This window comes from Gossypium raimondii, chromosome 12 (genome assembly GCF_025698545.1).
Source record: "Gossypium raimondii isolate GPD5lz chromosome 12, ASM2569854v1, whole genome shotgun sequence".
NCBI classification, from domain to species: domain Eukaryota; kingdom Viridiplantae; phylum Streptophyta; class Magnoliopsida; order Malvales; family Malvaceae; genus Gossypium; species Gossypium raimondii.
The window spans coordinates 43,573,895-43,645,983 of NC_068576.1; the positions used below are offsets into that span (position 1 = coordinate 43,573,895).

General features: G+C 34.0%; 7 protein-coding genes across 8 annotated transcripts; 4 read left to right on the forward strand and 3 right to left on the reverse strand.

Moving 5' to 3' along the window:
• The first annotated feature begins 4,375 nt into the window (after window positions 1–4,375).
• Window positions 4,376–6,094, forward strand: LOC105764313 (stemmadenine O-acetyltransferase). Its single transcript, XM_012582852.2, has one exon. The coding sequence runs from the start codon at window positions 4,449–4,451 to the stop codon at window positions 5,718–5,720; it is 1,272 nt and encodes a 423-aa protein (XP_012438306.1). The 5' UTR covers window positions 4,376–4,448; the 3' UTR covers window positions 5,721–6,094.
• Window positions 6,095–17,461: 11,367 nt separating this feature from the next.
• Window positions 17,462–19,766, forward strand: LOC105764314 (uncharacterized). Its single transcript, XM_012582853.2, has 2 exons — window positions 17,462–18,891; window positions 19,193–19,766. The coding sequence occupies exons 1-2, from the start codon at window positions 18,723–18,725 to the stop codon at window positions 19,420–19,422; spliced, it is 399 nt and encodes a 132-aa protein (XP_012438307.1). The 5' UTR covers window positions 17,462–18,722; the 3' UTR covers window positions 19,423–19,766.
• Window positions 19,767–27,460: 7,694 nt separating this feature from the next.
• On the forward strand, window positions 27,461–31,119 carry LOC105764315 (F-box protein SKIP14). Its single transcript, XM_012582855.2, has 2 exons — window positions 27,461–29,158; window positions 30,049–31,119. Exons 1-2 carry the CDS (start codon window positions 28,238–28,240, stop codon window positions 30,511–30,513), a joined length of 1,386 nt encoding a protein of 461 aa, XP_012438309.1. The 5' UTR covers window positions 27,461–28,237; the 3' UTR covers window positions 30,514–31,119.
• A 2,129-nt stretch (window positions 31,120–33,248) lies between these two features.
• On the reverse strand, window positions 33,249–33,973 carry LOC105762487 (uncharacterized). The gene has a single exon (XM_012580270.2). The coding sequence runs from the start codon at window positions 33,670–33,672 to the stop codon at window positions 33,478–33,480; it is 195 nt and encodes a 64-aa protein (XP_012435724.1). The 5' UTR covers window positions 33,673–33,973; the 3' UTR covers window positions 33,249–33,477.
• Window positions 33,974–36,728: 2,755 nt separating this feature from the next.
• LOC105764317 (trihelix transcription factor GT-1) lies at window positions 36,729–41,545 on the forward strand. 2 transcript variants are annotated; one of them, XM_012582857.2, is made up of 5 exons: window positions 36,729–37,506; window positions 38,634–38,672; window positions 39,988–40,119; window positions 40,432–40,656; window positions 41,015–41,545. In XM_012582857.2, the coding sequence occupies exons 1-5, from the start codon at window positions 36,960–36,962 to the stop codon at window positions 41,215–41,217; spliced, it is 1,146 nt and encodes a 381-aa protein (XP_012438311.1). In that variant the 5' UTR covers window positions 36,729–36,959; the 3' UTR covers window positions 41,218–41,545. The 2 variants fall into 2 exon arrangements, with proteins under 2 accessions (XP_012438311.1, XP_012438312.1); XM_012582858.2 differs by lacking the exon at window positions 39,988–40,119.
• Window positions 41,546–45,147: 3,602 nt separating this feature from the next.
• LOC105762198 (uncharacterized) lies at window positions 45,148–50,455 on the reverse strand. The gene is made up of 3 exons (XM_052625279.1): window positions 49,223–50,455; window positions 48,683–48,982; window positions 45,148–45,339 (listed from the first exon to the last, which is right to left on the reverse strand). Exons 1-3 carry the CDS (start codon window positions 50,453–50,455, stop codon window positions 45,148–45,150), a joined length of 1,725 nt encoding a protein of 574 aa, XP_052481239.1.
• A 3,327-nt stretch (window positions 50,456–53,782) lies between these two features.
• On the reverse strand, window positions 53,783–55,507 carry LOC105762199 (uncharacterized). Its single transcript, XM_012580095.1, has 3 exons — window positions 55,352–55,507; window positions 54,029–55,264; window positions 53,783–53,896 (listed from the first exon to the last, which is right to left on the reverse strand). The coding sequence occupies exons 1-3, from the start codon at window positions 55,505–55,507 to the stop codon at window positions 53,783–53,785; spliced, it is 1,506 nt and encodes a 501-aa protein (XP_012435549.1).
• Between the last annotated feature and the right edge of the window lie 16,582 nt (window positions 55,508–72,089).

Here is a 72,089-nt window from a genome sequence, read left to right on the forward strand (position 1 = left end):
CTTCCTTCCACTTTTCCACCCAATCCAAATATAGCCTTAGGCTTTGCTCAGTAGAGGGAAAGAAAAATTGGAAGTATAGAAAATTGATGGGGTGAAAAAAGTAGAAAGAGCGGAAATATATTTCTTTCCATAGGTGTATTTGGTAGGAAAGATAGAAAAATGGAAAGAAAAAATAATTTGCTTTTCATCCATTGTTTGGTAGAGTTGAAAAATGTAAAGAAAGAAAATAAAACATTTGAAAAATGTATAATTTGAACTAATATATACTTCTCTCTCATTTTCTCTCCTCTCATTAGAATGTAAAATGACCTCCCCTTGTATTTTCTTTCCTCTCACATTTCTCCCTACCAATTTTTCCACTCCTTCCTTCTATCCCTTCACTTTTCTACTCACCCACATACATTTTTAATGTTTAGATCATTAAAAGTCATTTCGCTTATTGTATTTTTCACTGAGTTATCATTTGAATGAAGATGACATAGAATGTTTATAGAGTAATTAAAAATCATTTCGTTCATTGTATTTTTCACTTAGTTATTATTTGAATGAAGTTGTAATCCTTTAAACTCGTGTATTTTTTCAGAGAATTTAATGGTGATGGATGAATAGATGGATGGATGAGCTAGAAATGCCGCAAATGAAGCAATGCAAAAGCTATTAGAGATTAAGATGATGCAACTGGTTTCTAAACATGATTCCTCTCATGGTTTGGAGGAGGATCCATGTGAAATTGGGGCAACAATAGTGGTGCGGAAGTTTTTGGGAGAAAAAGAGAGGGGGGAGGAAAACCAAAAAAAAAAAAAGAAAATAAAGAAAAGAAATGAAAAAGTAAAAAAATAAAAATAAAACAAAAATAATGTCACAGTTTAGAAACTAGTTGCATTTATAAGCTTCAGAAATAGTTTAGGCACCATTTTAGAGAAAAAAAAGTTTAAACATCAACGTGAGAAAAAGAATACGATTTAGGTGCCAATTTATAAGCTAGAACTTTGCTTTAAAAAAATATGAATGAACTTTAGCAAAAATTTTATCCCATATTTTAAATCAATACAAACTTGAATAAGGATATTTCATAAAATCATTATAAATTAAGTTCGACACATGAAGTCATCTCGTCTAAGAAAACCTACTTTTCAAAATTGTGTGAATAAAGAAAATGTTTTCTAAATGAATAAAATGTTCTCGAACCTTGGCGATTTTATAGAATGGTGCAAAAATTTTTTTATAAAAATCTTTTAAATCATTTTATTTTGCTTATAATTTTATTGTATAAAGCATTGTATCATAATTAAATATCAAGATTTTATTTGTTTAATTTATAAATGTATTTAATAAGGTATCATTTTGGCCTTACAGCTGAATTTGGTACCTTAATTGCTTGTTTGGTGTTTTAATAAAGGGTTATATTAGTTTGGTTTGGTTAAATTTTGAATTTTTCGAACTATTTATTATAATTTGATTTGATTTGATTTCAGTTTTTATATTAATTTTTTAAAATTTAAATTGATTTTTGCAAAATAAATTTTGTTTTATGAATTTTAAATATTATTTGATAAAATTTTAAAATATTTTTAAAAATATATTTTTAGTAAATAAAATTATCATAACTTTTATTTGATTAAAAAATACTTTTTATATAGAACTTTTAAGTTATTTTCATTATTTTAAATATAAAGTATTTTTATGGTAAGATTTATTTTATATCATAAATTTAACATTAATTATAAATTCAATAAAATAAAATCGGTTTCAAGCAACCATCGATTTTTTAACTTGTATTCCATAAATTGTCCAAATCAAGGTTTTCAGAATTGAACCAGTTGAAATTGTAGACCACTAATTCTCAGTTTGTCTAGTTCAATTGAATAAAATATTTAAAATATATTTAAAAAAATAAAGAAAGTCGGTTCAACTGTTCTAATAAATCAATTCAACTAATTCACGGATGAACAAGTCCAACCCCTCATTTTAAATTAATACTTCAATCAATTTTCAATTTAACTAATTCAACTAATTAATCCAATTCTAAAAACAATAATCTAAACTTCTCAATTGGAATCAAATTTCAATTCTTCCAATTTCTTTCAATGTGTTAATTTGAATGATGAGGAGAGAGTTGAGAGCTATCCCGTTGTCTAATTTGCTTTCATCTCCGTTCATTTTATTCTTTTAGTGATAGAATTAACAAATTCTAAATCCATATGCTGATTTCATTTTAATTAAAATCTAAATACAAGATATACTTAACAGTAGGGGTGCTCATGGGCCGGGCCCGGCCCGGTCCGATAGCCCGTCCAAAATATGGGAGGGTTCGGGTAAAAGTATAGGCTTGAAATATGGGTTTGGGCAAAAAAACGAGGCCGGTTTTGAAAACGGGCTGGGCCTCGGGCACTACTTTTTTTGCCTAGGCCTGGCCCGGCCCGGCCCAAATATATAATAAATATATATATTAATTTTAAAATATTTTAAAATACTTTTTTTTATTTTTTTATTTTTAAAAGAATTTTTTAGTGTTTATTAAAAAAATAGGCCAGGCCGGGCCAGACTCGGGCTTAAGAATTTCTTTCGGGCCGGGCCTGGATAAAATTTCAGGCCCATATTTTGGGCCGGGCCCGGGCCAAGGATGTGGGCTAAAAAAATTTTCGAGTCCGACCCGGCCCATAAACACCTCTACTTAACAGACATGAAAATTGTTGATGGGTTCTGTTCTTAGTTAAATAAGCTAAATTTGGGTATTTCCATCTTTCTTTTGGGTAAATCATAATTAATTTTTCACGTTTTGTAAAATATTATTCATTAATTTTAAATTTATTTCATACATAGCATGGTTTTAATCCTTAACTTTGTATTATGGATATAATAAAAAATAATATAATTAATATCTATTTAAACATAATTTGGTGTAAATTTTCTACCAAAAATAATATAATTAACATGGAAGGGATTAGAGTTGTCTATGGGTTGGGTTGGGCCCGAAAAATAGGAGAGTTTGGGCAATAATATATGCTCAAAAACTAAGCTTGGGCAAAAAACAAGGCCCGTTTAAAAAACAAGTTGGGTCTCAGGTAAGGTTTTTTGGTCCTGGCCCGACTCAACTCAAGTTTTCAATAAAAGCCCCTACTATTTTTGCTGTTGTTTTCTCAGTTTTTGTCACTATTTTGTTACCATTTCATTATTATGTTGCTACTATTTTGTTGTTAATGTTTAGATATTGTATAACTCTTGTTTTATTATTAATTTTGCTACTAGTTTAGATGTATTTGCTTGTTAAGTTGCACTTATTTTAGTGCTATTTAAGTATAAAGATTATTTTTAATTTATTTTCAATTTGTAGGGAAACATTTATTTTAATATTTTTAGCGTATTTGGTGCATTATATTTTTTAAAATTTTTTATATAAAAATAAATTTTAAAAAATTAATACGGGACAAGCCCGAGTATTAGTATTTTTATCTAGATCGAGTTTGAACAAAAATTTATGCCCATTTTTTGGGTCAGGTCGGGCTTGAGTCTAAAATTTTATTAAGGCCCAACCTGACCCAGCCCATGGACAACTCTAGAAGGGATTCACTACACTAGTATAAATTTAAAATGGTTTTATATATTTTTGTAACTTTTTATAAATTAATATTTTAATGATTCAATTATTGAATTTATTGATATAATTGTACTTGTCATGCATGAAAAATTTTAAACCAGTCCAGTATCTCTATTATAACAATCTAAAAAGTGTATATACAAATATTCATTTAATAGACTGTTTTTTTTTGCATAAAACAAATAGTTTGTCAAATTTGACATGCATAATATATAAATCGAGTATAAAATATGACAACTAAATTATTAAAATATTAATGGTATAAAAATTAATGTTAATTTTACACTGATTCTTCCTTAATTAGATGTATACTTTCTAACAAAAGATAATATAGTTAATATCTATTTAAACGTAATTAGATGTAGACTTTCTACCAAAAAGAACAATTATTATCCTTTCACATGCATAAAAACAAATATGAATTAATATTGATAATTAATTAGTTAGCATTGATTTTGTACGTTTCTAGCAATTGGTTAGCGTCAATTGCAATTGGAGTCATAATTTTTGTCTCTTCTAAATTCATTTGATTTTTGTCTTATCCTATTGGAGAGGTAAAGGTAAAGATGACGTAGCTATTCTTTCTCATGCCAACCAAGGGTGAGTTTGGATGGGCAATTGGGTGAGATGCGATGCGTTTAGTTTACTTTTTGTCTCACGCTACAGTATTGCTACAATATCTAATCTCACCGCCACCGCTGTTTTTACACTAACCGCAAGTAAATGCACCGTCCATCCAAACTCACACCAAGTCTTGTATATATAAAGTGTAACTTAAACTAGCCATTAGGTTACACAAAATCCTCATTCTTAATTACAAATCTAATCATTCATTGTTTACAGGGACGACATGCAGCTTAAGGTCCAAGTGATTTCAGAAGAGATTGTAAAGCCATCATCTCCGACTGCCGATAGACTGCGTCGATACCAACTATCGTTCCTAGATCAACTAAATGCCTCGTTCTATAATGCTTTGGTCTATTTCTACCCAAAAATATGCGATACTGAAGCCGACAAAATCACAGTTTCCAACCGGTTGAAACACTCCATTTCCAATGCCCTCACCTATTTTTACCCACTGGCTGGTCGGATAACGGATGACCAGTTGTTTGTTGATTGCAACGATGAGGGGATACCCTTTTTGGAAGTTGGAGTGGAGTGCCAACTTTCAGATGTTTTAAACAATCCAATTCCCAAAGAACTCAACAAGTTGCTTCCTTTTGAATTCCATGGTGCTAAAAAAGTTCCCCTTGGAATCCAATTCAACGTTTTCGACTGTGGGGGGATAGCGGTTGGTGTTTGTATTTCCCACAAAATTGGAGACGCCCTTTCATTTTTCTCGTTTGTGAATATGTGGGCAGCCATTGCTCGTGGAGAGACGAATTTGATTGCCCCCGAATTCAAATCGGCCTCGCTTTTCCCACCACGAGACCTTTGGGGATACACGCCAGGAGCTAGTTTAATAAAAAAAGGACAAACAATAACCAAGAGATTCGTGTTTTGTGCCACCAAAGTGGAGGAAATTAGAAGAAAATATGCTGAGAATACTAATCAAACACGCCCGACTCGTGTTGAGGCCTTATCAGCTTTCATATGGGAGCGTTTCCTTACTGCCTTTGGTGCAAGATCAAGACCAGATACGCTTTGCGCAATTGTTCACTTGGTAAATTTACGTGCGAGAATTGAGCCTCCAATGCCGGGTTCTTTATTTGGAAACCTTTCTGGCTTAGCAATGACTATCCCATCCATGGACAGTAACATCGTTACCCAAATAAGAGACTCCATAAAAACAGTGAACAAGGAGTACGTGATGAAACTAAAAAATGGATATACTCACCAGGAATATCTTAGGGATATGGCAGCAAGTTATGGCAAAGGCGAGATGGTTAGCTTAACTTTCACAAGTTTATGCAGGTTTCCTATGTACGAAGCTGATTTTGGTTGGGGGAAACCCATATGGGCTGGCTCTGCAGATCGACAAATAAAGAATGTAACTACTTTCACGGACGCCATAAATGGTGATGGAATAGAGGCTTGGGTTACCTTAAATGAAGAAGAAATGGCGAAATTTGATTGTGATGAGGAATTGGTTGCATATGTTAATAACCCAAAAAGCTTGTAAAGAGGATTAAGTAGTGCCTGTATTGTTTGTGTCAAAGCTTTAATTTTGTTGTTGAAGCATGTTTTCATTTCAGGTTTGCATATATCTATATTTTTCCATATCTATTATGGGAGATGGGTCGTGATTATTACATAATGGGTGGGGGAAGATTTTGGAAGTATTTAACGTTTGGTTTGCTGTTCAATTATGAAAAAGCCTCACTTGTTCCCAGTTACTACTTCTCCTCCCCCTTTTTTAGCAAAGATGCAAAAGGGATGGTCTTCTCCAAGACACCAATCATCTTAGCAAATTTAGCCTTCCTTTAATTGTTTAAAAAATAAACATGGGTTGTCGAATATGAAGTTTCAACATCAGTTTGAACATTGATTCCTTTAGTTCCATCTCTAGAATTTATTTTTCTATTTCCTCTGACAGTCTCCATTAATGGCCTGCAACTGAATTGGCAGAGTCAATTTTCTCCATCAAAAACTACGTCTTAGCTTCACCTTGCTCTATTCCACTTCCTATTACAACAGAATTCTGAACATTCACACTTTCTTTTGCTTGGCCTTCAGCTTCTTCACTACCTCCATCACACCCATGACTTTCTTCAGTGTTTTCTTCAATAAAAACATCTCCAAATAAAAATCAACACCAAATTTGAAATAAAATGCAATTAAAAGGTAAATAGCAACAACACCATCAATGTAAAAGTAGAAAATTAAAAGTAAACAAAGAATCAATATCATAATTACTCCCTTTACTCCATTCTTTTGCTCCTTCTTACTCTATTCTCCCCTTACACAATTGTCTCAAGGTGATACATCTTCGATTAATTAGAAGTATTTTTTTTCTATGAAATCTAGATGTGGTATATCTTCAATATAATCTACATGAGATGCAACCTTATGTCTCACTTGAGCATCAATAAATTATTGGTCTTCATAAGTAAAACGTGTTTGGACTTTTCTCACCCAAATCTGCTTTTTATCGCATTTTGCCAATTGCAAACACTTGTTGTAACAGGTTTGCAACAGCCTTGAGTTTCTTCCAATCACGCATCATTCTACAGCAGTGAGGTTTGATATGACCAACAAAACCACAATAGTGGCATACGAGTTTTTTTTTCTTCTTGTTACATATATGTTGTTTAGGTACTGTTCTATCAAATGTTGCAATATCAGATTGAATATTCCTTTCTCCATTGTTTTTCTTTCATCAACTTGATCTAATATGTTCTACCTTTCCACAATGATAACTACCGGGTTTTTATTCTTCTTTTTACTTATCTCAAAGAAAAAAAGTTAGCAATCATCTCTTTAGATTTAACAAAAAATCGTCAGAGTTTAAGCAAGTTCACTACGACCAGGTTCATATCTTTCAACAACTGAGATCTCATCACATTTCTTACTTTGGCATCATTTAGTTGTTGCTCACTTGCTTTCAAAATTGCATCATTTCTAACAATCATCTCATCCTTTTCCTTAATAGTCTCGACAAGCATGTCTTTTTCTATGATGCCTCTACAAGCTTCACATTTTGTCATTTGAGTCTGGCATTTTCGTTCTTCAAAGTTTGATTCAATTGACATATCCAAATCTAATTATCCATTATTGACTTGTAAGCTTCTTCTGTACTACCAAAAGAAACATCACTATCGTTGTCTGAATCTGGTGCTTCAATCAACAAAGATGGACATGAGATAGAGCGATCTTTTTTCAGGATCTTTAATACAAACCGAACTAAGGATCCTCTTCAAGTATGTTTGAAGCCTGCTCTAATTCCAATTGAAAAAGTCTCGATTTGCACTTGTTCTTGTTGGAACAATGGCAGCAGCAACAAAATGAATTTACAAGCAGATCAAGGAGAAATCGAAGCAAAAGAAACAAAACAAAGGCAGCAACAAAAGTTTTGAATACTCAGCATAATTTGTAACTGAACATTACTATTTTTTTTCATTCAAATTTGAAATATAAAAGGAGTTACAATGTACATTGACAGTTACCTAATGTATTCAACTGCCCCAACTAATACAAACCTAATCACTAGCCAAAAAATAATCAAATATAGCTTACCAATCAGCCATTACATCAAAAGATCTTATCACTAACTTAAGTTTAACTAGTATTACAAACAAACTAAAATTGAACCGAACCAAATTACATCAAAACAAAACAGCAAAGTTGGTTGCTTCATTCGGTTCAAAAACCTATCTTGCGCGCCAAGCAAAATCAGTTGTGCTCGATAACTGCTGCTGGTGGTCTTGACAGTTGCTGGCTGTTGGTTTTGTGTTGTAATGCAGTCCAACCTTCAACACTCCTCCTTGGACTGTATGCAACACATACCAATTGCACTTCTCAATGATTCAAATCGAGCAGCCCCTAAGGGCTTGGTCAGAATGTCAGCCAATTGTGCCCCTGAGCCACAATGCACAAGGCTGACTTCCTTTATTTGTTCAGCCTCTCTCACAAAATGCAATTTAATTTTAAAATGCTTAGTTTTGCCATGGAACACAGGGTTCTTGGCTATAGCAACTGCTGACTGGTTGTCCACCCAAATTTCAGTTGATTCAACTTGTGTTTCATTGAGATCATGAAGCAATTTCCTAATCCAAATGGCTCGATTCATCGCTGCATCGCAATGTATTCTCGCTTGGTGTGGATCGAGCAACGATTGTTGCTTCTTCGAACTCCAACAGAACACACTCGATCCAAGTGTGAAAAAATAACCTGAGGTACTCTTCATATCATCAAGTGAGCCTGCCCAGTCACTGTCCGAGTAGCCTTCAAGTTTCAGTTCCTTTCCACTTTCAAACATAATACCAAAGCTTGCAGTCCCTTTTAAGTACTTAAGAACTCTTTTTGCAGCTTTCAAATGAGCTTCACTACAGCAGTGCATGAACCTCGATAGTAGACTGACACCAAACATGATATCTGGCCTAGTTGCTGTTAGATACAACAGGCAACCTACTAGGCTTCTATAGTGCCTTTCATCAACCCTCTCTTGGTTACCACTGCTCGTCAGCTTTTCACCTTGAGCCACTAGAGTGCTGACTGTTTTACAATTTTGCATGCAAAATTTATTAAGGATCTTCAAGGCAAATGTGTGTTGGCTGATAAAGATGCCTCGATCAGACTGGTGCATTTCCATACCAAGAAAGTATTTCATGATCCCCAAATCAGTCATCTCGAACACATGCTGCATTTGAACCTTGAACTCATCAATGAGCTCAACTTTGCTCCCTGTCACTAACAAATCATCCACATACAAAGAGACAATCAGCAAGGTTTCATGTTTTGACCTTTTAACATACAAGGCAGGCTCACTAAGACTCTTCACAAATCCAAGCTTGGTCAGGTAAGCATCAACTCTGTCATACTAGGCCCTTGGTGCCTGTTTCAGGCCATAAAGGGCTTTTCTCAGCTTGTACACCTTGTCTTCATGTCCAGCAACTTCAAAACCTTCTGGTTGCTCGATGAAGATCTCCTCCTTGAGAAAGCCATTCAGGAATGCTGATTTCACATCCAATTGATGAACTTTCCACTGCTTTTAAGCTGCTAAAGCAAACAGTAGCTTGATCTTGCTACTGGTGCAAATGTTTCCAAGAAGTCCACACCATACTGCTGACTGTAGCCCTTCACCACTAGCCTAGCCTTATGCTTGTTCAAAGAGCCATCAGCATTGTACTTGGCCCTGTACACCCATTTAACCCCTATGACCTTCTTGTGTTCCGGTCTGCTCACAAATTCCCATGTCTGATTCTTGTTAATCATTTCTAACTCAACCTCCATGGCTTTCAGCCAGTTCCTGTCTCTGGCAGCTTCCTCAAAGTCTGTAGGCTCAATCACAGTAACACTACACCTCTGATGAACATCAGTCAAAGTTTTGGTGCCCCTCACTGGTGTATCATCAACAACATCATCATTTGGTTCCTCTTCTGTAGGTTCAGCAACCAAGTCCAACTGGCCCATTTCAGACATGTCAGCTTCAGCACCATTCCAATTCCACACCTTTTCTTCATCAAATTTTACATCCCTACTGACTAAGACCTTCTTTGCTGTAGGATCATACACTCTATAACCTTTCTTGTTACTGCTATAGCCAACAAAGATTCATGGAGTGGCCCTGCTCTCGAGCTTGCTTCTCTTTTCCACTGGTACAAGTGCATAACACACACAACCAAACACTTTCAAGCGTGTTACCACAGGTTTGACTCCATGCCAAGCCTCAAAAGGAGTCTTATCCTTGACTGCCCGAGTTGGCAGCCTATTGAGCAGGTATACTGAGGTGTTGACAGCCTTAGCCCAAAACTGACTTGGAAGCTTGCTTTGAAACAATAGGCACCTGACCATGTTCAGCACAGTCCTATTTTTCCTTTCACAAACTCCATTCTGTTGAGGAGTATAAACTGTGGTAAGCTGATGGTGAATCCCTACAGTGTCACAAAGCTTCTGAAATCTCTCAGACACATATTCAGAGCCATTATCAGTCCTCAAGGCTCTAATTTTGTAGCTTGACTGATTTTCAGCATATGCCTTGAATTTACAGAAGGCCTCAAACGCTTCTGACTTCTGTTTCAAATAGTAGACCCATCACAATCTTGTTAAATCATCTATAAACAGGACAAAGTACCTATTTTCATTGATTGAAGGTGTTCTCATAGGACCACAGACATCAGAGTGCACCAATTCGAGCTTATTTTGAGCTCTCCAAGCACTATCAGCAGGAAAAGACAGTCTAGCCTGCTTACCAAGCTGACAAACCTCACAAACATTCCCACTAACCTCAATTTTTGAAATGTCATCAACCAAATTCAGCCTATGCAACAGATTAATGGATCTGTAGTTGACATGGCCTAATCTCCTATGCCACAAATCAGTGCTATCAGCAAGGCTGGTGTATGCCTTTCTTTTTACTTGGCTAACATCCAGCATAAAGCACTTATCAGCCATAGATACTGTGACTAATTCCAGACCATGCATGTCTTGAACAATACAGCAACCATCCTTAAAGACCAATGTATAGCCCTTTTCAACTAGTTGGCCTACACTAAACAGATTCTGGTCTAAGTCTGGTACAAAAAGCACATCTGAGATTAGCTTGTTACCTGAACCAGTGCTAACCAGCACATTGCCCTTACCCTTGGCTTCAATCAGCTTGCCATCTCCAATTCTGATTCTTGAATGAAAGCTTCTGTCTAGGCTCTTAAACAGCTTCTCATCTGCTGCCATATGGTGTGAGCAGCCACTGTCTAGTAGCCAATCATTGCTGGCCTTTGTTGTGCCAACAAAATAGGTTACTGTAAATACATGCTCCTCCTGAGCTTGCAAATCCTCAGCAGGTCTAGCTTGTTGTTGGGTAGTCTCCTTTGGTTTGCCCTTGCACACCTTCTCCACATGACCAAACTGCTTGCACTTTCTGCATTGGATGTCTGGCCTAAACCAGCAATACTTTTTTGAGTGTGTTGTCTTCTTGCAGTGAACACATGGTGGGAACACCCTTTTGCTTCATCTCTTCCTGACTTGGCCCTCCTATTGTGCCAAGGCTTTTTGCCTTTTGCACTCACACTCGAGCCTTCACTGGCTTTAGCCTGGAAAGCAGCCTCAGGATTCTCCTCCTGCCTATTTGCCCTCATTTGCTCAAATGCATACAGGGAGTTTATCAGCTCAGACAATGAAATTGTTGATAAGTCCCTCGAGTCCTCAAGTGAAGAGATTTTTTACTCGAATTTCTCAAGAAGGGTTGTGATGACCTTTTCAACAACTCTGCTCTCTGTGAAGTCCATTCCCAGAAGCCTAATACTATTGACAATGGCCATTATCCTGTCTGAGTACTGCTTAATGGTCTCAGACTCCCTAATTCTCAAATTCTCAAAGTCTCTCCTGAGATTAATGACTTGTTGTTGCCTTGTTTTTGTCAGTCCCCATGAACTCCTCCTTCAGCTTCTCCCAGGCCTGCTTTGGTGAGTCACAGGCCATGATGCGAGTGAATATCACATCAGAGACTCCATTTTGCAAGCAGGCCATAGAATTATGCTTCTTGGCTCACTCCTCAGCATGCTGTCTCATCTGTGCTATAGTGGGATTGGCTCTTAATGGAGGTGGTTCAGTATCATTCTCGATCACACTCCAGAGATCATGTGCCTGGAGATAAGTCTTCATTTTAACTATCCAAATATGATAGTTTTCTCCAGTGAACACTAGTGGAGGTGGTGGAGTAAAACTCATCCTGCTAAACTGAGTTTAAATGCTTCGATCCTTTTTAGTTTTAAGCTCTGCTGTTGGTTTTGATTTGAACTCAACAGAATGTAAACAAAGGCCCCTCAAAGATTCGGGCTCATGATACCATTTGTTGGAACAATGGCAGCAGCAACAAAATGAATTTACAAGCAAATCAAGGAGAAATCGAAGCAAAAGAAACAAAACAAAGGCAGCAACAAAAGTTTTGAATACTCAGCATAATTTGTAACTGAACATTACTATTTTTTTTTCATTCAAATTTGAAATATAAAAGGAGTTACAATGTACATTGACAGTTACCTAATGTATTCAACTGCCCCAACTAATACAAACCTAATCACTAGCCAAAAATAATCAAATATAGCTGACCAATCAGCCATTACATCAAAGATCTTATCACTAACTTAAGTTTAACTAGTATTACAAACAAACTAAAATTGAACCGAACCAAATTCCATCAAAACAAAACAGCAAAGTTGGTTGCTTCATTCGGTTCAAAAACCTATCTTGCTCGCCAAGCAAAATCAGCTATGCTCGATAACTGCTGTTGGTGGTCTTGACAGTTGCTGGCTGTTGGTTTTGTGTTGCAATGCAGTCTAACCTTCAACAGTTCTAAGTTATGGTTCGGATAGTTGTTTGAACATGTGTTAGGACAGTGAAATGCAATAACCCAGTTTTGCAATGAGAATAAGGCAAGAAGAAATATCATCATACAATATTTGGTAACATAATTCGGATTCATTTATCCTACCTTTACGAGCCTCACTTAAAAAATGATTTTACTCAACAATTAACCCGATATAATTATTAGCTTAAGTCTAATCTACTCTCTTACAATAAATAATTGTAGCCCCAAAATGGAATTCAATTTGTTACAATCACTTTCTTGAATAACCTCATTTACAATTAGTGTAAACTCTCCAATAAAGAGTGTCGAAAATATACTGAAAAACAACACAAAAGTGATCAACTATGACACTGAAAAAGCCCTTCAATATGTGACGCCGGCAACCTATTTATAGGTATTACCTTTGATCATCCAAACCGGATGGGAGATAAGCATCTCCTTCAAATTTAAGTTGAGATTATCACAGTTGAATTTATCTCTGATAAATTTGAAGTCTCCAAGTAAAAGTTAATTTCCATCAACTTCAAACTCTCTAAGAGATAAGCATAAAGTCCATCATGCTTAGAACTCTTCTTTTCTCTTCAAGAATATTATCCAATAGATATGTAAGGTCCCAAATTTTTTTGTATAAACGGTATTGTTCCGAAGATGTAAATGGAGGAATTTGTGAGAAATTGGAATGAGTTTACTAAATGATTTCTTTTAAAGGAATTAATAGTTATTGGGAAAGGAAATTAGTAAGAATAAATGTGAATTTGGGATTTCAAAAAAAAAATAGTAAATTGAAAACTTGGTGAAAATATGAGGACTAAAGTACAAATTGATCATTATGAAGGATAAAGGTGGTCTAGCAATTATTATTTGTTTGAGACATGGAAAAATGTATTGGTATGTGGATTTGAAACTCATTCATGGACTAAATTAAATAAAAGTGAAAGGTACGTGGACTATAGTGCAATTATACCATAACAATGTAATTTGTACTTGAATTTTTAAATGAAGATATGTTGGACGTTGGAGGGCAATTGTGGTGATAAGAGTTGAATAGAAAGGAAGGGAATTAATGTAGACCATAGTTGAAGTTGAATTTGACAGACAATTTTAAAAGGAAATGAAGAAAGAAAATATGAGCATTTTTTGTCATCTTCTCCCCCCCTTTGAAGAAGGGAAAGAAGAATTCCCTTTTTCCATCTTGTCTCTCAAATCAAATCCATGTCTTACTCTAAGGCAACTAAAGAAGCCAGTTTAAAGCTTATTCCATAGTAATCTAGGGCTATTTTGTTCAAAAGATATAAGTACTCAAACAACTTTTCTTACCCTGTCATAAGTGTATTTAATAGTTTTGGATATGTGAAATGTAGTTAAAATAAACATGTTAGTATAAAGCAAAATCATTGAGATATTGGAAATGGCATAAGTTAAAAAGGAAAGTGTCTTGTGATAATTATATTGCTTAAACGATGGAAAAGATAATTACTGATCTTGTACATGTTAGCAAAATGGTTGGAAATGTGCAACTTTAAGCATTGTGGATGAACCGACTAGAATTTGATATTCATGGAAATGATAAGTATTATTATATGTTATTGTATCAATAACAGGATAACCGTGTGACTTAGATGATGTATACAATATGAGGTTAAGAATTATTCTTGACCAATGATATGTTTTATATCAGAAAATGATATGATCACCTAAACAACAAGAAAAAAGAAAATAAAGAATTTTTCAAACAACATTTATATTTATATGTAAATATGATATATGAATTGTGAATACACCTGATCATGGGTCAGGTTATTTGGCTCGATCCAAAGGTCCGTCTAAGAAGTGAGAGAGTTTGGACAAAAATATAGACTCAAAAAATGAGATTGGATGAAAAATAATGTTTGTTTTCTAAACGGATTGGTCCTGGGGTATTTTTTTGGCCTGACTCGAATTTCCAAAAAAAAAATTGTTGTTTTATCACTGTTTTGCTGTCATTTCGTTGTTATATTGCTACTAATTTGTTGTTTTTGTTTTATGATTAATTTTGCTACTATTTTAGAGACATTTGCTTACTAAGTTTCACTTATCTTAGTGTTATCTAAGTATAATTTTTTAATTTATTGGGAAACATTTATTTTAATATTTTTAGTGTATTTGATGTATTATATCTTTTAATTTTATTTTCACATAAAAAATAATATAAAAAATTAATATGGGCAGACCAAACTTAAGTTTTAGCATATTTATCTAGGTCGAGTTTAGGCAAAATTTTAAACTCATTTCCTAGACTAGGCTCAAGCTTAAAAAACAGGCCTAGAATTTTGCCTTGCTTTAGCCCATGATCAGTTCTAATTGTGATTGTGATGTGAGAATTGGAATGAATATTTATAATAATTTCAATTGGGTGTAATTTTTTATCGAGGCTTAAAGATTTTTCATTATTTTAAGAGGGTGTGTTTTTTTGCTTTTAAGCTAAATAACAATTGTCATTTATTTCTTTTTTATTTTAATATTATTATATAATTATATTATGCATTTTCAATTATAAATTTGATTTTTTTATTAGAACGGTCTCGAGCTTTGATTTTCTTAAAATTCAAACTTCTAACATTTTAAATTAAGTGAGAATGAATTTGGGATAGACTGGAGCAACTCTCCAACTTGAGCTTGCTTTGAGTGCTATTGATAGTAGCTAATGGTAAAAAGAAGTAGAACATGCCCTTGGAGTCGAAATGTAGGCATTTGGCGACATTGTTTCTGTGACCTTCTTCTGGTGGGAGGTTCTAAGCATATGTTTTTTAGATTTCCATCAATTAATTCCTTGGGCAGGGGTTTATTCATGGCTGCAACTTGGTCCTCGAAATCAATAGGGATCGAAGCTGGTTTTTGACTTTTTGTTGGATTCATTTCTTTTCCTTTTTGTAAACTTCCTCACGAAGCAAGTTGGATGATAATTTGGAAGCTTGATTATTTATTTATGTTAAATTATAAAATTAAAATTTCAAAATTAAAATGTGCTTTAATTTTCTATACACTTTGTATATTAGAAATTTAGCCTCTATTTTTATTTAAGAAATCAAATTCTTTACTTTTTATATTTAAAATTTAAGTTTCATTGTTGCCCTCATCAAAATTTTTTATTAAATTTATTGGTGTGTCATTTTGGAATTAAAAAAATATGTTTATTTGTTATCATGTAACAATGAAAGTAACATTGAAAATATTGATATGATTTTTTTTTTTTAAAAACTCATTCAAACTCATCATGATAAAATAAATTTTTTATTAGGATAGTGACTAAGAAAAATAATGTCAGCATTTTCGTTAAAATAGTTAATAATTTTGATTATTTAGATTAATTAATGACTTTATAAAATAGAGAAACCAAAATATGAAAAAAATTAAAATTATATATTAAATCTCAAGTTTCAAGGGTCAAAATTAAAATTTTACCATTGTAGGAAAAAGGAAGTAAAGTAAACCTAAAAGAAATAGGAAAGCACATGTTGATCTTTAATATCTTTGAGGCATTCAAATTATATATAAAATATAATATTTTAATTACAAAATTAATCTCATTAATTATTTGTAATAATATTATGAAAATATAAAATAAAATTATATAAAAAATCTCAAAGAATCAAAATTGAATTAAGCAATTTAGGAAAAGTAAAAGAAAAGATGGTGTCAACAATCAACCATCCTTTTTATATGGATTTTCCACAAACCATGGTTTCACTTCAAATCCAACGTAAAAGCAAAAAAACAATGGGTATTTTCTTTACATTATATTAAAATAATGTTTGCAATCTTAACAATAAAAGAGTTTTTATTAAGGAGCTTTTCTAAAATAAATTAATATGAAGTTTATAGTGAACCATAAAACATAAATCACAAGCTCCTGCAAAATATTAATTAATCAGCTAGACATGACCAAATATGCAAATTCAATTGAATTAACAAGTGCTCAATCATGGTAAGATTACGATTGAAGAAGCCCAAGCTTCTTACATACAATCCTCTTCCAATTTTTCAACGAAGTTGAGATTAAGTTGCAAAAAATTTTAAAAATATATTTTATTAATTATTTCAAATTTAAATTGATGATCGATAGTTTATATGTTGAAGACCACCGCACTTGGCATTTTTTACCTTTTATAACTTGTTTTATTAGTTGAATTATTTGATTAAAATATTTTGATTATTTGCTTGTAAATTTTTTAAGATTTTATGAGATTTGGACAAATTAGATTGGATTGTATGTTACTTTGTGAAGTTGAATTCATACTCTAAATATGGGAGCCTTGTTCAACTTTGAAAGAGGTAATTGTTGAGGCACTTATGTTAGCAATGCTTCATGCAATGACCATTGCTCTAGGCAACTGTGCAAGACTTGTTTTATTTTAAGTTTGACAACCTTTTCAATCAAATTAGTTGGGTAATGACTTAAAAGGATTTTTTGAATGTGAGTTGGTCCATATTTGAGGATCCACCTCGTGGAGTAACCAAACTTTCAAATTTGAATCAATCCAAATCACGTAAATTGGACCTTTTGATTTGTGGGTATTGACTTGAATGACCTGAAGATGTATTTGTTGGAAAAACAATTTAGAAGACAATTAGTTTGCACAATGATTTTTTTTTAAATTCATAAAATTGAATCGTGTCGTGTTATCCATATAAATAAACTTTACCAAATTAGTACTTGTGTTTTCGAACTTAGTAAGATTCGGTCAATTCTTCACTATTCTCGAACCTTGGTTTGTTAAGAAGTTACCTGATAGTTTGTTAGGTAGTTAGTCTTGTTATTAGAATAGTTAGTTTGTTAATAGATGGTTAGCATGTAATCTATAAAGTTTGTAGATTTGTAATTATAAGATACGACTTTTTTAAAGAAAATCAATTTTCCTAAATAGTTTATTTCTCACTTGATTCTCTGTCCGTGTTCTCAACATGGTATTAGAGCTCTAGTGATTGTTGTTTTTCTGGTCACTGTAGTCCGCATAAAGTAGTCTCGATTTGCTGGTGTTCTTCACTATTTTTTTTTTTGGGTTATGTTGTTTGATAGTCAAACCCATTTTCTACTATTTCTTTGGCCTAAATTTGTTTGTCGGGTGTGGTCCAGCTAATAACCTATGTTTGTTTTTACTCACGTCATCTTCTTCCCATCAGTGCTGTTCTTGCTAGTAGTTCTTTACGCCATTCTTGCTCATGGTTATTTGCGCTGTTCTTGCTCGTGGCTTCATCTGTTCGTGCTCAACACTCTTCTTTGTTTTTGGTATTGGTTGCTAGGTTGAAATCATGGTGAGTCCCTCTGATTTGGTTGTTGATTTCAACCACCCCCTTTATTTGCACCCGTCGAATACTCTAGGTGCCCTATTAGTGTCTCATTAGTTGTTTGGAGTTGAAAATTACAACGTTTGGAGTCAGTCCATGAAGATTGCATTGTTGGCTAAGAACAAATTAGGGTTTGTGGATGGTACTTATTCTAAGGCTTTACTACCATATGATTTGAGTTATTAATGAGAGCGATGTAATGCTATTGTATTATCTTGGATCCTGAATACAGTTAGCAGAGAGCTCTCGGCGGGAATTGTAGTTGCCTCTAGCGCAACAGTTATGTGGAAGGATCTTAGTCAAGTGTTTCATAAAGTTGGTGGCTCTAGGGTTTATTTTTTGCATCGTGAGATTACTTCGCATCTTCAAGGTACTAATTTTATATATGTGTATTTCACTAAGCTGCGATTATTTTGGGATGAATATGATGCTCTTGTACCTTTTTCTTCATGTGGTTGTGATCAGTCGAGGCAAAATGTTGAACATGTTTTACAACAGCGTCTCTTTCAATTTCTGATGGGATTGAATGAGTCTTATAATGTGGTGCTCAACCAAATATTGTTCATGAATCTGTTGCCATCTGTAAATCAAGCACACTCCATACTCATGCAAGAGGAATCTCAGAGGTAGCACAGTCCAAGTGTTGTAGGTTTTGATTCGATTTACTTACACTCAACAAATGCAGCAAATGTAAATCAAAAGAGGATATTTAATGGGACATGTGATCATTGTAAGATAAAAAGGGCATAAAAGAGAAATTGTTATAGGATAATTGGTTACCCGAATGATTTTAAGTTCACTAATAAGACGGCTAATAATGCATCTAGATTCATGGTGAGCAATGCATCAATTAGTGATTCAACTAGTGGTAGTGATGTGGCTGGTGATGTTGGTGTCGTGAATGGTCAACAAGCACCTCTGTTTACTCAAGCACAATGTCAGCAAATCTTGAATTTGTTGAACAATGAGCATGTAGTTGAAGTTGTCGCAAGTTTAGCAGGTATGGTTGGTGTATCTAATAACTGGATCATGGATATTGGAGCTACTGACCACATACTTTTTGCTTTCCAGTGCTTAGAATTCCTTGTTGCATATGCATTGTATTTTCCTTATGTTCGAATACCAAATGGCTCATTTACCTCAATCACCCACATCGGCACCTGCACTATTCACCCTAACCTTCAGCTTACAAAAGTTCCTTATATTTCAAATTTTCGTTATAACCTTCTTTCAAATTTCTAAACTCAATACTGACCTCAACTATTTTGTTTCATTTTGTCCTAAATTTTGTCTTATACAAGATCTCTCAAGTGGAAAGATGAAGGGGATTGGTAGGGAGCAAGACGGTTTTTACATCCAGCAACCTTTTCGACAAACTAAGGTGGCTATAAGTACACCTATTACATCTCTTTCAGCAAATGTTGAACCATCTTTTCTTTGGCATACTAGACTCGACCATGCCTCTGTTTCAAGATTGAATAAGGTGATTAATCTTCCCAGCACAGTTTCGAATAGCGATAGCATAAAATAGTGTCTAGTGTGTCCTCTTGCTAAACAAACTAGACTACCTTTTCTTGTAAGTACAACTCGTGTCAATGCTATTTTTTCTCTTATCCATATAGACTTGTGGGGGCCTTATTGAGTTTCTACTTATAGTGGTCATAGGTATTGTTAAACCATTGTTGATGATTACTCAAGAATGGCATGGGTGTATTTGTTGCGATTTAAAAGTGATACCCCCGTATATGTTAAACAATTCATTGTTATGATTAAGAATCATCTTTCAGCTAATATAAAATACATTCGTAGTGACAATGGATATGAGTTTTTCAAGAATGAGTGTAGTGAATATTTTAGTATGTTAGGCATTGTGTGCTTACACTCCCCAAAAAAATGGGGTTGTTGAGTGTAAACATAGATATTTGCTTGAAGTTGCTAGGTCTCTCAAATTTCAATACAATATGCCTAGTAAGTTTTGGAGCGAATGTGTACTAACAATCTATTTTTTGATTAATCGATTCACGCTCCTCTCTTGCATTGGAAGAGCCCTTTTGAAATTTTATACAATAAACCACCTAATCTTTCTCGTCTAAGAGTGTTTGGATGTCTTTGTTATGGTACCACACCTCATTATCATGATAAATTTTCTCCAAAAGTTATTCCTTCAGTGTTTATGGGATATTCTAATGTTTAAAAAGGCTACCTATTATTCAATCTTGAAACCAAAATTTTTTTTAATCGTGATGTTGTGTTTCATGAAAATGTGTTTGCTTTTAAATTTTCCACCAAAAATTTTGTTTTTTTCCTTACAGTTGATAGCTCTAATTTTCTTGATCTTGAGCCCATGCCTTCCATTCTTATAATGCCCACTTCACTGATTTTACCGGTCGATAATGCTTCACCTAGCCAGTCTTGTTTCTTCTTTGAAAAATCATTATCTCATTCTGTTCAACCAGCATCTTCCACCTCAAACCCATTAAGACACACCACACGGTCTGTTAAGCAACCTGCATGAATGAGGGATTATGTCTGCTCCAATCAATCTTCTACTTCCATTGATACAGGTTTATACCCTATTTCTCATGTTTATTCCTCTTTACATTTACCTGTTCATACTCAATTGTTTGCAGCAAGTATTTTTGCCATATCTAAACCCTAAACATATACTGAAGCCATCTCGGATCCAATATGGGTCGATGCTATGCAACAAGAAATTCGAGCTTTGAAGGAGAATGGTATGTGGGAGGTAGCGCTTTTTCTATCTGGTGTGGTTCTTATTGGCTACAAATGGGTTTATAAAGTCAAATATAATTCTGATGGTTCCATTAAAGGTTTAAAGTCTGAGTGGTATGAAAAGGGTACAACCAACAAGCTAGAGTTGATTTTCAGGAAACTTTTTCTCTTGTGGTTAAACATGTTACTGCTTAGACTTTCATTAGTGTGGCTGCAATGAATAGATTGCCTCTTTTCCAAATGGATGTTTACAATGCCTTCTTGCAAGGTGATATGTATGAGGAGGTTTATATGGACATTCCAGAAGATTTTCGCAAACAGGAGGAGCACAAGGTGTGTCGTTTGCTCAAGTCGTTGTATAGTTTAAAGCAAGCTTCTCAACAATGGAATCTAAAGCTTATTGAGGCGTTGTTGCAATGAAGCAACATAGTAATATTACTTGTTTATGTTGATGATTTGCTAATCACAAGAATCACAAGAAGTGATGTTAATATGATCAATGAGCTTAAAAAGGCTCTGCATCAAAATTTTAAGATGAAAGATTTGGGTGAGCTAAAATATTTTCTTTGTATAAAGGTGTCAAGATCAAACAAAAGTATTGTGTTGAATCAAAGGAAGTATGCGTTGGAGTTGATAGCCAATGTTAGGTTAGGAGAAGCAAAACCAGCAAGTACACCTCTTGAACAGAATCAAAAGCTCACTTCAATTGAGTATGGTGAGTTTGTACAACCGGGAGCTGATGGTGATGAGTTGATTCCTGATGTTGCAGTATACTAACAACTTTTGGGCAGGTTGCTATATTTGACCAATACACAACCGAACATATCGTTTGCAGTTCAAAACTTAGGTCAATTCATGCACAAACCAAAGAAATCCCATTTGGGGTTGCTTTTTAGGTACCTCGGTGTATAAAAAAGAATCCAAGCCAAGTGATCTTGCTGGTTGCATCTAATAAACCACTGTTGGAAAAAATGGGTTTGGAAAACGTAGTGGAAAATAAATTTAGTGAAAAACCAAAGTTTTAAAAATTTTCCAAAAAAAGATCTTAGTTGTGATATCTAAAGTAATAAACACTTAATCAAAATTGTACATTTTCGATTCGTCTATGATGAGTGCTTCGACCGAGTAGTCTTCTCCGCTATCCTCAAGCTCGCGTTTGCCAGGTGTTGGCTCGCTTCGAATCAGAAAATTTTTCACAAAAAATACTAGTGGGGTGATTTTGCAATTTCTCTAAATTTTTGGGTCAAATTGTAAATTAGAAAAATATCTATAGAAATTTTCTGAAGTAATCTCTTTAGAAAATTTCTCTCTACAACTTTCTATTGAATTCAAGTGTATGTAAATAATGACCTAAGGCTCTCTTTATATAGAGATAGTTTAAAGAGTTCAACGATGATTAAATATTATATTAGTTTTGTAACACCCCTAACTCATGTCCGTCGTTAGACTAGGGTTACGAGGCATTACTAAACAAAACACAGTTCAGATCAGACATTCTCTACAATTCATACGCATAGTAATGTAAAAAAAAATTTCAAAGTAAATTAATAAACCAACTTCCTATTCATACAAGTCAAAATCATTTATTTGAATCACATATTTAATCACACAAATCATGTTTTATCGAACATTCTCTTAAATGAACTATATTTCAATATCTAACCATTTCAATTACATTTTCTAATTCAAAACTTTCAAGCCAAGCCCTCAAATATCAAAACCAACTTGTACATATTTGATAATTACAAAATTCAAGCCATGTGACCATCGTTTCTAGGATATTCAATACTCAATTTATAATCAATCATATTTTATTTTATGTACTGAGCATATATATATATATATATATCGAGACACCTATATGATTACATCCATTTCATAGCAAATCAATGACCATACCATTTTATAAAACTGAATACTTTCGCATATTACATCTTTCCAACCTATACCATTAACTAAATAACACATGTAATATTTAATAAACATTATACATGCACCTATTAAAATACTTTAGTCATATCTCACAATTCAATAATCATTTACTCATAAAATGTTAAGTAATTCTATTCATGATCAACCATATTTTAACATCATCAAACCATACAAATAACACCCTAAAACCAAAAACCATTTCTATATTCAATTACCATATCATTTCATTTTAAACATTATATCCAGATATACATTTTACCAAATTAAATTTTTAACCATTTTAGAATATAAATGTCAAATCATAAATATCTAATTTGCAAGCTAATTAACATATCTAATATATTATATTCAACCGCAAACATGATTTCCATATCTAATTCGCATGTGAATTATCATACCTCTAATTCATATATATACAACTAATTAACACTTTCAAGTATCAATCATCCAAATTAACTTCCATGTCATTTAGATCATGTACATTCTTTGTCATTCAAAACCGAGCCTAACTAGTCAAATACCCTAACCGAATACTAGCTAAATATATGCACTACTCATATTTAACCTTTAATCAAAACTCACCATTTACCAATTTAACTCATTGCTAGACACATTATATATATATGCCAAAACCTAATCAACCAATCATAACCATACACAATCATCAAGCAAAAGCATAAATTTTAAAATTTACAAAATGAACAAGCCATTTTCGCATGGCTTATTATATACATGTTCAAAATCAGACTAAAATACATATTAGCCTATACATGCCATAAGTTTGAAATAAAACTTTTAAAAGTACCGAAAGTAGACGACAGTGTGAATGACTTCGCTAACGATCCCCGAGCATGTAACGACCCCCAAAATCTATAAAGCAATAACAAATAAAAATACAAAGTAAGCTAACTTAGCTTAGTAAGCCTTTAGCAAATATATATAAACCATATAATTTCATAAGCAATTTATCAAAGCCGAATATACACATATATAAACATTACTAATACATTCATTAATGCCAAGTCATTTTTGTCATAGCCATTTGTTTATACACAAGCTTCCAATCATATACCAATAATTAACATAAGGCCGAATATACCTATTATATAAACACATATACTTATAATAGCAATGTGTATCATTTTTGTTATATAACCAACCAAATTACTTACCTAATTATCAAATAGGTAATTAAACTTCACATACCTGATCATTATAACTTATTAATCCCATTCGATACCACATCGGCATAAAGCCTACTAATCACAAATCCAAATATGATACACTGGCACAAAGCCTGTTAGGCATAAAGCCTGATCTGATACACCAGCATAAAGCTGCTAGGCATAAAGCTTGATAAAATTCACCGGCATAAAGCCTGCTAGGCACAAAGCGTGAATATCACTGATATAAAGTCGATCATACACATAATTCAAATATAGGAGATCCTACTTATTCTTTAAGATTCATTCTAAGCTTTTCAAACATCGTATCTTAGTAAAATCGAACTCGTACCCAAAACTTACAAGCATCCAGACATTCGACTATTAGTAGGAAAAATTCATACATTTAAATTCAGCATATAAAATTCATATACATTCTAATTTAATGACATTTATTTGCTAATAGACTTACCTCGGACGATGAAAAATCGGAATAGGACGATTAATCGATGACTTTGGTTTTTCCTCGATCCAACTCCGATTTCTTTGGTTCTTGATCTAAATGTATTCAAAATAAACTAATTTAAATATAATTCCATTCAATTTAGTCCAAAAACACATAAATTGGCAAATTACCATTTTACCCCAAATATTTTACACTTTTTACATTTTAGTCCCTATTGCATAAAACACAAAATACACAAAATCTCACAACAACATAGTTAGGCCGAATCTTTATTGTATTCATACAAGTCCATGCATTTCATTTATTTTGCATTTTAGTCCTTCAAAAAATTATTTTCTCAATTTAGCCCTAATTACTCAAATTCACCAAAAATTCAAATACAAAACATGTTAATCTACACATATATTTCATATTTCATCAACTAACATCATAAAACTCAAACATTCATCAATGGCACATTTCAAAATCATTATCAATTCACAAAATTAAGACAATGGTTTTGAAGTATTTGAAGCAACGATCTCAAAAATATAAAAATTATCAAAAACCGAGCTAGAACTCACCTTGAATCAAACTAATCAATGGCCGAATATCTAGCTTTGTTTCTTTGTTTTCTTTAGTTTAGTTTCGGTCAAGAAAGATGGAGAAAAATGGAGTTTAATTTGATATAATATAACATATATTATCATAATTATTAGTTTACTTATTTAACCTTTGTTTCTAAATATTTAAACCTTATAATACAAGGTTATTCTTGACCAATACCACCCACTAACTATATTTTGGCTTTATTGCATCATAAATCCCTATTTTATAAAGACAACAAAAATTAAGTACTTTTAGATTTAACCCTAAATTTTAATTTTATGTGATTAAGTCATTTTCTTTAATCGGTCACTCAAACGACAAAAATTAAAACACAAAAATTTCACACAATCAAATTCACACATAAGAAACTTACAAAATAATATTAAAATATTTTTCAGACTCAGATTTGTGGTCCCGAAACTACTATTCCGATTAGGGTCAAAATTGGGCTGTTACAAATTTAATATTAAATCTTATTAAAATAATAGAATGTTTATCTTATAGATAAACATTAAATTAAATTTAATATTAAGATAATCACTTTAATATTAAATTAATAAAATACTATTAACATAAGTATTAAATTAAATTAAATATTAAACTATTAAAATAATATTATTTTTAAAATAATTAATCTAAAATTAAATTTTCTGGTATAGTCCCAATAGGAGTGTGACTTTTTCACTGTTCAACTAGGGGTGTGCAAATTTCGGGTAAAATCGAATGAATTCGGTTAATCAGTCGGTTAACCGAATTAATTCGGTCAGGGTCGATAAATATTTTTTTAGAAGTTCGGTTAACGGTTAATTCAATTCAAAATCGGTCAGTTAATCGAATTAACCAAATTTAATAAATAATATTATAATATATAAATATTCGGTCAGTTCGGTTAATTTTTTGGAAATATAAATTAATCAATTGGTTAAGTCGGTTAATTTTTGATATGTTTTATAGTTGTTTTAACCAAAAATTAAAAAAATATAAATTTCGGTTAATTCGGTTAACCGACCGAATTAACTTAAAAAGTTTGGTTCGGTTAAATTTTTTTGAAAAAAAATCGGTTCGAGGGTCAGTCAATTCGGTTAATGATAGTTAGGGTCGGTTAACCAATTGAACACCTCTATGTTCAGCAACTGACGACCAACCGCCGCCGTCGCAGCCATCGGTACCGCCGTGTCCGGTGGTGCAAGTGCAATACCCTTACAGTGCCCCGAGCCGGTTCGGTCTAGGCCAGTGATGATTCGATCGGTCCGGTCTAGCCACCGGTTGGACTGTCAGTCCGATTTCATATATCGGGCCCAATTCAACCAGTTAAAAAAAATATTAAAATAAAGATGTTTAAAAAAAACATTACTATAAAGATGTTTTTATTTTTGTATTTTTATATTAAATTTATGAAAAACAAATTTACACTTAAAATAAAATATACAAATAATGAGATTTTAACTTCAAATATTAAAATCCCATAGTTTTTAACCAAAACTAACCTTATTTGATAAATCATTGAAAAAAGTAAATCAATTAAAAAGTAATTTTTCTATGATTTAATATTTTACATATGTTTGATAATCCAAAATAAAAATAATTTAATAAAAATTTTCTACAAAAATTATGAAAAATGATAAATAGGTAAGAACTACTCATCACTCTATGAAGAATATTTTCAATTAAATCAATTTTTATTTTATTATTATATTATCCTATAAAACTTTATATTTAAAAGTTTCGATTTTAGTTTAGAATAAGGTAAAATGTTTGCAAATAAAAGATGAAATGTAGAATATATATTTTATAATATAAAATTTATATTTATCAAATAATATAATTATATTTCATAATTAATTTTAAATAAAGTACCAAATAAATTTTATAATTTAAATTCAATAATTAAATTTTAACTTATTTTTAACACTTAATTTTTAGTCAAAAGTTAAAACTAAGGACAATTAGTCATAACGTTAATGTTTTCGTTAATTTTACATCAATTTGGTTGGTATAATAACAAATTTTGCTTTCATAATTTACACATTTTATCAATTTGTTATGATTTGACAAATTTAACCCGTAATATTTTGTAACTATATAAATGTTGAGGCTAAATTTGTTGGATTTTTAAAATTAAGACCAAAATAATAAAATATGTAAATATCGAGGACTAAATTTATTTTATATCAATCAAAATTATGCACAATTGACTAAAGATGTTAACACCGTGATTAATTATCTTTAATTATTACTTTCAAAATTGATAAAGATCAAATTGCTTTAATTTTTTGAGAGAAACTAATTTACTTAATTTCAAAATTAAAAGGATTGAAGAAGTCTTTTACCTTTAATTAATAAATAAATAAAATTCTTAAATATGCTGAGATTCACTATCATCCCACCTTCAATCATGTTAAACACTTGCTCTTCGAGCTAAATGTCACCGATTTCGCCGTATCCTATTTCCTCCTAATTATCGCTCTCCTGCTCCAAAAGAATAATAATAAAAATAATTGGCATAATGATCTTTTGTTTCTCCAATTTTATAACCATTCATTTAATTTTTTGTTAAATTTTTCATATATTTTTAAATGATTTGATAAAATATACGTTTAAAGGCTAAAAAAATAAAAAAAAATTAAATAAAGGATTAAGATAATTTTTTTTAAAGTTGGAGGGTGAAATAAGACATTATGCCAAAATAATGTACTTACTTAGTTCTCAGTTCTGTTTCCTTTCTCTCGCTCTCCGCGGAAGAACACCTCTTCCTAGTTGTCTGCTTGGATCGAGTTGCCCAGTTTCTCAACCACCAAACAAAAAACAAGAAGAGAAAACTTTCCAATTTTGTCTCCAAGAGGTTTTTCGAAGCGAAGCGATAGTTTTTGGTATAATTTCTGTCTATTGGGATTGAAGAATCTATCTTTTGTTGGTAATCTTAATTTGGTATTTGGTTATGTCTTATTCCAGGTTTTCTTCTTTGATCTATCATTTTCCTTTTGTATAGTTTCTTTTGACCTATTTCATTCGTCGTAAACCCTAGTTTAGGTTAGGTTTGTGTTCAGGGGTTATAAGCTTAAGAAATTTATATTAAGTAAAAAAAGAAATTATTTGGAGAATTATTTGATTCTTTTTTTGGTGTGTGTGTCTGTGTGTGAATACAGCAATTAGGTTAAGCCACCGGTTTTGTTTACCCATATTTGGGATTGTAGTTGATGTTTAGGTATTTTAACCCAAGAAAAACTCTGAAATTTTTGGTGCGTTGTTTTAGTTTGCCATCCAAAATCGAGGGTTTTTCTTATTAGGTTAGATCCTCCTCAAAATTCCCTCTTTTTCTTTTTTTCCCCATCGTTTTCCCTTCTTTTTAGCTATTTTCGTAACCCTCCAAAACAAATAAAAAATAAAATAGTTGAATTTTTTTTTTAATTTTTATATAGTATATATTGAAGAAAGGGAATTGGTTGTATATACGGTATAGAACCATGACTTTGAATTTTTCCCATCGGCCTGTTGTTCCTGCTCATTTAACTGAAGATCGGGTTTCTCCTATGAGAATCGTGAATGGTTACCTTGTTGAAGGTATCCCACAGAAGAATGGAGATGGGTATTTGGAATCTTGGCACTCAAATTGCGAAAGGGAGGATTGCATTGATTATGGTAGGGACAAAAGCGGTGCTCAATTTGGTTCTCTCGAGCCTGTTTCCAATGATATTATTGATCTTTTGCCCTCGGATCCATTTGGAATGGATATCACCTCTACTTTCACCGCAATTACAGGTTGGCTTGAGGATTTAGAGGTTGATTCCGGTGGCTATGTGAGAGATGACGTGGGGATAGGTGATGGAAGTCATCAGTTGTTTGCTGGATTGAACTTTATTTGGAACAACTCAATGTGGTTCCAAACATTTCCTGGCGAATGTAAAGGCAGTGTTTCTGGTGGACTTGGTGTGTGTTCTCAGGCAAAGGAAAGAGGGAATGTGTCTGATCATATTGGTTTTGGATCAGCTCATAGTACACAGGGCATTTTGTGTTTTGGGAATGAAGATATGGTTTCTGTTGATCAGGAAAATGACGAATTTCAGGATTGTGAGGTTTGTTCTGAGGAACATGAAGGAGCTCCTCATGAAGCTCTGAATTTTGCCTTTGGTTATCTGGGTCTGCAGGATCTATTTGCTGTTGAAAGTGTTTGTATGTCACTGCGATCTGTAGTTCAGAATGATCCCCTTTTATGGAGGAATATTCACATTGATCAGCCACTAAGCGAGAAGATAACTGATGATGTTCTTTTACAAATAACAAGGAGGGCTCAAGGTAGCTTACAATGCTTGAGTCTGGTAGATTGCCAAAGGATTACCGATGAGGGCCTTCAGTGCGTGGTTGAAGAAAATCCAAAGCTAGTCAAGGTTAGTATGTTGCTTTGGAAATTTGATTCTCCTGTCAGTTTCTGAATCTTGATTTGTATTGGTACCAAGTTGTAGGTATATTTGCTGATGCCCTTGCATATGAGTTAACCATATTATGCATATAAGGAGTATATAATTATAAACTAGAATAATGGTGTAATATGACTAATAGTTTACTATTTCAGGAGAATGATATTGCTAGCTACTCTCTGATTTTCTTAAATTGTAAAGCCACCAATTGTCAAGATTGCTTTAGAAAACTGTTACTTGAAGTCTAAATCCTAACAATCTTTAGACGTGACTACTAGAAGATAAATGCGTACTCTGTCTTGATTTGTAGATATGTAGAACCAAGAATAGTATCTCCCCTAATGACTTATAAGAAAGGAGGATTGCTGTAGGTTAGTTTGCTTACGTTTTTCTGCTATATGTCAAGGTCCAATGTTTTTATTGAACTGGTGAAAGTTTCTTTCAGCTTTCTTAAATTAATGTTTAACTTCTATTTGGCCAACATGCTTTGTTGCCTAACTCTAAATCAAAATCAGAGATTGCATATTAATGCAATGATATACTTAGGTTTTTCTTCTTCCTCTTTTGAGTGCTTTTTTCTAGTGCATGAAAAACCTTAGGCTTGGAAGAAACAAACAAATAATTGCCATATTGTCTGGTGTTACTGGATTTAACTCTCAAAGCACTTTTCAAACTTAAATTGGCAATTTCATAATTGTGTCTGCTTTTTTTTTTTTTTTTTGATAGAGTGGTATTAAACTTCATTAGCTGTGATTAGGAAATATTTTAATTGTCTAATATATATTTTGCATCTTTATATTTAGATTACTATTTTTTTTTTCTTTTTTCGTTGTAAGCTACTGAACATTTTATCCTTGTAGTTGAGTGTACCTGGATGTACAAGGCTAAGTATTGAGGGCATTTTGAATAGCCTAAAGGCTCTGAAGTCTGTGGGCAGACAAGGGGTGAAGCATTTGAGGATTGCTGGGGTGTATGGTGTAACACAGAAACATTTTGAAGAGCTGAAGTTGTTATTGGGCATGGACAACCAAATTCAACAGATTATGCACAAGCCACATTTTTATAACAGAAGAAATGTGTGTGAAGATGATCGTGCCATTGATATCGAAATGTGCCTGAGATGCGAGAATGTGAGGCTTGTTTATGATTGTCCTGCAGAGGGTTGTCAGCAGAAAGACCATACTGCTCAGTTATGCAGGGGATGCACTCTTTGCATACCACGGTGCGTCCAGTGTGGCCGGTGCATTAATGATGGTGAGTATGAGGAAACGTTTAGTCTGGAGTTGCTTTGTTCAGATTGTTGGAGGCTACAAATAAAATCTTGATGTCTAAATTGCAAAACCTCGTGTTGCATCTATGGTTGGCATTGGGCACTTCATTGGCATTTTTGGGTTTGCTTGTGGATGGTCAATACTGAAGTTGGTGGGAAATGACCTAAGAAGTTTTATTCTGTATTGAAATCTGTGTTGTGGAGAATAAGGTGGAAAATGGAAGTTTGCCTACTTGAACATGAGCTGTTACTGTAGAATGAGAAATATTTGTGGCCTCTGTTGCAGGATGAATTTGGTTGTGATCAGTCTTGTTGCTGCGTAGCAGTGTGCACGGCAGGCCATGATTTTTCTGCTAGCAGCGGTATATGACATCTCGACTTATTGTTATGAAAATAAAGTTATGGGCAATAACAGATAAACTGAAGTCACTGTTGCTTCGTCTTAAATATTCCACGGTAGACTAAAGGGGTACCATCATTTACTTTGTCATCTATTTGGTTTTCCTTGGAAACTACTTGTTTGATGTCTCCTTTTAAAAATAATAGTAAACATCAATTATCATCAATAACTACTATTTTTTTAGAGCTAAAAGTGTGACAGTCTTGGTCATTGTATTGTAAGCAAATAATTTGAAATTATAAAATGAAATTAGTTTCCCAAGTTAGTACCTCTTTTTCTTGGGTCTAGATTTATAATTTCATCACACCTTTGTCTTTTTTTTTTTTTTGGTTATTTTGTTAAAATATGATTATGTATCAATTATTGTGTCATAACACAAATTTATATATATTATTTTAAAAATCTTTAAAAATATATATAAAGGATAAAAAAATCAAAATATACAAGTAAAAAAAACTCAATTTTTTAAGGAAAATCTGTACAAGTAAAAAAATTCGTCATATCTATACCATGTTCGAGAAACTAAAATTCAGCATGAAAGAAAAATGTTGTTTCTAGGCATAGACAAGCAAAGAGGAGGTAGTGGGAGTGCTTAATGCTTGCCCACTCCATTGTGCTGGATCTTCCTCGTGTTGAAACAAAAGACGTCAAAGTTAGCAAATCATCAACAAGCTTTTCCTCATATTTTTTCACTGTAATGTTAACACTAGTTGAACTTTGATGATACAAAACGACACCGCTCTCGTTGAAAAAACCCACTATTTTCTCTTCAAGGATGTCAAAGCCTTCATTCTCGAACTTAAACATGAAATCTACTATACACATCCGAACAGACTTGAATTGAGACTTCATCAACTTCAATCCGTCCCTTCATTGCCTCTAAGTTTCCATTTCAATCGCTTTATTTGCAATACCCTTTCATTATCAATGCTAAAACATAGCTCTGTATTCTCTTTTATAACCACACATTCAATCCAAGTCTTCTTTCCTTTTGCTTTATGGTGTACAATTTGTTCTCGAAACAAGAGCTTGGGTTTTTCCAATCTTTCCAACTCTAGTTCTGGCGTAAGTATTATTTCCCCATCGACGACAACAAGAAGATATGATTTGGAGGGTAAATCCTAGCAAAGAAAGGAAGGAACCTAGGATGCTGTAAAGAAGATAATGAGGATGTTGATTTTTTTATTTTTATTTTTATTTTTTTGTAAAAAAAAATCTACAGTTGTAAAATTTATAGATTTTTCTAATTTTTTAAAAGAAAAAATTCTTTCTTGAAAAAAAGTAAACAATTCCAAAATTAATGAAAAATAAAAACAAATATTCAAATTAAAAGAAATGAAAATTGTTTATGAAAAAATATGAAAAATGTAAACAACCATTAATGTAATTAGAAAAATTATGTACTAGTGGAGTTTTTAGATTTTATAAGTAGGGTTAAGAGGTTGGCAAATATCTTATAAAATATAATAAAATATTTTAAAGAAAAATACACATGTTGATTTTTAAGACTACTTATAGAAAAATATAGCACATACTAACTCATATATTTAATAATATATATATTGAAGAATTTTAATTTTTTTCATGGAAAGTTTTAAAATTTTTATTGAGAATTTATAACCATATTTTTAATTTTAAATATTGAAGAACTTCTTTTCGTAATTTTAGAATTATAATTTTTATTTATGACTTTTTAAAGGTTTAAATTTTATAAAATTTAAATTATTTGTTAAAATTTCATATAAAATAATAATATCATGTCATCAATAAAAAATTGAAACCAATTTACTTCAAAAGAATTGGAATGGGAACAAATTTAAGGATGTGTTTCACTGTTTTGGGCTTAAGCCGCAACTAAACTAGTGGTCAACGGTCAATGTCTAGCGAGTGGTGCTTGTCGTAGATGTTGGCCGCCAAATTTTGGATTTTGGGTTTTCATGAATAACAATAGAAAGAAAGAAGAGAAAATGGAGAAGGAAAAAGAAAAAATTAGAGAAATTGAAAATTGAAAATTGAAATTTCGAGATTAAAATTATTTAAAAAAATTAGATCAAATCACACGAATCTTGAAGATTATTATTTTTTACAATCAAAACTAGCTTAATGTACTTTAAAAACTAAATTTATTATTATATTAACTCTTATAACTATCAAATCATATTTCCGTTATTTAGTTAATAATTAGTGATAAAAGGATAAAATATGACGAATTAAATAATATTTTGTACTTTTTATAATTAAATGATTAAAAAAGTTTAACAACAGTTGGTTGAACTACAAAAAAAAATTTAGCCTTTAAAATAAAAATCCTTTGAAGTCCCAAGCGATTTTTCCTGCTGTAAAAAATCTCAAGTTTCATATATAAACTCATCAATGAGCATATTGTTTATCCTTTGAAAACATAATTATATTACACTTAAATTAATATCCAATAAATAAAAACTCCTATATAATTTACCCAATGAACAATATAAGATGAAAACAACATTTTTTTTTAATTTGTTCACATAAATCTCATCTTTGATCCAGAAAGGGATAAAAAAAAAGAATATAAAAGTTCTAGTAACAGTTGAAGTTAAAATTTGGAAGGATCCATGGAGATAGGGTTTTCATATGTTCTTATTTGCCGTCATTATTTTTTTGCTCTGCTTTCTTACGTAATTCTTTAATCCATTTGAAACTCAGCACTGACTTGCTAAACTTGCTCTTGGTGGAACCTTCCTCTTTCTTCTTCTTCTTCTTCTTGTCAGGCTCTGCTGGTGAAGGATCAGGATTAGTGTCCCACTGGTCAGCCCATGATAACCCAGAATCCATCTCCTCTCTTTTTTCTTTCTTTCTTTTTCCCTTCAGATCTCTTGTTTATTGCTTAACTGCTCTTTTATATTTATTTAACCTGGAGTTTGGCAAAACTTAGTTATTTTTGGGTGACTAAAAACCATTTTTGTTTGACCTTTTCATATTGGGTTTTTTTAGAAGAAATTTGTGTTACAGAGTTGACTGCAAAAAACCCAGTTATTTTTAGGAACAATATTTGTTTGTTTCTTCCCGAAATCCATGTTGTCCGAATTCTATGGCTTAAGCAAAATGCCAAATTCAGCCATTATCAAAAAATAGAGTTATTAGTTGTAATTATAAGACAAAAGATATAAAATAACAACACATCCAATTTCTTGCTATTAGTATTCAATATGAGTGTTGGCTTCCAAAAGTCCTGCCTACCTTGACCTAATTTAAATTTTACTCTTCACCTTCTTCCTATTTATACTTTAACCTCATAAATTTTAAATACTTACACTTGAGCCACTAACTTTTCTCATATTTACACTTTTGTCCTTACTCTAAATTAAATTATCCTAACATACCTCTTGATTTTATTTTCTTTGACATCACTCAACTTTCTCCTTTTTATTACTTTCATTTTTCTTTATTTCCTTATTTCACCTTATCGAGAACAACATCTCGATTTTTTCACTACATTTGTACTGTAATGACTTTCGTGGTGTTACAACTATATTGAATATCAAAATCTATTTCACATTTTAATTCCCTATTAACTTGATCCGAACTTAAACGGATACATGGATCCAACCAATCACACCAATTTGACATCTAATGTCTCATCAGACAAAAATCGAGTAAGCTCATCGACTCATAGCCTAAGTAATCCTGTACAACTCCAAATTGATGAATAAGGATTTAGAAATAAGTGACGACTCATTTCTCATTTCTACAACTCCAAATTGCGCTCATCTACAACTCCAAATTGAAATCTGATTTCATCATAATTCATTAGGGACTTCTTATTTCACATTTCTACAACAAGTTTCACAATTTATGCATTTTAATCTTTATTGTACAAAACTATCAATTAACTTTATAATTTAGTCATTTTTCACCTCTAATCTTAAAATCTATCAAGTTAATACCTAAAACTTCAAGAAGTTAACAATAGTAAATTTCTAAAACTTTTACAATTTAACAATCAAGGTGGAAAGCTTCAAACTTTTCTTTTAGGTTTTCTTTTTTTGTTTCGGTGTTCAAGCCGAGAAGATGGAAATGTTCATCTTCTTCCACTATCTCATTATATATATAATTGTTTTACTTTTATTTAATAACAAAATTTATTTTAAAACAATTTACATAACCAAACAACCATGCCGTCCACTAACTTGTATAATATATAACATGGTTTAATTGCTATTTTAGGCCTTAGGTTAATCACAATTTAGGTTTTCAGTTCCTTTCTTAATTAAAAATCTATAAGGATTGAACTTTATAATTAGATCCTAAACCTTAATAAATCACTAATTCGGTAAACTTACCTATCCAAAATTCAATTCACGTATAATACAACTCTGTAAATATTTAAGGGCTCGATTTTAGGAAATGGGGTCTCAAAACTGCATTTTCTGACAACCCTGACTTTTGGGTCATTATATAATTACTTTAGTCTTCCTCTTTTGCCTTCTTCTAGTACATTCCATTTACTAATTTGCAATGCCCTTTTTACCAAAGAAATCTCTGTGTGAATAATGATTGAGGATTAAATTTGTTATTATGCCTTATACAGAGGCGAATCCGGGGGGGCTGGTAGGGGCCTCGACCCCCCTAAAATGGAAAATTATTGTTTTGGTCCTTTAGAAAATTTTAAAATTTTAAATTAGTAAAGGTAAAATTGCACTTTGGCCCCTCCTAAGATTATGAAAATTTAATTTAATCCTTTAAAAATTATAAAAATATAGACTACTAAAAATTAAAATTTCATTTCAGCCCCCTAAAAAATTTCCTGACTTGGCCCCTGGCTTTATATACAAACCCAATAGAAGTATTTAATGAGCAAATTTAAAGGAGAAAATATTTTGCTACTTCTTTTATTATAAAAGGATTACTCGCCAATTTTTAGTAGATGGACCAAAATGTAATCTAAAATATAGTACAAGAATTATTATGATATTTTTGCCCAATATATTTCAGTTGAAGAAGTAAAAATAAGGGTTAATATACTTTTTGAGTTTGAACTTGAAATTCGATTTCGAGTTAGGGCTTGACTTAGATAATTGTTCCTACAACCTAAATTTCTTTTAATCCAATTTTTAAAGAAAATATTAATGACTAATTGAAAGAAAATTCAAATCCTATTTAAAAGTTATTATCAAAATAAAAAATTGATTTTAATAAAAATTAATCTCAACATAACAACAATGGCTAAATTGAGCCCCAAAAGTGCATTAACCCAAAAATAATGATTGGAAGTTATATTTGGATATAGTCTAAGGAAATGGAGTGAAAGGGTAAAACATGGTGCAATGTAGATCTGTTCATGGGTCGGGTGGCCCAATTCGACTTTAAGATTCGTTTGAAAAGTGGGAGGGTTTGGATAAAAATATAAACATGAAAAATGAGATTAGACAAAAAAAATAAGACTCATTTAGAAAATAGACAAGTCTTAGGTAAGGTCTTTTTGACCTGAACCTGACCGACTTGAAAATATGTCTAAGATATCAATACCTCATAGAAAGTATCAAAACAAGATATTGATACATGCATGAAGAAAAATTACTTGAGTATTGATATCCTCCTCAAGATATCGATACCTCATAATAAGTATCAATATATTTTCTATTTTATCAATTATACAAGCTTTAATATGGTCTAGATCGATCCGAATCCAAATTTAGCATTTATAATTTGAATTAAAGTTAAACAAAAATTTAAATCCAGTTCAACTAAACCTGAACTTAGTGATTGAGCCTAAAATTTTATTAAGACTTGCTAAAACTCGACCCTACCCATGTAGAGTGTCGCAGAAGGGCGAACGAAAGTAAAAGTGACAAAAACAAAGAATAAAATATTATATTATACAAATAATACACTCACTGCCCAAGCTTTAACTCCACGCTCTCCTCCTCGTCTTCTATCTTTCTCTGCTATAATTCCTATCAAAATACATAAAATAAATAAAAGCACGTCAAAATTAAATCCCATCCGCCATGAATTCCCTTCTCCTTCTCCTTGTCAAAACCCTCACTTTTTTCAACTCCTAAAAGCCTAAACCGTGCAAGAAAGAACCAAACCCATTTCTTAATCGGATCCAAAACCCCATGTACTTATCGGAGAAACCCCGTTCCATAGATTTGTACAAGGAGGAAGGTCCTGCTACCGCCCGTGACATGATCATTGACGTCACTACCAATGGAGATTTGCCACCTCACCACCACCACCACCACCCTCCTCCTCACCAGCAGCAAATGATCTTAGGTGAAAGCAGCTGCGAAGACCCAGAAGTCAAAGCCCCCAAGAAACGAGCCGAGACCTGGGTTCAAGACGAAACTCGAAGCCTTATCGCCTTTCGAAGGGAAATGGATGGCCTTTTCAATACTTCGAAATCCAACAAGCACTTGTGGGAGCAGATATCGGCTAAGATGAGAGAGAAAGGGTTCGATCGGTCCCCAACTATGTGTACAGACAAATGGAGGAACTTGTTGAAGGAGTTTAAAAAAGCTAAGCATCAAGATAGAGGGAGTGGGTCTGCTAAGATGTCTTACTATAAGGAAATTGAAGAGATTTTAAGGGAGAGGACGAAGAATGCTTATAAGAGTCCAACTCCTCCTCCTAAGGTTGATTCTTATATGCATTTCGCTGACAAGGGTATATGCTATATTTTTTTTATTACCCTTTTTAAAAAAAAAAAATTGCATTTGACAAGTGGAGTTTATATTAAATTGTTGTTATTCTGTAATTGAATGATGGTTTTGTGGACTTCCTCTTTAAAAGGCTTTATTTGGATTCAAGAATCTGTTTTTGGGTGATATGGCATTAATGCGTTTCCGCTGTATATACTGATGTCTAAGCTTTATACCATCAGAAGTTTTTTGTTAATTGCTGCTAGAGTTTTTAAAGTCGAATGACTTTTGCTCTGTCCATCTTTTCTTGAAGTATTTGTGTCAGACGTATATCCGGATATTGCTATCAAAATATGATGCTAGTCCTCAAATGCATGGAAATCTTAGAAAAGAACTAATCATACCCGTACTGGACAATGGCAGTATAAACTGCAGTTGAAGAAAGAAATAGGTTTGGTTCTCTAACCGTTCGAATTCCTTTGACTGGAAATGACTTGATAGTCTTCCTCTTTCTCCTGTTACTTTTTTATGACTTTATTGTGTGCTTTGAAGAAGGTGGGTTTGCCTTCATGTATCCTCATGAAAATTAGAACTTGCACAATGGCAGTTTTTAAATGATATTTTTGTTAGAGCTTAGACAGGTAAATATTCAACGTTGATTAAATGTACTTTTGAAGCAAGGGGTCATGCATTGAAAAATAATGAGGGGCTCAATTAAAATTTTGAATACCACCTTTTTATTAAGAGTAGGGAAGTATTTTGTTGGTATCTGCAAATTTTATTTTGGAAGAGGCAAAGAGAGAGTCATCTATTTATGGTCTTTTGATTTCCTCTCTGTTGTCTTATCTGGTTTACTATATTGTTCCATACCTCTTGGCTGCTTTTACGAGGTTTGCTGGGTTTTTGTCTTATGCGGGCATGATACCTTGCTGTTGCATATCACTTAATGGAAATTCTAAATAAGATTTAGCCTCCTGCTTTTGGAGATTTCTGCGTCCTTTCCCTCTTTCTCGCTTTGTTGCAAGGGGGTTCATGTAGACTACCTGATAGATAGTTGTATTGTTTCTTTATTCTTATTGCAACACATATCGAGTCTTTCTTGTCATTACTATGAATTTAATAATCATTACCAATATGGTTTGACTCTTGCAGGTTTTGAGGATGCTGGCATGTCATTTGGCCCTGTTGAAGGTTATTATTTTTTGTTTCAATTTGAGATTGCTCTCTTCTGGTTTTTCTTCTTTTATCTTTTTGGTTTCCTATCCTTTATATTCTTCTTGTAGTATTTCTCTTCAAGTTAATTTGGGTAATACATAGAATCTATTGGATGCAGTGCCTTAATCTTATCGACACTATATCTCATCATCTTCTTGCTTGCTTTTAGGAGCTTTATGGGGCATGATTAGAGAAGAGTATCTATCTTGAAACTCCCATTTTGGGAGCTGCAAGTTATTTGCATATTTTTCATATGGCCAACACTGTTACCTGTTGTGTTAATGAGGCCATCTTTAGGTACTGTCCCCTCTATTTATTTCATCAGTCAAATCGGATGTACTTTATGAACTTAAAACCGAACAATCACTTTTTGCTTTTCAGTAACCTGTCGTTTCAGCTTTGTTAACATCTTTCATGAAGCTGAGACTCCTCCGTGGACAGCCTTGGTTGTTTGTTTACCTTTTTTCACAATCTCTTGCAGCAAATTTTGACATTTTAATTGTAGTGACAGTGTCATTGGCCTTGTAGTGAGCCCAACATACCAACTGCTCCCACCTAGGATAAGTTCTCCTGAGATTGTAAGTCATGTGCTAATAGAGACCAGCTGATTATCTACAATACTACTACTACTACTACTACTACCACTACTACTACTACTATTACTACTACTACTACTACTACTACTACTACTACTACTACTACTACTACTACTACTATGGAGCACTCATAATTATCAGATGGAAACTGTTCTTAACAATGTCTTTGCCTAGAGAGCAATTAGCATCTCTAGACAGTCGGTGGTATATTTTATTATATCTTCCCTTCCATCTGGTGAAATTTGTTATGCCTGCACATGACGTCTACAACCTTTAACTGCACAATGTACATGTTTTTGTTAGGGGCAGGAAGCTGAAATGTGGATTAGTTCAATCTAATGGATGACACGCATCTATCAGTGGGGTCCATAAGCCTGCTATCTATATTATGTGGTTATGTAATGTATTCTCTTTGATTTCAATCTGATGAAAGTTTTATTTTATTGGGAATATTTAGAATGGGGAATCAAACAATGAAAAGAGGATTAATTGTGCAGGTTGATGCCCTTGCATGCCGGACTAACATTTTTGTACTCTACAGAATTGCTGCGTGATCTGTAGTGAATGACCTTTTACTGCAGCATGTCTTTCATCTATTCACCATAGAACACTTGTTTTATTTTTCATGTTACGTTTTTTCTCTAATTATCTTAAAAGTCATGCATCTCCTTGTGTTTGTGCATTCTGGTATGCAGCTAGTGGTAGGCCAATACTTAATCTTGAAAGACGTTTAGATCATGATGGCCATCCTCTTGCTATCGCTGCAGCTGATGCAGTTGCAGACAGTGGGGTTCCTCCTTGGAATTGGAGAGAGACCCCTGGAAATGGTAGGTTGTGTTAGAATTTTTGCTGAACCAAATTTACCAAAAAACATGAAGCTTTTTTTTTTGTTCCACAAAATGTTGCCTCAAAAAAAAAAAAAAAAAAGAGAAGAAGATTTTGCATGTAGCACTATGTTTAGGTTTTTTTTTTTTGGGTTCATCATGTGCACATTTTATTTGTGCTTGCTCAACTGAATGCTCTTGTGTTAAATGCTCTTTGATTATGAACATTGGATCCGAAATCTTGTCTGACATGAAAGTTTTGATTATGATGAAAATCTTTGTACTTCTGATTCTCTTTCGCACCCTTTTTGGTAGGTGTGGACTGCCAAGCATATGGAGGAAGGGTTATAACCGTCAAGTTTGGGGAGTACAGCAGAAGGATTGGTATAGATGGTTCTGCTGATGCCATCCGAGAAGCAATTAAGTCTGCTTTTAGATTGAGAACTAAGCGTGCGTTTTTGTTGGAGGATGAAGACCACATTGTTCGTAGCCTCGACAGGGAGATGCCTTTAGGGAATTATACTCTCCACCTTGATGAAGGTGCGTCAACACTCATGCTGTTCAACATTCATGCTGTTTTGTTGACTATACTGACCCCGCCTCCACCCCCCCCCCCCCCCAAAATAAATAAATAAACTCAAGTAATTGATTTCATAAAAATATGATAGATGAAAGATACAGCTCCAAATGATGTAATAATCTTGATCATCTACAGAACATAGGTAAGGGTAATCCCTATGGATTTTAATCCCTCACAAGATCACCACAATATAAGATATATAGCCTACACTTAATTATGCTATCAAGCATACCTGCATGCTGCAGGCCCTATTTTTTCCATTTGCAGAAGAGAAACGAAGTTCCTTATTATTTGTTTATTTTCAAATTCCTACCTCAGGTTTGCCTATAAAAGTTTGCCTTTATGATGAGTCGGATCATATACCAGTCCACACAGAGGAGAAGATCTTTTATGTAGAAGATGATTACCGTGAATATCTACTCCGTCGAGGCTATACAGGTCTCAGGGAGATTAATGGATACAGAAACATTGACAATTTGGACGACCTTAGAACTAATGCCATATATCGAGGTGTGAGTTGAAATCTGGCACATCTTGCTTGCACAACTGCATTGCTGTCAAGAGGTTATAATAAAGTGGCCTTATCTGGCATAAGTGTGCATGTAGAATTCCAAGATTTGCTCTAATGCTTTTCTGAAGATTGTTATTATGCTTTTTTGCATAAGTCAGCTTTTAATAGGATGTTGTATAATGTTTCTTCTTAGGTATTCACTCAAGTGCAGTTTGTAAATGTGCATTTCAGTTGAAAACAAAGTAGTCTAGCAAGCTTTTTACATGTAAATTTTACAGCATTTTGATCCGTCAGCTGCTTGAAACTTCAGTTTTGAAAATTTATCTTGCTTTTGGTTATTTTCTTGATAGCATAGCCTAAACCAAGGCAACCAAATACTCTGAAACTGACAGTTGAAGAACCGCCAACATCAGTGACAGGAATTGCTTAAGAACTCATTTCAATACTCTTCAATGTAAGATTATTTGATGGTTTGTAATAGAAACCTGAACAAAATTTTCTGAACAGTATTTTCATGCTTTATATTTGAAACCTTGTCAGCCAACAAATGTATAAGGTACTTATAATCGAATATCAAGTATCAGTTCAGTTGAAAAATGATTAAAATGATCTTCTATATACAATTAAAATATATTATTATAATGTTTTTTTTATATTTTTAAATAAAATCAATAAAAAAACTTATTTATAATGAGACCATAATCTAGGATACAATAAAATTTAAATCTTTAATTTTACTACGAAGTTTAAATTTTGGAAACAACATTGTTGGAAGGGGGAGTCATGAATTCCGAACATAAACCATACAACGGACATGAAGAATGCAAAAAAAAAAAAAAACCCCTTTAACTTCGTTATTTCAATCAAAATTTCATTTTAATTTTATAGACATTTAATAAATATATGAGTTGATTCCGAACATAAACCATACAACGAACATGAAGAATGCAAAAACAACAAAAAAAAACCTTTAACATCATTATTTCAATCAAAATTTCATTTTAATTTTATAGACTTTTAATAAATATATTAGTTACCTCTTTCACTTATATCATGAGTTTGCCATAGTCAAGATATTAGGATAAATATATTAGTTGATTGTTGATTGGTGGATGTTAGATTTTAATAACTAAATGATATAATAACTTATTTAACCCTCCAATTTTATAAAAAAGTTATTTTAGTCATCTACTTAATTTTATGCTTTTTAGTCCTTAAACTTGTGTTTTTGTTAAATTACCCAAAATAAATAGAAAATTAACGTTTTAATTTTGCTTATGTGACATAGATGTGAATTGCTACGTAAATGACACATCAATATTTAATTAATTTTAAAATTTTAATTTTTTAAAAATATAAAACTATTTTAAAATTTTAAAATAATTAAAATAATTAAAAATTATTTTTTGAAATTTTAAATTTAAAAATTAATTAAATGTTGATGTATTATTTATGTGGCAATCCACATGTATATCACGTCGATAAAATTAACAAACATTAACTTTTTTATCAATTTAGAATGGTTTGATAAAATGCAATTTCAAAAGTTAAAATGAAAATAACAAAGTGAAATGAAAGGCTAAATAATTTTTATTTATAAAGTTAAAGGTCTATTTTCAAAAAATGGATAATTCATTGATTTAAATTCAACAATAATTTGATTTGACATATAAATGGTAATGATATATTTATTGTGATTGAAACGTGTCGTGTTTATAATATTATTTTTATTTAAATATATTGTGTTTGTAAAGATTGAAAATACAAAAACATTGATAAACAAAATGAATGCTGAATATTTTCAATTCAAACTAGAGTTTATGCTCAAACATAAAAATTAAGCTTAATATTAAATACAAAATTTAAAGTAATGTTTTATAGGGAACAACACGTTCGGGCATACATCTTTAAGATAATCAAGATCTTTTAATGCCTGTCAAATCACGAAATCTTGTATATTTAAGATAGTTACTAAAACTTATGGACCTCAAAGAAGCGAGTCGGCTCAGTTGGGGATCAGCGGTGTTGGTGACGTTGTACCAAGAGATGTGTAATGCCCCTTGTTGACACCATTTTTTTGACAAAACGGAGTCGACTTGGGTTTTGAAAAATGAAAACAAATGTGGAAGTCGCTACCAATCCCTTATTGATGAGGTGTGATCGGATCACCTTGAAAAGTGGTTGTTTTTAATAAACGATTTGATTTTGATGAAACAACGATTTTGGTCCACGAAATTCAGAAAAACAAGTTCAGGAGTCGGTTACGTACGAGGAAGGATTAGCACCCTCGTAACGCCCAAAATTGGTACCTAGTTGATTAATTAAAGTCTTAGTGTCAAAAATTGAAAACTTTGAAGAATTTTAAAAATACGATCCTAAAAACTTTCGAACAATATGAGTTGAAATTTAAGATTCTCTTGTTCCGAAAGAAATATCACATCCAGCACATTAGGATACGATACTTTAAACTCTCGAAACCAAGATCACCTTATGGTTTCCAAAACCCATACTTTGAAACTTTAAGAGGGTATTTGGCTATTTGGCTAAACAAAAAATCGAAACCCAGCGCATTAGGGCACGTTTTCTCGAATTTCCAAACGCAAAATATTGCCTTTATTATTTTTTAGAAAAAATCCTCATCTCGAGAAAACAACGTGCCATATCCAATGCGTTACGACACAACATATTAAATTCCCGATAATGAGCCTTTTATTTATGTCTTTTTTTAAAAAAGAAGTAGTCTCGATTATTTAGATTCAATGAAGAAAATCGGAACCCAATACGTTAGGGCTTGATTCTCTAGAAGATCACAAATACCGAGTATTACTTATATATATTTTTTAAATTTCCTTTTTACGAATTTGAAGAAGAAAAATTGATGTAATGTTAAAATGACAATAATGAATACGATGATGTGAACATAGATAATCTGACGACCACAATAAAGAGAAAAAAGGACAAATCGATTACATATAAAATAACAAGTAAATAAGCAAATAAAATTTAAACATTCTCTCAAAATAATGATGACAATGTAAATAAATAAATGAATAAAGAAAATGAATAAAACTATGAAAATATAAAAGATATATAAATATGTATATATGTACGTGTTTATGAAAATAAAATGGGTATTTAGATATATATAGATATGTATTAAAATATAAAAAAATATGTAAATACACATACAAATATAAATAAGTTACAAAAATATATGCGTGTATAAAAATTATAAAAATGTGAGTATGTGTGTATATATTTATGAAAATAAAATATATATATATATATATATATATATAGATATAAATTATAAAACATAAAAATATAAAATATAAGTATGTACATATATATATATATATACACGATATAGTTTGAAATTTTAAAGGTATAAATGAACAAATAACAACAATAATAATTAATAATAACAGTAATAATATCAAATTTATTAATTTTAATAATAAAATAGCCAAAATATAAAAAAAGAGCTAAATTGAATTTTAAAACGAAATTCGGGGGCAAATCTGTAAATAAATTAACGGAGAAGGACTGAATTGAGTGTGCGAATAACCAGGAGGGACTAAAGAGGAAAATATCCCCGCCCTCCAAAACGCAGCACTTCATGCGGGACCCAAATGAAATCTAAAAGAAATTCTAGGGCCAAAATTAAAAAAAAGGACTAGATTGCGCAACGGAGCCAAATCGGGAGGATTAGGCAGGAAAATAACCCCTCAGGTCTGAAAGCACGCGGACCTTCATCGGGTCGGGCCAGGGCGTGGGTTAAATGGTTAAACGACGCCGTTTTGGGCTATTAGCACCAACCCTAAAACGATGCCGTTTGATACATCTATAAAAGCCACCCTTTTTTTGATTTGTCATTCTCCAGCACTATCAAAAAAAGGTTTTAGGAGCTCTCATGCTCCCGTGCCTCTTCGGGTCCGGTCTAGGGCTCAGCCCTTGCACCGCCTTGCCTCCACCGTGGGCGGTGATCGGCGATGCGCAAAAGGGATCTCTTAGCCCGTGCTTCGCGGGATCCTTGAAGGTCAAATCCTCTCAACCTCAAAAAAACAAAAAGAGGAGGCTTTCGGCGCTCCTTGGATTCGGTTCCAACGACGGAAGAGAATCCTCCAATGGCCTGAAGACAAGGTATCCGGTGAGTCCTCTTTCCCTCATTTATTTATTTTTTATTACTAATATTCTAGAAAAAAATAGATAAAACAAAAATAAAAAAACTTATGAACCGAATAATTGAGGAATAAAAGAAAACCTTTGATTTGTTTTCTGCTTTGTATTTCTTTCTCTTAATGTTTTTCCCTTTTTTACAAAAAAAATCCCCCTAGAGATGGGTTACATTTTTCTTTGGCTTTTATAGCCGACTGCGTTTCTACTGCTATTGTCGTCCTTCTCTTAGCTTGTTTTCTTCTTTGCGGTGGTGATGGGACATCCGTGGTGGTAAGTCTATGGCTCGAAGACCAAAGGTGCAAGCGAGTCTTGACTTAGGGTTCTAAACTGAAACCCTAAGTTGACTTTGGTTTTCGGGCTTGGGTATTGGGCCTCTGTTGTGTTTTTATTTGGGCCGTGTCTTGTGGGTCTGTAATTGGGCTTTTTGCTTTAATTTTGTTTTATTATTTGTGTTTTTGTGTTTAAGGCCCGGGTAAAATTGGGCCCTTACAGCTGCCCCTCTTTGCTCATTGTCGGTAACTAGAACAGAGCAAAGACTTCAAAAGGGCCAATTTTGCCTGGTCTTGCCGAGTCTTGACTTCTTCTGGTACTTCTCTTCTTCAAATAACTTCATTCCAGTCCACTGTGTCTCGTCGCTTCAATCCAATCTACTGCACTTTAGAGAGATCTGACTTGTAGCTTCAATCTTCTTCGCAGCAACTTCAAGGGGACGTGATTCGTAGTTTTAGTCTGCTCCACTGCAACGTCAAGGAGATAAGACTTGTCATGGTAAATTTAATCCGACCTACTACAACTCCAGAGGTATAGGATTCATCATTTTCATCCACTCCATTGTAACTTCAAGGAGATAGGATTAATAGCTTCAATCTGCTCCACTGCAACTTCAGGGAGATAATATTGGTTTAACCTACTCCACTGCAACTTCATAGAGATAAGGTTTGATATGATCTGCTCTACTGTAACTTCAGAGAGATAACATCTATAATCCATAGCTTCAATCTGTTCCACTGCAACTTCAGGAAAATAAGATCCGCTATCTTCAGTCTGCTCTACTGTAACTTCAGAGAGATAAGGTTTGTATCTTCAATCTGCCCCACTGCAAACTCAGGGGATAAGACTTGTGGCTCTAATAAAGTCTAATGCGATCTGTTCTACTGCAACTTCAGAGAGATAAGATCCATCATTTTGACCCATTCCACTGCAACTTCAGGGAGATAGGACTCATATCTTCAACTTTCCCCATTGCAACTTCAAGGGGATAAGGCTGGTGCTTTCGATCTGCTTCACTGCTAGTATAGGAAGACAAGATTTACAATCTTCAACCTACTCCACTGCTGCTCAGGGAGATAGGATTAGTGGCTTAAATCTGCTTCCCTACTACCTTGGGAAGATAAGATTCACCGTCATCGATCTGTTCCACTACTGCTTAGGGAGACAGGATCTGCAATCTTCAACCTACTCCAGTATTGCTCAGGGAGATAAGGCTGGTGCTTTCGATCTGCTTCACTGCCAGTACAGAAAGGTAAGATCTACAATCTTCGACCTACTCCACTGCTACTTAGGGAGATAGGACTGGTGGCTTAAATCTGCTTCCTACTATCTTCGAAAGATAAAATTTACCATCTTCGTCTGCTCCACTACTGCTTAGGGAAACAGGATTTGCAATCTTCAACCTACTCTACTACTACTTAGGGAGAGAAGACTTGATATGATGACTTCACTCCATCCCTCTGCAACTTCAGGGGTATGGGTAACTTCATTGATCTGTTCTCTGAGGAACATGACCTGTAAAATTTATTTTATGAACCTAATTATGCCTAGTGATTAGGATGTTATGATAGGAATGAATCAAAATCTCCTAAATAAATGTGCGTGCTTGAATGCAAAATGTCATGAAAATGATCCCTCAATGTTTGAGTTGTTATTGCTTATTGTTAATTGAGGCTCCATTACCAACACGTCAGAACGCCATCTTGTTCGGCTGGTAAAACTCGTCTCTTACTTAAACGGATTACCCTTACTGTAATCTTCAAAGTTCAATCCGCTGTAATCTTCAAGGTTCAGTCCACCGTAATTTTGGGACGTAAAATTTGAACTATCTTTCTCCCACTTGTAATTTAGGAGTATAAGATCTGGCTCTTTCTCAATCCCCTCCTACCGCAATTCAAGGATACAGGATGTGAATCTCTTTGGCTTTACCCTTCCCAAGGTGTCGTACCAAATGTTTATGCATAATTATAGAATTTTCTTCTCCGAGAAAACCTCTTTTTATCACTCGATAGTCATTGCTTTTTGTTCATTGGAGCTTTGTCACCAACACGACATCTTGTCATTTTGTTCAACCAATGTTTTGACAACAAAATTCGAAAGGGTAGTCTTAATTTAGACTTTTACTTTTTAGACATTTCAACCTTTAAACTTATTGTGTTCTAAACAATAATCCTGTTTCAGGTTCCTGTATTATTTAGAGGCTTTCAGAGTAATATGCAAAACTCCCTTTGCTTGAATATTCAGTCCATTAATCGTTATTTTAATGAAAAATGCTTGAAAAAGATTATCATAATGGACAAGATCAAATTTTATCGAGAGCAAAGCTCTAAACAAATAAATTAATCAGGATAGCAAATTTTGCTAAAATTCAAAGTGAATAAGATGAAAAAGATTATCACAATGGACAAGATGGAATTTTGTTGAGAGCAAAGCTCGAGACGAATAGATTAATCAAGATAGCATATTTTGCTAGAATACAAAAATGATAATAAATTAATCATGATGATGTATTTCGTCAAAATACAAAAAATGGGAATAGGTGCTCCAGATATTGTAGTATGAGCTTCTCTGTACAAATTTTCTGAAAACCATTCTGAGTTTGACATGTGTTTAGGAGATTTACAGTATTCTGTCGATGCCTCAAGATGCTGCCTACCATTTCCTGTTGATTCAAGTATAGCAAGATCGTCATATGCCCCAATCTGATCAAAATTTAAGTTGCTTTGATCACCTTATGCCCTATTTTGATCCAAAATTTGAACTGCCCATTCCTGGGTTTTGAATTCAAAACCCCTTTGGTCTTAAGGTGCCCTTTGCGAGTTTTCACCTTGGCCTCTCCCTTTTTTTTAGGTGAAGTACTTCTTGACTGAATCTGAATTCACAGGATTAGGCAAATTCTTGCCATCCATATCAGTTAAAATCAATGCTCCCCCATAAAAGGCCTTCTTTACCACATAAGGTCCTTCCCAATTTGGCATCCACTTTCCTCTAAAGTCTTTTTGTATGGGGAGGATTCTCTTCAATACCAAGTCTCGTTCGTGAAATTCCCTAGGGCGAACCTTTTTGTTGTACACTCGCATCATTCTTTTTTGGTACATTTGACCATGACGTATAGCTCGTAATCTCTTTTCCTCAATCAAATTCAGTTGATCATATCGGGACTGAATCCATTCTGCTTCATCTAGTTTCAGTTCTGATAAAACTCGGAGGGAAGGAATCTCTACTTCAATGGGCAAAACTGCCTCTATTCCGTACACCAATGAGAAATGTATTGCCCCGATAGAGGTTCTGATAGACGTTCGATAGGCGAAAATGGCAAATGGTAACTTCTCATGCCAATCATTATAAGTTTCAGTCATTTTTCCTACAATCTATTTGATTTTTTTGGCCGCTTCTACCGCGCCATTCATTTTTGGGCGATATGGCGATGAGTTGTGGTGTTTAATCTTGAATTGATTACAGACCTCCGCTATTGTGCTGTTGTTCAAGTTCAACGCATTGTCGGATTTAATCCTTTCTGGCATTCTATACCGACATATGATCTCTTTTTTTAGGAATCTACTGACTGCTGACTTTGTCACGTTGGCGTAAGAAGTAGCCGCTACCCATTTGGTAAAGTAGTCAATAACCATGACTATGAACAGATGCCCATTTAAAGGTTTTGGTGAGATCGGCCCAATGGCGTCCATGCCCCATATGGAGAAAGGCCACGAAGAAGTCATGACATGGAGAGGTGAAGGGGGCACGTGAATCTTGTCTCCATAAATTTGGCACTTATGGCATTTCTTGGCATATTTGATGAAATCTCCTTCCATGGCGGACCAATAATATCCAAATCTCATGATTTGCCTGGCCATTGTAAAGCCATTAGCATGTGTTCCACAAACTCCTTCATGCACCTCCTTCAAGATCTGTTTGGCCTCTACAGCATCCACACATCTTAACAACACCTGATCTTTTCCTCTTCTATATAAGATCTCTCCATCTAAGACATAGTCATTGGCCAGCCTTCTCAATGTCTTCTTTTCATTCTCAGTTGCTTGGTCGGGATACTCACAATTCTTTACGTATCTCAATATGTCATGATACCAGGGGTGATCATCCTTTTCTTCTTCATCGTCAATGTTGTAACAATGGGCTGGAGCCCCATAAATACTCATTTGAATAGGCTTCACATCGTCTAGTTTATTTACCTTGATCATAGAGGCTAACATAGCCAATGCATCGGCCATTTGATTCTCCTCCTGAGGGAGATAACAGAAGGTAATGTCATCAAACTCTTCGATTAATTCCAGGACCAACTTTTGATAATTAATAAATTTGGAGTCTCTTGTCTCCCATTCGCCTTTGAGCTGATAAATTACCAACGCAGAATCCCCATACACTTCCAACACTTTGATTTTGCGTTCAATAGTTGCATGAATTCCCATGATGCATGCTTCATACTCCGCCATGTTATTTCTGCAGTCAAAATCTAATTTGCTCGTGAATGGGTAATGATCACCATCAGGAGGTACCAAGATTGCCCCAATCCCATTGGCCACAACATTCGAAGCTCCGTCAAAGTTCAGCTTCCAATGACCGTATTTTAGAAAGTCTTTTTTTGTGGTTGCAATATACATCAAGTCCTCATTTGGGAAATCAAAGTTTAATGGTTCATAATCTTCCAGTGTTTTACTGACTAGAAAGTCCGCTATAGCAGTCCCTTTCACTGCTTTCTGATTCACATAGACTATATCAAATTCAGACAATAAAATTTGCCATCGGGCCATTCTTCCATTCAATGCAGTCGACTCCATCATGTATTTCAGAGGGTCTAGTTTAGAGATTAACCAGGTTGTATGGTACAACATGTATTGTCTCAATCTTCGAGTTGTCCAGATCAGGGCGCAACATAACTTGTCAATTGATGAATATCTCGTCTCACATTCAGTGAACTTCTTACTGAGATAGTAAATTGCTCTTTCTTTTCATCCTGACTCATCATATTGGCCAAGCACGCATCCCATCGAATTTTCAAATACTGCCAAATATAGTATTAATGGCTTATCTGGGCAAGGTGGCATTAGCACTGGAGCATTGGATAAGTAATGTTTGACTTTTTCAAAAGTTTTCTGACACTCTTCATCCCATACACCTGGATGTGTTTCTTAAAGAGACGAAATATGGGGTCACATTTCTCGGTTAACCGCGAAATGAACCGAGCGATATAGTTTAGTCTTCTTAGAAAGCCTCGAACTTCTTTCTGAGTACGCGGTGGAGGTAGTTCTTGTATAGCCTTTACTTTGTTTGGATCAATCTCAATTTCTCTGCCACTGACCACGAACCCCAGTAATTTTCCTGATCTGGCCCCGAAGGTGCATTTCGCTGGATTTAGCTTTAGCTGAAATTTTTCTAACCTTATGAACAATTTTCTAAGGACTCACACATGTTCCCCTTCTGATCTAGACTTTATAATCATGTCATCGACATAGACTTCTATCTCTTTGTGCATCATGTCATGGAACAAGGTTACAATGGCTCTCTGATACGTTTCCCCTGCATTTTTTAGTCCAAACGGCATCACTTTGTTGCAAAATGTCCCTCATATCATTATAAAAGTAGTTTTCTCCATGTCTTCAGGATGCATCCTGATTTGGTTGTACCCAGAGAAGCCATCCATGAAAGAGAACAGTGAGTAACCGGTCGTGTTGTCCACTAAGGTATCAATATGGGGCAACGAGAAATTATCTTTGGGACTGACTTTGTTCAAATCTCTGTAGTCCACACACATTTGCACTTTTCCATCTTTCTTAGGAACATGGACTATGTTGGCTACCCATTCTGAATACTTGACCACTTGTAAGAAACCAGCATCAAATTGTTTCTTAACTTCTTCTTTTATTTTCAACAAGATATCAGATCTCATCCTTCGGAGTTTTTGCTGAACTGGTTTGCATTCTTTTCTTATGGGGAGTCGGTACACCACTATATTAGTGTTTAACCTGGGGATGTCTTGATAGGACCATGCAAAGACATCTTTGAATTCTTGAAGCAACTCAATGAGATCTCGCTTCGTCTCTGCGTCAATGCATGCTCTAATTTTCACTTCTTTTCCCTCCCCTAAACTCACAACTTCCACCGACTCTTTATAGGGTAAGATCTATTTTTCTTCTTGTTCTACCATTCTGAACAAATTAGGAGATAAGTTACAGCCTCGATCATCTTCAAAATCTTGAGAATCCTCTGTACACATGTCTTGCTCAAAATGAGACTCTGAGTTAGTAGTAGTATTGCTCATATCATTAATATCTGGTAACCTGTTATTGAGATGAAGGAGAATTCAAAGAAAATAATCTAAGAATAATTATTTGCACAGTATGTTTATGAATAGAATGGAAAGAATAAAAGAATATTTGCTCAAAATGAGTCTGAATGATATATTTCATTGAAATAAGATTTTAGACATATGCTTTTTACAAAAGATTCTTGTTGCTCCCAGGCTCAGAGCATCAAGTGTGTTCTGAATATTACTCTGAATCAACTTTAAAAGTTACAGGAATCTCCTCGGCAGTCCAATTATTTCTAACGCTTCCCGGCTCATAAGGGCAAATGCCTGATGAATTCCCTTCTTCCACTTCTTCCTCGTATATTGCATTGATGCTCAGATTCCCCAATATTTCTTCTGCCATTCCCTTTCTCGATGTCAGCCGTTCAGAGTGAATAGTTTCTCCTGATACGAAGGTTCTAGATATGTGAGGAATTATCATGGGTTCCCACTTAATTTCTTCTCCATCCAAACGCGCTTTTCTCCTTTCCCGCTTCCTCTCCAACTCTTTCTTCTTTTGTCTTGCATCTGGTTTATACCCTTAGCCGAAACGGTCTTGTTTATCCATTAATCCAGGTACCTCTACTCTCCATTAGAGGTACTTCTCGAGTCTTTTTCCAGGTAGAACCCCTTTTTCAGCCATCATTTGTAGACCCATGCTCGTTGTTTTAGATATTCTGGGTGCGGGGATCTTACTCCCTTCCATAATGAAAGTTGCATTTACAAATTCTAGCGATCAGAATGAACATTCAATGGCTTCTTCTTTTGTCCCGATATACGGTGCGTTACTAGTTACAGCCGCAATGACATCTTCTTCTGCATTGATCATCACCAACTGACCCTCTGTTACCAACTTTAACTTTTGGTGCAGCGATAAGGGTACTGCTCCTGCTGAATGAATCGAAGGCCTTCCTAATAAACAATTGTAAGAAGGCTTGATGTCCATTACCAGGAAATCTACCTCGTATGTGCTTGGGCCGATTAAAAGGGGAATTTCAATTCTTCCCATTACTTTTCTTTCAGTACCATCGAACGCCCTCACTATGTTCTGACACGTTTTCTTATGCGAGCTATCCACGGGCAACCTATACAGGGTGGATAAAGGTAAGACATTTAGGGCTGATCCATTATCAAATAATACTCTCGGCAACGTGTACGCCTTACAACAGGTTGTAATGTGCAAAGCTTTGGTTGATCTTATGCTTCCCGGTGGTATTTCATCGTCGTTAAAGAAAATAAAGTTATCAGCACTTATGTTACCAACCAGACGGTCTAACTTGTTCACAGCAATGTCATTAGTAACGTAAGTTTCATTTAATACTCTCATTAACGCGCAGCGATGTACCTTCGAGCTTAAGAGTAACGCTAGTATCGAGATACGAGCTGGTTGCTTATGTAACTGGTTTATGACACTGTATTCACTATGCTTTAAGAATTTTAGAAACTCCTTAGCTTTATTCTTCGTTACTAGCTCGTTGACAGGTGATTCCAGTCATACCACTTTTTCCTTCTTTTGCTCGACTACCAAGGCTTTTCCTTTTACCGGTTCTATTTTTGAAGCTGCTGGATCGTAACGCTTTCCACTACGTGTGTAAAAACCATTGTCATTGCTCTTATCCAGAGCATTTATTGGGTTCCCCACTCCTAGAATTGTCACGTTACAGTCATAATTCCAAGGAACTTATTTGTTATACTTATAGGAAAAGGGGACAGGTTTTTAGATTATGACTTTCAGTGGTATTTGTATCCCTGCTTCATTATTCCTTAGTCGTGAAATAATCGCCACTGGGTGATTGACCTTCTAAAACCTTTCTGCGGGTCACTTCTCCAAGGCACAGACTTTTCTTGTTTCAGATTCTTTACTCTCTTTATAAAACTCCATCTCTTTATTATCCATCAGGTTTTGTACCACGGTCCTAAACGCTGCACATGCCTGAATATTATGACCTTCCTTGGCATGGAACTCACAATGCGTTCCTGACTCTTTAGGCCTTTCGTCTAAATCTTGTGTGATTAGACCCCTATATACCATCTGGTCCTAAACATATTTCATTGGGGCTCTCACCTCTATCACGTCTACCTTGATTCTCCTACTTCCATCCTCGAATACCGCGTTGACCCCTTTGTCCGAATGATTAGGTAATGGGTTCCTTACTACGTTAGGTCCAGAAGGGTCGTCGAGCTTTACAATACCCATTTTGATGAGTCTTTCAACCACCTTCTTGAACGCAGTACAATTCTCGATTGAATGCCCCGTTATCCCTGCATGATATTTGCATTGAGTGTTTGTATCATACCACTTAGGGAATGGGGGTTGCATGGGTTTTATATAAGAATGGGCTACCACATGTGTATTAAATAGATTTTGATACAGCTCTCCATAAGTTATCGGAATAGGTGTAAATTGGGGTCTTTCTGACCTCGAATTGGATTCTTGCCTCGGGGGACCCTGATGACTGGTAGTTACCGTCTTTGGCGAGCCAATGGTGATTGACTTTGAATATCCTTTGTTGTATGTACCCACATTATTTACCTTGCCTTCTTTCTTCCGCGAGGCCGATCTCTTAAAGTTCTCCCCCGCATCTATTTTACCATTTCTCACTGCATTTTTAATCATTTCACCGGTCATCACTATATCTGAGAAGCTCTTAGTGGCGCTTCCCAACATATGGGTGATGAACGGGGCCTTTGAAGTATTGATGAAAAGCATTGTGGTTTCTTTTTCCAGAAGAGGCGGCTGGATTTGAGTTGCCACTTCTCTCAATCTCTGAGTGTACTGCCTGAATTTTTCATTCTGTTTCTTCTTCATGTTTTGTAGTGTGATCCTATCGGGTGTCATGTCCGTTATATGGCTATATTGTCTCATGAAGGATTGTGCCAAATCCTTCCATGAGCAAATTTGGGCACGACCCAGCTGGTTGTACCATTTAGCCGCCACTCCGATCAAACTGTCCTGGAAACAGTAAATTAACAATTGATCATTGTCGATATATCCCGTCATCCTCCGACAGAACATAATGATATGGGCTTTAGGACAGCTAGTCCCGTTATACTTCTCAAACTCAGGCATTTTAATCTTAGGTGGGAGAACTAAGTCAGGTACCAAATTCAGGTCTTTGGCATCGATCTTGCAACGGTAATCAGCACTTTCTATTACTTTGAACTTTTCCTCTAGCCACCTACACCTATCTTCAAGTTGCTTCGGTAGATCCACCCTTGCCTTTTCTACTTCCGCTACATCGTCCAGATCAGGAACGACAGGGTTGGTCGGATTATCTCCTGGGTTAGAACCCGAGCCTATCTAAAAGTTTATCGGTGTCGAGATACCAACCTGGCATTGAGGTCTAATGTGAATACGCACTCCTTGTTGACACATATCTGGTTGCACCTGAGTGTTCGTTGGGGTAAATCCTGGAGGATAAACAGGGTCCTCCTGATCAACTCCCGAATTGATTGTAGGGCTCTTTCCTTTATCAGCCAATAATTGTGCCAGTTGGCTCATCATGGTTCTTTGGGATTCCAGCGCATCCAATTGTTCTTGCATCTTATCTTACATTTCTTTCTGCATTTGTTCCAATCTTTCTAACCGTTGATCCATTGCTTTTGTTTTCTTTCTTGTGCCTTAAGGATGTTCCAGGATAACTGTCATAATTTAGTTTATTAGGGTCTTTTTATTATACTTGATGCATATAATGAAATATAATGCAGATGAATGAATGCAAAAAGAGATATTGACTCTGATTCAATTTCATTAGAAAAATTTTACTAGAAAATAAATTTCTTTACATAAAATAGATTACATATACGACTTTGCCCTTATACTCAAGGCCTTGACTTTCCTAAGAAGCCAAGCTAATTCTCGGTCTCGGTCTGATTCTGACTCATACTTCAAACTTAATACATCAGCCTGAACTGCTAGGGTTTGTAGATGATCGGCTACTTCGCGTACTTGAGCCACTGCCTCGCCCATAATATAGTCTCTTTCCCTAATCTGATCTTGAGACCGATGGAACTGCTCTTGCCATTGTTCATTACTTCTCTCAAGAAGCTCTATTCAGAGTTCACTGTTTTGTAGCGCGTCTTTGAGCTCTCCTACCTGTTCCTGCAATTCTTCGATTTTACCTAAGCTTGCCTTTAATTCAATCGCAGAATTATGACTATGGTGTTGGTGAAGCGACTTTTCTAACTCCGTTACTCGAGCTTTCAATCCTATCTTTTTATTTTGGCACTCTAATAGACTTTTTTCCAAAGTAAATTCTCGAGCTCGAGCATCTTGGAACTTCTTTTCCCATTGATCAACTTTAATCTTTTCCTCTTGGATTTCCTGTCGCCATTGCTCTGACGTCTTTCCCAAACCAGCCGTTCTTATTGACCTGCGCAACTTCTTGTAATCCATCTTGAAGCTGTCCAAGTCTTCATCAGCCTTATTTTTTTCCTTTTCTCCATTTGTCAGTCTCTAACTTTTGAAGGTCGACATCCAGTCCTAGTTGCATTTTTTCCTCCTCTAATTGCTTTATTTTCTTTCCCAACTCCAAATTTCTTTTTTCAAAATCCTGCTTTATGATTTCTATCTCGGATGGGACCACTTGCAAATACTCTTCTATCGATCGAACATCTTCTTTTCTTGGCCTGGGGATATTGTCATTGACGCTCTTACTCCACCACTCGTTATATTTGAAGGTCACCATCAGTTCAACGGTAAGTCTCTTCATTCGGTGGATTTGTTTCCAAGCATTGGTCACTTCTCGAATCTTTTTCTTGTAACCATCATCTTGAAATGAAAACTCACTCTGGGCCAGCCCTTGGGTTGCAGGTACGAACTGCCTCGACCTATACTGTTTTAGTACCAACAACGGCGCATAGCCAACGGCTCCCCATATCCCGAGTAAAGGGACCCAGTCGAAGTCCCCACATCGATACAAGATCTCATCGGGCACCAATCATGGGGCTTTCCATTCAACATCTTCGTCCTTGAGATTTTGAAGAATTGCCATCCATTTTTCCATGGTAATGTTGTCACGTCTCGATGTCGCTGCTAGTTCTCTTAATGGGGAATAGTTTTCAAAAAATATCCGATAGAAAACTTTATCCACTTTCCAGAAATGACTATGGAACCAAAATAGTAACAACTATGCACATCCAATAAATTTTCCCTCACCCGTGCTTCGGTACGCACTCAAAGATCTAAATGTCCCGGCTAAAATTGCTGGGACAAGTGTGACTCCCTTGTCCAGTCGATCAAACAAATCCGTAACCGCTTTATCAACGTATCCCAGTGCTCTAGGAAAAATCATCAGCCCATAAATGCTCAAAGAAAAAACATCGACCTTCTTCTTAATATCAGGATATGCTAAAATTAGATCACGCAGACTCCTCCAGGGGATACATTTGCTATCTCCCTTCTGTTTGACCCGGGCTGAAACCAGTTGTTCACTCATTGCTAAGATGTTCATTAACTTCTTTACAAGATTTGGGATGTTGACGGCTTTAGAATAGACGTTATCTACTTGAATCTTTGGACAGCGTAGCAGAGCCGTATGTTCTTCTATAGTAGGCACCAAGTTTATCGCCCCAAAAGTGAAGTAGCTATAAGCGAAATTCCAAAACTGGGCCAAAGCTCAAAAAAAATGCTCGTCCACCTTAATATCCAACAATAAGGTCAAATCCCCATAATTATAGTAAAATAACTGCTTGGTTTCATCATCCCACTGGGCCCATATTTCTTTCAACTCTTAGAGATTATTCTGTGTTACGCTGATATAAGTAAAGTCCCATAATTCTGACGTGTATCCTTCTGACAAGCTGTCACCTTTTTCAAGTTGCGTTTTTTCTGACCACACCCGGACAACCGCATTATTTTCTACTTCATCAAGAAATTTGTTTTCCATGACAAGCTTTCCTTATAGTAACCGAATGTGAGTCAATGACCTTTTATAATGAAATGCGATGTAGTCAAAATGTCATGCAACCAAAACAAAACTCAACAAGTCAGTATCATGTATAACAATAAGATTCAATACAAACCAGAAATAATAAAACACCTAATCGGGTAACCACTAGGGTTCGACGTAGTTCAACCTAGGGACCGAGTTCCTAAGTTTTACTATATGTGGTTCGGCTTCTAGGAAAACGGTACCTGAACCAGCAGATTCCTCGATCCTCACCCATTATAGGCTCATATGGACCGAGTTTAGTTCAGGGGGATACATTTCCCTATGGCTGCACGGAGATGAAAATCTCACAAAGACGTAGGTACGGATGTATCCCGATAGCGATCTACTATCCTACACGGAGGTGAAAAGCTCACGAAGGACTAGTTTCCCACTCCCACTTAAAAGGTGCAACCTACGGTCATGGAATGCAATGTGCAGAAATATATCAAAACTTAAACCAACACAACAATTATAAAACCATCATGATGAAGATCGTAATAAAGACGAATGAAATGCAATGAAAGGATCGTATTTAAATTAAATTCTCGATTTTCGACAAAAAGATGAAAAGTAATCAACACATGGCTTGACTCTCTTTTTAAGTCCCCAGTGGAGTCGCCAAGCTGTTGACACCATTTTTTTTTGACAAAACAGAGTCGACTTGGGTTTTGAAAAATGAAAACGAATGTGGAAGCCGCCACCAATTCCTTTTTGATGAGGTGTGATCAGATCACCTTGAAAAATGGTTATTTTTAATAAACGATTTGATTTTGATAAAACAACGATTTTGGTCCACGAAATTCAGAAAAACAAGTTTGGGAGTCGGTTACGTACGAGGAAGGATTATCACCCTCATAACGCCCAAAATTGGTACCTAGTTGATTAATTAAAGTCTTAGTGTCAAAAATTAAAAAATTTGAAGAATTTTAAAAATAAGATCCTAAAAACTTTCGAACAATATGGGTTGAAATTTAAGATTCTCTTGTTCCGAAAGAAATATCACATCCCGCACATTAGGATACGATACTTTAAACTCTCGAAACCAAGATCACCTTATGGTTTCCAAAACCCATACTTTGAAACTTTAAGAGGGTATTTGGCTATTTGGCTAAACAAAAAATCGAAACCCAGCGCATTAGGGCACGTTTTCTCGAATTTCCAAACGCAAAATATTGCCTTTATTATTTTTTAGAAAAAATCCTCATCTCGAGAAAACAATATGCCATATCCAATGCGTTAGGACACAACATATTGAATTCCCGATAATGAGCCTTTTATTTATGTCTTTTTTTTTAAAAAGAAGTAGTCTCGATTATTTAGATTCAACAAAGTATTACTTATATATATATTTTAAATTTCCTAGAAGATCCCAAATACGAGTATTACTTATATATATTTTAAATTTCTTTTTTATGAATTTGAAGAAGAAAAATTGATGTAATGTTAAAAATGACAATAATGAATACGATGATGTGAACATTGATAATACGAGCAACCACAATAAAGAGAAAAAGGACAAATCGGTTACATATAAAATAACAAGTAAATAAACAAATAAAATTTAAACATTCTCTCAAAATAATGATGACAATGTAAATTAATAAATGAATAAAGAAAATGAATAAAACTATGAAAATATAAAAGATATATAAATATGTATATATATGTACGTGTTTATGAAAATAAAATGGGTATTTAGATATATATAGATATGTATTGAAATATAAAAAAAATATGTAAATACACATACAAATATAAATAGGTTACAAAAATATATGCGTGTATAAAATTATAAAATGTGAGTATGTGTATATATATTTATGAAAATAAAATATATATATATATATATATATATATATAGATATAGATATAAATTATAAAACATAAAACTATAAAATATAAGCATGTACATATATATATATATGATAAAGTTTGAAATTTTAAAGGTATAAATGAACAAATAACAGCAATAATAATTAATAATAACAGTAATAATATCAAATTTATTAATTTTAATAATAAAATAGCCAAAATATAAAAAAAAGCTAAATTGAATTTTAAAACGAAATTCGAGGGTAAATCTGTAAATAAATTAACAGAGAAGGACCGAATTGAGTGCGCGAATAACAAGGAGGGACTAAAGAGGAAATTATCCCCGCCCTCCAAAACGCAGCACTTCATGCGGGACCCAAATGAAATCTAAAAGAAATTCCAGGGCCAAAATAAAAAAAAAAGGACTAGATTGCGCAACGGCGCCAAAGCGGGAGGATCAGGCAGGAAAATAACCCCTCAGGTCTGAAAGCACGCGGACCTTCATCGGGTCGGGCCAGGGCGTGGGTTAAATGGTTAAACGATGCCGTTTTGGGCTATTAGCACCAACCCTAAAATGACACCGTTTTTGATACATCTATAAAAGCCACCCTTTTTTTGATTTGTCATTCTCCAGCACTCTCAAAAAAAAGTTTTAGGAGCTTTCATACTCCCGAGCCTCTTCGGGTCCGGTTTAGGGCTCAGCCCTTGTGCCGCCTTACCTCTACCTTGGGCGGTGATCGGTGATGAGAAAAAGGGCTCTCTTAGCCTGTGCTTCGCGGGATCCTTGAAGGTCAAGTCCTCTCAACCCCAAAAAAACAAAAGGAGGAGGCTTCCGGCGCTCCTTGGATTCGGTTCCGACGACAGAAGGGAATCCTCCGATGGCCTAAGACGAGGTATCCGGTGAGTCCACTCTCCCTCTTTTATTTATTTTTTATTTTTTATTACTAAAACCTTTTATTTGTTTTCTGCTTTGCATTTCTTTCTCTTAATGTTTTTTCCTTTTTTACAAAAAAAAATCCCCCCAGAGATGGGTTACATTTTTCTTTGGCTTTTATAGCCGACTGCGTTTCTACTGCTATTGTCGTCCTTCTCTTTGCTCGTTTTCTTCTTTGTAGGTGACTGATGGGACATCCGGCGGTGGTAGGCTGCGGCAGCTTGAAGACCAAGGGTCTGAAGTGAGGTGCGGCGCTTAGGGTTTCAGTTTCTAAAACGCTATGTTGACTTTTTGTTTTCAGGCTTGGTATTGGGCCTCTGTTGTGTTTTTTTTGGGTTGTGTCTTGTGGGTCTGTAATTGGGCCTTTTGTTTATTATTTGTGTTTTGTGCTTAGGGCCCGGGGAAAATTGGGCCCGTACACCCCTAACCTGAATCCATCGCTGGAACAGGGTTATAGAGAATTACGAGAGTTTACAAATTAATCTTCAGACATTTCATTTCATCTAGCATTCATATTTGAAATCAATCAAAATCATACATATTGTCTCTTAAACGAGCCCTCGAAGCCCAAATTTACGTGTTAGAAATACATAGCGACAAAGTCGAAAACTCAAAATTTTTTTTGAAAATATTTAAAGTTTCCGACACTGCAGGGGTCACACGGTCGTGTTTCAGCCCATGTCCGTGCCCGTGTGAGTATATTGACTTGGGTCACATGGCCAAGTCACACACTTGTGTGCTAGGCCATTTGAGCATTCTGTTTTGTACAAATTTAAGATATAGGGGGACACACGGCTGTGTCACCTGGCCGTGTGTCACACATGGTTGAGACACACGCCTGTGTCTCTGCCCGTATGGATGAAAATAAACCATTTTGCAAGCCATATTTCTCACCCAATTTTGTGTCTATCTACAATCAATATTACACATATCAACAAGCCATAATTAGACATTCAAAACAAGCCAAAATAAGTGGCTAAACTCAACACACTACATATAAGCCATCATTAAACAAAATACCTATACATGCCATTATAACCAAAATTAAAACATTCGAAAATACCGATAAAACCGATGGATAGTGTGATATATCTGCGACAAGCTTCCAACCCAATCGAGCTTCCGATAATCTGAAAAGTAGAAAAAAACAAATACATAAGCAATGAATGCTTAGTAAGCTCGTATAAACTTTAATCATAATACTTCCTTTTCAAATATTAAATTTATACTTATCAAGAATAATCTCATATTGCTACCACAATACTCATGAAGTTATATTTAACAACTCACTAAGTGAATAAATTTACAATATCACTTATACATAATATTGCTAGCATAGTAGAATTTTAAACAACTTTAACTCTTCCAAAATTTCTTTATTTTTATTTGTGTTTCTTTACTTTCCACACTCATTCCATATGCATAACACACCAGTCATAAGCATATCATTCAACCATAGATACAAGCTAGTGCATTTAAAAATAGAACTTTTTCGAATTAATCAGATGATAACTCGTTTTATAAGAAATTGCAAAACTTAAAACTTACGACTCTTTCATGAACATACTTCATATTAATTCAACATTGATAAACTTATTTTATCAACATATCACACTTGAGTTTATTACTCATCACAACTTACATAATTTCCATGTATGAAACATATCAAGATATTGATATATATACATGTCATGACACATATCATTCTTGTAACACCCCAAATTCAGCCTGGACATTATGGCCGAATCTGGCGATGTCACATGATAGTGTGTTTGAAAATCGATGCTCGTGTTGAAAAACCGTAACTTTGATTAAAACATTTTCCGTTTAGATCTCGTGGTTATCTTTTATTAATCCTAAAATAGTGATTTTTATTCAGTCGTTAGTTTGCAAAATATTATATGTTACGAAAGCTTTTTAAAACAGTTTGTGTCATTGTGGGTATTTTGCCAAAACACATGCATTTCTTTTAAAAACCCGTGTTTTATATACCTCTAGCAGACATAAAACATAACGCAGTATAAAATCCAAATTTTAAGCAAAAACTCATAGCGACCATTACTACAGAAAAATACCCCAAATAAAACTTTAAAAGAAATAAACCTAATTAAATACGAAACAGTAAAAAGGAGTCGTGTGGCCACAGCTGAGTCATCCGCTGCTCCAATCCGCCTAAGTCTGGGGATTACCTGAACAGATGAATCAGAAGGGTGACTTTACGAAAACTCAGTGTGTAATCCCCACATAAACAAACAAATAGTATGCAATCATAGTATGGGCCTAAGCCCATTTCGGTAGCAGTTTCAGTTTCAGTTAGGGCCTTAGCCCATTACAATACAGAAGCAGTCATGCATTTGGGCCTTGGCCCATTACATTATCAATACCCAGTACAGTAACAAATATGCAGTATCAAATCCTACCCAGCCAGCCTCTACACTCGAACTCCGTCAAACCCTACACTCCATGTGGAGATATAATCAACCCACCCATCCCTACACTCCAAAAAGTACCAAATGTGGCATTAGACAGTAATTTGAAGCTGAGCTACTAGTAATTTAGGCTTGAGGCCTTTCAGTTTACTTCCTTTGAACAATATAACCCTACCCCAATACAATGCAATATACATATACGACATGCTAAAACATAATATCATGCATAAAATCAGGGCATATAGTATCAAACCAGTGGGACATCATCATGCTTAATAACATGCATAACCGTATCAGTCATATAGTCATTTCAGTCAATTAGGGTTTCAGACAAGCTTACCGACTGTACAGTTGGTCCATAGTCGACTCAGGCGACTTGTGCAACCTTAGCAGTCAAATAGTGAAAATGGGCAAACGGCCCATGTTGCATGCCCATGTGGGCCCATACGCCCGTGTGGCCTATACCGCCCAAAATGGTCTTGGCCGTGTGGATCTCACGACCTGACCCAATATTTCCACACGCCCGTGTAGTTTACTTGTTTGGGGCCTACACGCCCGTGTGGCCCACACTGCCCAATTCGGCCCGACCCATGAATCGCACATGGCCTACCACACGGGTGGCCACACGCTCGTGTGGCATTGACAATCACATTTTTTAGCTTTTTATTTTCAGAGTTGTGTTTACACACCTGGTTTGTTTGTCACTTAAAAGCACTTTTGAGGTCATCAGCACCTATAGTTGACAAACAAATCCCACAATCAGTCCTAATTCATAGATAATTCGAAACCAAAACATTGACAATGATTCATTCAATCCATTCGTCACTTACCTTTAAAATCAAGCAACCTCCGACTACGGATCCGAACGAGGTAGGTCGCCACTCTCACAATTCGCTGCTGACAATTCTGAAAGACCCAATATCAATGGTACTTAATAAAACTAAACAAAGTTATAACGCCAATCAACTTCAATCATCAAACCTTACCTTCGATCGAGCACCGATGTATTTACAATTCAATGGCACTAAGAAGAGTTCCGCAACCACTTACTGGCCTCCTAATCAAGAATTAGAACCTCTGTTAGAGAAAGAAAAACAACTAGATGATAAATAAAGTAGTAGAGCTTACCGTCAATGCTCAAAGATTCAGAAGAACAAGTCGTGGCCACTAGATGAAGGATAGAAAACAAAAGAAATCAACAGTAGAAAAAAGAGGGAAACACCAGAACCCAAAAGAAAAAGAAGAAAAAAGGCAGAAAAGGAATCAACAGAAAGTATCAAAAATATTTGGGAAGATGAGCGGAAGCCGAAATTGCAAAAAGAAAAAAATAAGAGGAAGGGGAATCTAGCAGAAGTTTCGGCAGAAGGGGAAGGGAATAAACGACAACGTTAGAATTTTGAGAAAAGAAGAGAAATGGCAAAGGTGAGGGAAAAAAATTCAGTAATGGGGAAACAAAACATCAAAGAAAAAATTGTCAGAAAATGAAAAAGTGAGGGGGAGAGCCGAACTTGCAACCACAATTTGGATGTTCTCAAACTCCTCACTCCTTATTTTTCTCACCATATCCCTTAATCCACTCCCCAAAATCGTCCACCCCTCCCTCAACCACCTAATTCAAATTCCACTCAAACTCTTCAGTATTTTGACTAAACTAGAACACCTACACGGCACAAGTAGCAAAATAAAACACTCCCTTACACACACCAGGACTCAAACTCAAGACCACTTGTAATGCCCCAAATTTTCTAATTTCGTTATTGTGAAAATATGACACAAATACCTGTCAGCTTTAGTGGTTATGTGTTTTGGGAGTTTTTGGGAGGTTCCAAGTTCAAGCTTTCGCTTGGGCAAATTTTGGTATTTTGAATGAATTGGGACTTACTCTTGTTCAATAGGCTTTTATTTGATTGTTGGGTAAATTATATCAGAATGGGCTTGCTGGTCTGGTAGTTAAATGGTGTGTTATTATGGTAGAGGTTATGGGTTCGAGTCTTTGGGACGGTAAGAGTTGTATTTTCTTGCTCCCAATTTTGACAAGAGTTCTGCTAAATTGGGTTTCTGAGTGGTGGATGTGTAGTGGGAAGTGAGGGAGCGATTTTAGGAGTGAATTAGGGGATTATGGGGGAGAATATCTAAAATCTGATCACTTTTTCTTTTTTTTTCGAAAAAAGAGTCGTTTTTCTCTTCATCTTTATGACATTTTCTCTCCCCCATCTCTACCAATTTTTTTTTCTTCTTTGCTTCTTACTTGATTATCTTTTCTTTTCTTTCCTTTACTGCCGAAATTCCCTTGTTTCCCCTAAACTATTCTTTCCTCTTGATTTCGTAGCGTTAAGCATCACTTGTGCAAATTCAATAAGTTGTTGGGTATCATTTTAAGATATTATTTTGTGTTCAATAGTCTAGGGTGTTAGCAGCTGTATTTCACGAAGATTAAGGCTCTCATCGTGATTTTTGTAAACGTACCGATTTGAAGCTTTGCGGTAAGTGTTCATCATTTTATAGGTAAGTATTTTGGTTTCGGGGTTTTGATTAATCACAGGGCAAGACTGATTATGGTGTTACTTGTTCAATTATAGGCTTTGGAGTGCTCGGGGATTGTTTTAGCATCAAACAAAACCAGGTGTGTACCCGAAACACAAAAATAAGGGATTCGGTGAAAAGTCAAAATTGCTTGCTGTTTGGACAGCAGCAGTAGGCTAATTTTGAAAAATCACCATAAATTGTGAAAATCAAATTAGAGGATGAAAAAAATATGGGATTAAATATGTTTGAGTCTAGTTTCTCATAGAAGAAATGAAGTAAGCAAAAGAATTTCATATTAAGAGATATTTTAATTTTAGTGAGATAGGGTCAGAATGATTTTAGAATCCCTTGTCCTGACTTATATTTTTAAAAATAATTATGGGTTAGAATTTATATTTTTAAAATCCTGAATGAGTAGAATTTCAAGTGAAATAAACAAAAACATCATCTAAATTCTTTATGAGAAGATAATTAATTTTTAGTGCAAAAAGCTCGAAACTGTCAGACAGCAGAACATGGGAAACTTTAAAGACTAAAATATACTTATTGGCTAAACCAAAAATTATAAAAATTTTATGGTAAGAAGATATGTGAGTCTAGTTTTAGGGAAAATTTACGAATCTTAATTCAGAATTTTTTAGCTTAAGATAAAAATAATTTAGTAACAGTGACTCAAGTAGACTGCTTTGAAGGATCATATAAGTAAATAGTGGAAACACATGTGAATAATTATCTAGCACGTTTGACATTAAAATGGATCACGAGGCCATGGAAAATTTGGGCCATGGGGGCCACACGGGCATGTGGGCATACACGAGCGAACATCATGGGCTTGTCAGCCCATTTTCACTGTTTTATTGCTAAGGTTACACGGGTCTCCCGAGTCAATTGTGGACTTACTGTAGGGTCGGTAAGCTTACCTAGACCCCTAATTGACTGAAATAATTGTATGACTGATATGTTTAGGCCTGATGATGTCCCACTAATTTGATACTGTATGCCCTGTTTACATGCATGATATTATGTTATAGCATGTTATATCTGTATATTGCATTGCATTGGGTTAGGGGATTGTAATGTTCAGAGGAAGTGTACTGAAAGGCCTCGAGCCTAATTTACTGATAGCTGCAAACTACTACCTAGTGCTGTATTTGGTACTACTTGGAGTGTAGGGATGAGTGGGTTGATTATATCTCCACATGGAGTGTAGGGTTTTTGTGATTGCATATTTGTTACTGCTACTGATGCTATGATGGGCTAAAGCCCTACTTCATGACTTTTTTGTACTGAGATGGGCTAAGGCTCAAACTGGACTGATACTGATACTGAAAGGGGCTTAAGCCCAGACTGTGATTATCTATTTACTGTCTATACATTTGTATGGGGATTACACACTGAGTTTACATAAACTCACCTCTTATGTTTAATTTGTACAGGTAATCCTCAGATATAGGTGGATCGGTGCTGCGGAGGACTCAGTGGTGGTCACACGACTTCTTTACACTCTTTATTACCTATTTATGATTTTACTTTTATTTAGGAGTATTTTGCTGTAATTATGGCCTTTACGAATTTTGGTTTAAAATTTGGATTTTATACTGTTTTATGATTTAAATCTACTAGTGTTAGGTAAAACTTAGGTTTTTAATTGAAATTAATGTTTTATCAAAAATATCACGAATAAGCAAACTGTTTAAAAGCTTCCGCAATAAAAATAAAAAAAACATTTTGAAATTGAATAACGATTTGTAAATGAATAATGTTTTAGAAACGAACGACACGATTTGAAATTAACATAAGAAAATGAAAAAAAAATGGTTAAACAGAAAACAGGATTTAGCGACGACATATTTTTTTAAAAAGCACTACCATGTGACATAGTTAGATTTGGCCATAACGTCTAGGCCGGGTTTGGGGTGTTACACCATCAACACTTTGCCACTCCACTTAACCACCAGACCCGCAGGTCCATTCTGTTATATTTTACCAAGATTTATTTATAAGTGTACTGAATAGTGATAAGAGTTTATTTATTTAAAAACAAAAAAAAATTGCCCAAGCTAAGGCTTGAACTTAAGACCTCTCAGACACTTCCAAAACACTTATCCACTGAAGCAGATACATAGTTATGTCATAAATACACAGAAACAAATATATAAATTTTGGGGCGTTACAATTCTCTTACTGTTTCTTCATATACATATATCATCCAAAAATAACTCCTATTATTTTACCATTCAAAGAACAGCTTACGAATATGAGTACATCATTTTCAGAAGCTCGAAGGCTGAATAGAAGCGCATGAAAGCTAAATAGAAAGTAAACACGAAAGTTCACAACAAATGCTGAACCTCGATTTACTTGGGTAATTTGCCGTCAATTCATCCTTTACATTTTTTGTCAATTCATCCTTTACATTCGTAGTGTCATAACCCAATTATGGTCTTGTCATCAGAATGCCATAGCCCAGCTACGGTCTTACATATAAATAATGCCATGGTCCAACCATGGTCTTACGTTCATAGTGCCATAACCCAGTTATGGTCTTATCATCAGAATGCCATAGCCCATCTATGGTCTTACATATAAACACTGCCTTGGTCCAACCATGGTCTTACGTTCATAGTGCCATAACCCAGTTATGGTCTTATCTGGCAATTCATCCTTTTCTACAGAACGATTGTACTTGATCCCGCGTTCCACTTATTTTGAACATTTAATTCAATTTCATAATTTAACAATAATTTTGTTTTCAGTAATAGATATGAATAAATACATAATACTATTCATCAATTTAATAAATAAATATTAAATTTTAACCATACAAACTTACGAATTGAATTGTAATAATTGCGGGAGTTCATGGACTATTCCGCTATTTTTCCTTTTTCATGAGTATCTACGAAATCTTGATCTAAAATATTAAATTACTCATTCATTAGCATATATTTCAGTTCCAATTCATTTCACTATTTATACCCTTCAATTTTTTTAATTTACATAATTACCCCAACTTTTACAACTTTAGTCCATTAACTAATTAATCTATCAAATCAACTAATTTTCCTCAATTAATAATTTATCCAAATATTCTAGGCTATCAAAAGCCCTTAATAAAATAGAAATTTAAAACCAAACCCTAATATTTTAACCATTTTCACAATTTGATCCTAACATCAATATTTAACAAAATCACTTTATAATACCATCATACAACAAAATTAAAGCTCTAAACCCACTTAATATTAATAATTTCTTTCAATATATTAATTTAGACAATAAAAAATTCATTTCATGCAATTTGGTTATTTTTACATTTTACAAAATTACCCTTAAAATTTTACTTTTATTCAATTTAGTCCCCGAGCCTAAAACATGCAAATTAGTCATTTTAATGAAAACCCATGCTAGTTGAATATTCATATATTTTCCTCCTCCTCCTCTCCATTCCACATCCTTAATGCATATAACATGCTTATATGTAATATTATCTATAATTGTACTATTTACTTATGTTCATATCAAAATTGTCCACTTGAGTCATAGTCAATAAATTTTTTATATCTTGGGATATAGAATCCTAAATTAATATTTGTTTGATGTTTTTGAAACTAGACTCAAATATTTTTCTACCACAAAATTTTTAGAATTTATAGTTTAGCCAATAAGTACAATAAAATCTTCAAAATTATCCCGTTCTGCTATTTGACAGCTTTGACCTTTGCTTACTAAAAATTAATTATCTCTTAGTACGGGGTTTGGATGATGTTTCCGTTTGTTTCTTTGAAGATAGACTCGTCAAGAATTTAAATATATAAATTTAAACCCTAATTATTTTTTTTACAATTTTTGATAATTTTCCAAAGTCAGAACAGGGGAACCCGAAATCAATTTGACCCTGTCTCACAAAAATTCATATATCTCATAATATGAAATTCTTTTGCTTACACCGTTTCTTCTATGTAAAACTAGGCTCAATAGAATTTAATTTAATACCTTAATTAACCTCTAATTCAATTTCTAAAATTTTTGGTTAATTTTGAAAGTCAGACTACTGTTGCTGTCCAAAACTGTTTTAGTGTAAAATGTTGATAACTAATTTTATAACACCCTCCTTTCCTTTCTTTACAATATTTCCGATCACTTCCTCTTATTTCCCTTCACTAACATATCAAGAACATAGAACCTTATATAATAAAACTCTACTTTAACATCATTTTCATACTTTTCAATAATTTCAAACTAAAAATATATTGAAATCTTGATGTTCTTACCTTGTCCTATTGATTTCAATCTTTAACTTGATTTTCTCTCTCCTCCACCTTCTATTTCTTGAATCTAACATGATATTATAGCTCCCCATTGTCTCCTTATTATTTTTCTCTCTTGGTAGCTATGGAAATTCTTTTGATTTCTAAGTGAAAATAGTGAATTTTTGGTAAAATGACCAAATTGTAAAGAAAGGAAAATTTCTTTCTTCTCTTCTCTTCTCACGTAGGTGCATGGTAAGATGATGAAAATTGAGTACTAAATAAATGAAAAGCTAAGTTTTCTTAAAAGTAGTCATTGCTACATAGGAAAGTTAAATTAAATCGGTTTTTGATAACTTGTGAGTATTTTTGAAAATAGACTAAGTTTTCTTTCAAAATAAATAAATGTTTTAAAATACCTATTTTATAAACCCCAATCGTACTAGGCCATCTCGATGGCTGATGTAATCTCCCGAATTCGGGTTTAACATCTAGGCCATATTGAGAATGTTACAACTTTTATGAATATAAAACCAAACAATCACTTTTTGCTTTTCAGTAACCTCTCTTTTCAGCTTTGGTAACGTCTTTCATGAGGCTGAGACTCCTCCGTTGACAGTCTTGGTTGTTTGTTTCCCTTTATTCACAATCTCTTGCAATAAATTTTGACATTTTAACTACAGTGACACTGTCATTAGCCTTGTAGTGAGCCCAACATACCAACTCCTCCCACCTATGATTTTGAATTTTCAATACTTTATTTAATTGATTTTTATGTTTTGAATTTTTTTAAAAATAAATAAATTATTGAAAAAAAACATTCGATAGTGTCAGTCGATTTGTTACTATAATATCAAAATTAATTAAATTAAGCTTCTTCTAAATTTTTTTTTTTGTATTTCCAAGTTATTCATAACTAATTCAATTCAAACAACTCATATTTAATATTTTTACAAAACTTAAATTTAATTTGATTATATAATATCGGATCTTTCATGTTAAGTTAAAAAAACCTTTACAATTAATTAAATTAATTTCTTGTTCTTCATTTGGGTAAACAATTAATTATTATTATTATTTATTTGGCATGAAAAATAAAATAAAATGAATATTATTTTTCTTCATTTGAGTTTGCTCTAATGCTTTTCCTAAGATTTTAATTATGCTATTCTGCATTAACTCTGCTGTTAACAGAGTACAATTTCTTTATTTATCAATAGAGTAGTTTTAACAATGTTTTACATGGTGCCAATGTTACAGAATTTTGAATGACTGTCACTGCCTTTGAATGGTCTCTTGCACACTTGCTAAGTACGTTAACTTGACTTTATGTCTCATTCGCCCCCTAAGGTCAATAAAAGACTCAACATGCATTTTTTATTGAATTTAACTAAACTAAGAAAACATAACTAAAATATACTAAAATTGCTCGTACTCAAGCTCCTCAAGTACAAAAACTAGTTTAATCAGCTATACCGAATTACAGCAGATCAGTCACCGATTGCTCAAAACTCTAGTTTTGAGAAATTGTCTTTCATTTGGTTATTTTCTTAAATACTATTATTTAAGCCATTTGGAACCTAATACTCTAAAAGTGACAGTTGAAGGGCGACCAATATCAGTGGCATAAAGTACTAAAAACATATTTCAGTCATCTTCAATATAGATTATTTGATGTTGATTTGAGCTGAATTAATATATTTAATTCGGACTTGTGAATTTGCCATTTGTAAAAAAAGAAGAAGTTATTTTACTTCAAACAATAATAAGAGATTTTGATACCACCTAAATTGATGAACAAGAACTTGATATGATATATACTAGAATACAATAACAATAAATTAATTGTGCTACCGTCATCTTATTTATAATATCTTTTTATTTAGGTATATTGTGTTTGTACAAAATTAGTAAAGACCAAAACCCTATGTATCAAATATGTCAAGTATGAGAATCCAACTTTAAGTTTTATCAAATAAACAAGCCTAATTAAATTTAGTAAAGCTAATTAAAGCAGTTTAATCTTTACCTTGTATCAAGTTTATATTTTAAAACTGAAAGTCAATGAAGCTATATTGGAGCATTCAATTCTAGACTCAGTTCTACCCCATTAAATAACTTTAAAGTCTTTATATTCATACAAGAGTTAATATTATTTTCAAACACATATAACTGGTGGTGTAGGAAGGGGTCAAACTTTTGGTCGCTTTCTCTACGTACTATTTCAAAAGTTTTAATTTTT

Excerpts from the sequence above, each read along its gene's own strand:
- LOC105762487 (XM_012580270.2), bottom strand. The coding sequence starts at position 33,672 with ATGGATTCTGGGTTATCATGGGCTGACCAGTGGGACACTAATCCTGAT.
- LOC105764315 (XM_012582855.2), top strand. The coding sequence starts at position 28,238 with ATGACTTTGAATTTTTCCCATCGGCCTGTTGTTCCTGCTCATTTAACT. Across the intron at positions 29,159-30,048 it reads AAAATCCAAAGCTAGTCAAG|TTGAGTGTACCTGGATGTAC; the intron begins GTTAGTATGTTG and ends TTATCCTTGTAG.
- LOC105764314 (XM_012582853.2), top strand. The coding sequence starts at position 18,723 with ATGGTGAGCAATGCATCAATTAGTGATTCAACTAGTGGTAGTGATGTG. Across the intron at positions 18,892-19,192 it reads AGTTGTCGCAAGTTTAGCAG|ATCTCTCAAGTGGAAAGATG; the intron begins GTATGGTTGGTG and ends GTCTTATACAAG.
- LOC105762199 (XM_012580095.1), bottom strand. The coding sequence starts at position 55,507 with ATGCAAGAACAATTGGATGCGCTGGAATCCCAAAGAACCATGATGAGC. Across the intron at positions 55,265-55,351 it reads TTACCCCAACGAACACTCAG|ATAGGCTCGGGTTCTAACCC; the intron begins GTGCAACCAGAT and ends ATAAACTTTTAG. Across the intron at positions 53,897-54,028 it reads TCAAGGTAGACGTGATAGAG|GCATGTGCAGCGTTTAGGAC; the intron begins GTGAGAGCCCCA and ends CATAATATTCAG.
- LOC105764313 (XM_012582852.2), top strand. The coding sequence starts at position 4,449 with ATGCAGCTTAAGGTCCAAGTGATTTCAGAAGAGATTGTAAAGCCATCA.
- LOC105762198 (XM_052625279.1), bottom strand. The coding sequence starts at position 50,455 with ATGGAGTCGACTGCATTGAATGGAAGAATGGCCCGATGGCAAATTTTA. Across the intron at positions 48,983-49,222 it reads CCAACGTGACAAAGTCAGCA|TTACCATTTGCCATTTTCGC; the intron begins GTCAGTAGATTC and ends TGGCATGAGAAG. Across the intron at positions 45,340-48,682 it reads AATTTCACGAACGAGACTTG|GCCATTGGAGGATTCTCTTC; the intron begins GTATTGAAGAGA and ends CCTTGTCTTCAG.
- LOC105764317 (XM_012582857.2), top strand. The coding sequence starts at position 36,960 with ATGTACTTATCGGAGAAACCCCGTTCCATAGATTTGTACAAGGAGGAA. Across the intron at positions 37,507-38,633 it reads TATGCATTTCGCTGACAAGG|GTTTTGAGGATGCTGGCATG; the intron begins GTATATGCTATA and ends TGACTCTTGCAG. Across the intron at positions 40,120-40,431 it reads GAGAGAGACCCCTGGAAATG|GTGTGGACTGCCAAGCATAT; the intron begins GTAGGTTGTGTT and ends CCTTTTTGGTAG.